Genomic DNA, 72,089 nt, shown 5'->3' with positions numbered 1-72,089 from the left:
TGCCTCTATTCCGTATGCTAACCGGAAGGGGGATTCCTTTGTGGTGGAGTGTGGCGTCGTTCGATACACCCATAGAACTTGTGGAAGCTCTTCTGCCCAAGCTCCCTTTGCGTCTTGTAATCTCCGTTTTAACCCGGCCAATATGACTTTGTTGGCAGCTTCGGCCTGTCCATTGGCTTGTGGATGTTCAACGGAGGTGTACTGGTGCTTTATGTTCAAGTCGGCTACTAATTTTCTGAAGCCTGCATCTGTGAATTGAGTACCATTGTCTGTGGTAATGGAGTGTGGAATCCCGAACCTTGTGACAATGTTTCTATATAGGAATTTCTGGCTTCTTTGAGCAGTGGCATTGGCTAGGGGCTCTGCCTCAATCCACTTTGTGAAATAGTCTACCCCTACTATGAGGAATTTAACTTGTCCTGATCCCTGGGGGAAGGGTCCGAGAAGATCAAGTCCCCATTTTGCAAACGACCAAGGCGAAGTTACGCTGATGAGCTCTTCTGGCGGGGCGATGTGAAAGTTGGCATGTTTCTGACATGGTGGACATGTCTTTACAAATTCTGTAGCTTCTTTCTGTAGAGTTGGAAAATAAAATCCCGCCCGGAGTACTTTTTTTTGGCGAGAGCTCGTGCTCCGAGATGATTGCCACAAATTTCGACGTGTACTTCTTCTAGCACTTCCTTTGTGTTGGAGGTCGGCACACATTTTAGTAATAGTATTGAGATCCCTCTTTTGTACAGGATGTTGTTTATGATAGTGTAGTAATGTGCCTCCCTTTTTAACCTCTTTGCCTCTTTTTCTTCTGTGGGGAGTGTTTCTGCTTTGAGGTAGTTAATTATGGGGGTCATCCATCCTTGGTCCTGATTTGTTATGGCTAGGACTTTTTCCTCTTCCGAGATTGACGGGTTCTGTAGCATTTCCTAGATGAGGCTTCTATTGTTGCCCCCTGGTTTGGTGCTGGCTAGTTTCGAGAGTGCGTCAGCTCAGGCATTTTGTTCGCGGGGTATGTGGCAGATCTTATATTCCCCGAGTTATCCAAGCTGTTTCTTGGTTTTATCCAAATACTTTTTCATGGTGGAATCTTTGGCTTGGTAGCTCCCTGTTATCTGTGAGGTGACTACTTGTGAATCGCTGTAAATGTTGAGTTCTTGAGCTCCAACCTCTTTAGCCAGCTTCAAACCAGCTAATAACGCTTCATATTCCGCCTGATTGTTTGAGGCCAGGAACCCAAAATTGAGGGAGATCTCAACTTGGGTTCCTTGGTTGCTTTCTATTATCACACCTGCGTCGCTTCCAGTCTTATTTGAAGAATCGTCCATATAGAGATTCCATTCTGTGGGGATTTCCAGGGCATCTGTGAATTCTGCGATGAAGTCGGCCAGATACTGTGATTTGATGGCCGTCCGAGCTTCATATTGGAGGTCGAACTCGGATAACTCGACTACCCATTGTAAAATTCTTCCTGCTAAATCTGTTTTTTGCAATATTCCTTTTATGGGCTGGTTAGTTCGAACCTTAATTGTGTGAGCCTGAAAGTACGGGGGAAGTCGTCAAGATGTTAGAATGAGAGTATAGGCAAACTTTTCTATTTTCTGGTAGTTCAACTCGGATCCCTGTAGCTCTTTATTAATGAAGTAGACGGGTTGTTGCCCACTTTCGTCTTCTCTGACTAGTGCTGAGGCTATTGCCTGGCTTCCTACTGCGAGATATAATAAGAGCGGTTCTCCTTTTCGTGGCCGAGATAGGATAGGTGGCCGTCCTAAGAATTCCTTGAAGTCTTGAAAGGCTTGTTCACATTCTGTTGTCCATTCGAACTGCTTTCCCTTCCTTAAAGTAGCATAGAAAGGGAGAGATCTTATCGCTGATCCTGCTAAGAACCTGGATAGGGCGGCCAATCTCCCGTTGAGTTGTTGTACCTTTTTGACACAGGTTGGGCTTTTCATGTTGAGTATGGCTTGACCTTTATCCGGATTTGCTTCAATTCCTCTTTGTGTGAGCATGAAACCTAAGAATTTGCCCGCTTCTACTGCAAAAGTACATTTTGCGGGATTGAGTCGCATGACATGCTTCCTTATAGTGTCAAACACTCGAACCAAGTCGGACAATAATGTCTCTTCGCTTTGTGTCTTTATCAACATGTCGTCCACATAGACTTCCATGATTTTTCCGATGTGATCTGAGAAAACTTTATTCATTAGCCTTTGATAAGTAGCTCCTGCATTCTTGAGACCAAAAGGCATCACAATGTAGCAGTAGTTCACTTTCGACGAGGTCTTTTCTTGATCTAGTGGATACATGGGGATTTGGTTGTATCCCGAGTATGTATCCATAAACGAGAGGTATCTATATCCGGAGGAAGCATCTACCAGAGCGTCGATACTTGGGAGTGGGTAAGGATCTTTTGGGCAGGCTTTGTTGAGATCGGTGTAATCGGTGCACATTCGCCACTTCCCATTTGATTTTCTCACCAAGACGACGTTGGCTAGCCATAGTGGGTACTTGACTTCTCTTATGAATCCTGCCTCCAGTAATGCTTGTACCTATTCTTCCATAGCTTGGGATCGCTCTGGCCCAAATTTTCTTCGTCTTTGTTGTACCGGCCGAGATCCTGGATAGACTGCCAACTTGTGGCACATTAGCTTGGGGTCTATGCCTGGCATGTCTGCGGCTTTCCATACGAAGAGATCGACATTATCTCGTAGGAATTGTACCAGTAATTCTTTTGAGTCTCCTCTCAGGATCGTGCCGATATTAGTCGTTTTGTCCGAGGTATCTCCGATCTGAACCTTCTCTATCTCACCTTCTGGCTGCGGACGGAGTTCTTCTCGTCTCTGAACTCCACCAAGCTTAATTGTATGAAACTCTTCTCCTCTGCCTCTGAGGTTTAGACTTTCGTTATAACAGCGGCGTGCCATCTTTTGATCTGCTTTTATTGTGCTATCCCCTCTGTAGTTGGGAATTTCATGCATAGATGTGGAGTCGAGACTATTGCACCGAGTTGATTTAGTGTTGTCTGACCTATTAGAGCATTGTAGGCTGAACTCACGTCGATCACAATGTAGTCTATTTTGAGTGTCCTGGATTGGTTCCCTTTTCCGAAGGTTGTATGTAGTGATACATATCCCAGTGGTTATACCGAGGTATCTCCCAGTCCAAACAAACTGTTCGGGTATGCCCTAAGCTCCTTGTCTTCTAGGCCGAGCTTGTTGAAGGCAGTTTTGAATAAGATGTCGGCGGAGCTCCCTTGGTCTATTAATGTGCGGTGGAGATTGGGGTTTGCCAGTATGATGGTGATGACCATGGGGTCGTCGTGTCCCAAGATGATACCGGATGCGTCCTCTTTAGTGAATGTGATTGCAGGGATGTCGGGTGCTTCCTTCTTTCCCTCGACATGATATACTTCTTTGAGATATCTTTTGCAAGATGATTTGGAGATTCCTCCCTCTGCGAATCCGCCATGTATCATGTGGACGTGTATTTCCGGTGTACGAGGTGATCGCGCGGTTCGTCCAATATCTTCGTCCCTTCGTCTCTTTCTTTGGTCATCATCTCGGGTGGCTAGAAACCGATCTAGTTTTCCTTCTCTCACCAATTTTTCTATGATGTTCTTTAGATCCAAGCACTCATTGGTGGAGTGCCCTCGCACTCGATGATATTCGCAATATTCATTTCGGTTTCCTCCTCCTCTTTTGCCTTTGAGTGGCCGAGCTGGGGGTATTTTCTCCGTACGGCAGACTTCTTTGTATACGTCGACTAGGGATGCCCTGAGAGGGGTGTAATTGTGGTATTTTTTTATTTTCTCCCCTTGTCGATCTTGTTTCCTTTTCGATTCCTTGTCTTTATCTCGGCAGGGGACCCCGGATTTTGAGGTTTCTCCCAACCGAGCGTTTTCTTCCATGTTGATGTATTTTTCTGCTCGTTCCTGCACTTCGTCTAAGGAGGTAGGGTACTTTTTTGATATGGATTGGCTAAAAGGTCCTTCTCATAGGCCATTGATGAGTCTCATGATGGCGGCCTCTGTTGGCAAGCTTTGTATGTCCATGCATGTTTTGTTGAATCTTTCCATGTAGTTGCGGAGGCTCTCCCGATCTCCTTGCTTGATCCCCAGTAAACTGGGGGCGTGCCTGGCCTTATCTTTCTGGATGGAGAATCTGGCTAGGAATTTTTGGCCAAGTCGTCAAAGTTTGAGATGGACTTTAGAGGTAGGTTGTCGAACCATCTGATTGCTGTCTTCATGAGAGTTGTTGGAAAAGCTTTGCAGTGAACGGCATATGAGGTGTCGGTGAGGTACATTCTGCCTCTGAAATTGCTGAGATGATGGTTGGGATCTGTGGTGCCATCATACAAAGTCATATCCAGGAGTTTGAAGTCTTTTAGAATTTTGGTTTTCATGATTTCCCTGGTGAATGGATCTTGTTCTTTGCGTGAATTTTCCTCAGGAGTGGTCCGAGGAGCTTTTGATTTGAAATCGGCTTCTAATTGCAGTAGTTTATCTTCCAATTCTCGACGCCGCCGTACCTCTCTTTGTAGATCCTTCCCGACCTCTCGTTGTTGTTGGGTTTCTTTTTCAAGTTGCTTTAAGCGGTCTTGAAGTGCTTCTATTACCCCCGGATTTGATGAGTTTTTGTCCCCGTTGGATTCCGGGGTATCCTTTAGTGTAGTGTCTGCGTTCTTGTGCAGTGTTCTGTTTTCCAGATCTGAATCGTGGTCGTTTTCATGACCGTCCACCATGGTGTTGGGATGACTTCCAGGTTCCCCGGCAACAGCGCCAATGTTCCGAGGGTTACCTGAAACTGTAGGTCAATCTCGGTTGAGATCTTTTGTACGGGTCGGTGCCGACGTGTCCGGCTGGTGAGTGGCAGCCAGAGTTGTCGTGTCCGACTTGTTGGACTGACTGCACTGCTGATCCTTGGTCACCGAAGGGTGGGGGGTACCTGCAAGAGACTCCGATGCTTAAGTTAGCATGGGTATTAAACAGATTTTATTTAGAATCAGAGTATGAGTTATACCTGGGTGCTCCAGTATATTTATAGTGGTTGTAAAGTGACCTTTCTAGATAAGATAAGTTAGTTATCTTATCTTATCTTTATCTTTGAGTTGAGGTCAGCTTATCTTTAAGGGAACCGCCCTTTTCTCTATAGGCTTGGACGGCCTGTGGATTTGGGTCGTGTTCCTCTATTTGGGCCCTTTATTGGGCTTTCCTGTCGATTTGGCTGACCTCTTTGAGAAGAGGTCGGATAGCCTGACCTGAATAGGTCGGTCGCTTTGTCACCGAACATCTCGGGTCGGATAGCTCGACCAAGGGTATGAACAGAACCGTTGATGCTGTCCCGCTTGCGACCCGTCCTCCTTCACCTCGGGATGCTGCCACTGGGGAGTCTTTGAATCCTTTGTAGTTTGTTTGAGTATCTGTATGGCCCGGCTTGTGGGTCTTTGAACTCTATTTTTTGTAATTTTGGATGATTTGACTTTTGTTGACGTTAGGTTGCTTTACTTAGTAACCTTTGCCTTTTAAAAAACAAATACTTTCGAGCTCTTGAGGCCGATTTCGAGGTTGTCTTCTTGAGCTTTTATTATAGTATCTTTTTGGCTATGCTGGCTTGCACTTTTGCCACTTCCAGGAGTTTTTAGAGTGTAGGAGTCTTGCTGTCTGACCTCTTTTGATTGCCTTTGTTTATTTCCTGCCTTAGTCGAAGTGACTGATGAGCGAATATTTTATACGCTTTTTGGGGTTAATTTCATATAGTTTTTAGTATGTTTTAGTGAGTTTTTAGTTTGTTTCCATTAGTTTTTAGGAAAAATTCATATTTCTGGACTTTACTATGAGTTGTGTGTTTTTCTATAATTTCAGGTATTTTTCTGGCTGAAATTGAGGGAGCTGAGCAAAAATCTGACTCAGGCTGAAAAAGGACTGCTGATGCTGTTGGATTCTGACCTCCCTGCACTCAAAGTGGATTTTCTGGAGCTACAGAACTCGACATGGCGTGCTGCCAATTGCGTTGGAAAGTAGACATCCAGAGCTTTCCAGCAATATATAATAGTCCATACTTTGCTCAAGGATAGATGACGTAAACTGGCGTTCAACGCCAGTTCTCTGCCCAATTCTGGCGTCCAGCGCCAGAAAAGGATTAAAAGTTGGAGTTCAACGCTAGAAATGGATCCAAACCTGGCGTTGAACGCCCAAAACAGCCTTATGCACGTGAATTATTTAAGTCTCAGCCCCAGCACACACCAAGTGGGCCCCAGAAGTGGATCTCTGCACCATCTGTCATAGTCTACTCACTTTTTGTAAACCTAGGCTACTAGTTTAGTATTTAAACAACTTTTAGAAACTTATTTTGCATCTCATGACATTTCAGATCTGAACTTTGTACTCTTTGACGGCATGAGTCTCTAAACTCCATTGTTGGGGGTGAGGAGCTCTGCTGTGTCTCAATGAATTAATGCAAGTATTTCTGTTTTCTATTCAAACATGCGTGTTCCTATCTAAGATATCCATTCGCGCCTAACTATGGAGAAGGTGATGATCAGTGACACTCATCACCTTTCTCAATCCACGAACGTGTGTCTGACAATCACCTCCGTTCTACATCAGATTGAATGAATATCTCTTAGATTCCTTAATTAGAATCTCCGTGGTATGTGCTAGATTGATGGCGGCATTCATGAGAATCCAGAAAGTCTAAACCTTTTCTATCGTATTCCGAGTAGGATTCAGGGATTGAATGACTGTGACGAGCTTCAAACTCACGAGTGCTGGGCGTAGTGACAGACGCAAAAGGAGGGTGAATCCTATTCCAGCATAATCGGGAACCTCAGATGATTAGCCGTGCTGTGACAGAGCAATTGGACCATTTTCACAAGAGGAGGGGATGTAACCATTGACAACGGTGATGCCCCAACACACAGCTTGCCATAGAAGGACGTGCGTGCGTGAATCAGAGGACAAACGAAAGCAGAGATTCAGAAGACAAAGCATCTCCAAAATTCCAACATATTCTCCATTACTGCATAACAAGTAACCTTTAACCCATGCTCTCTTGTTTATTCGCAATTCAACTGATAAATACAATTGACTTCCTGACTAAGAATTGCAAGATAACCATAGATTGCTTCAAACCAACAATCTCTGTGGGATTCGACCCTTACTCACGTAAGGTATTACTTGGACGACCCAGTGCACTTGCTGGTTAGTGGTACGAGTTGTGAAAAGTGTGATTCACAATTCGTGCACCAAGTTTTTGGCGCCGTTGCCGGGGATTGTTCGTGTTTGGACAACTAACGGTTTATTTTGTTGCTTAGATTAGAAAAAAATTCTCCTTTTAGTTTAGAGTCTCTTATTGTTGTCGTGTTAGAATTTTAGAATCCTTATTTTCCTTTTCTTAAAATCTTTTTCAAAAAAAAAAAAAAAGAAAATAATTTTTCTATTAAATCCTGTACCAAACTTTAAGTTTGGTGTTTTCTTATTGATTTTTCTATGTTTTTCAAAAATTTTAGTTTGATTTTCTAAAAATTTTAAGTTTGGTGTTCTTCCTTCATGTTCTTGTGTTCTTGTGAGTCTTCAAATTGTTCTTGAGTTTTCCTTGTGTCTTGATCTTAAAATTTTTAAGTTTGGTGTTCCTTGGTGTTTTTCCCTCCAAAAATTTTTGAAAACAAGGAGCATTAGATCTAAAAATTTTAAATCTTGTGCTATCTTATTGTTCTTCTCTCTCTTCTTAAAATTCAAAAATATCTTTTCTCTCTATTTTAAAGCATCTTTTTTCGAAATCTATTTCTAAAATTCAGATTTTTATTTCAAAATTTAAAACTCTTCTTTTTAAAATCATCATATCCTTTTCAAAATCTCCTAATCACTTTCTCTCTCCTCACTTTTTCGAAAATCTTTCACTCATTTTTATTTATTTTATTTTGATTTATTTTGTTTTCGAAATAAATAAATAAATAAAAATATTTTTTCTATTTTACACCATCTCCCTTTCTCCATCATGGACCTAAGCGAAAATGAACAGTCCAGGAGGACTCTGGGGTCATATTCTAACCCTTCTACGACTTCATATGGGAGTAGTATCTGCATACCCTCCATTGGAGTCAGTAGCTTTGAGTTGAATCCTCAGCTCATTATCATGGTGCAGCAAAGTTGCCAATATTCCGGTCTTCCACAGGAAGAACCTACAAAGTTTCTGGCACAGTTTTTACAAATTGCTGACATAGTACATGATAAAGAAATAGATCAGGATGTCTACAGATTATTACTATTTCCATTTGCTGTAAAAGATCAAGCTAAGAGGTGGTTGAATAACCAACCTAAAGCTAGCATAAGGACATGGAAACAGCTGACAGAAAAATTCCTGAATCAATACTTTCCCCCAAAATGGATGACACAACTAAGGCTGGACATCCAAGGCTTTAAACAAGGAGATAATGAATCTCTTTATGATGCCTGGGAGAGATACAGAGAGATGCTACGAAAATGCCCCTCTAAAATTTTTTCAGAGTGAGTTCAGTTAGACATCTTCTACTATGGGCTTGCAGAAAGAGCTCAGATGTCTCTAGATTACTCAGCTGGTGGATCTATCCACATGAGAAAGACAATTGAAGAGGCTCAAGAGCTCATTGATATAGTTGCCAGGAATCAGCATCTGTACCTAAGCAGTGACCCTTCCATGAAAGAAGAGGTTAAGACAGTAACTGCTGAACTCAGTCCTGTAAAACAAGCTGCAGAATTCAATCAACAATTGGACTTTCTAACAAAGCAGTTAGCCGAATTCAAAGATAGACTACAAGAGACAAGGATGGCTAATATACATATGGAAGAACAGTTTAAGCAAACAAAGCAGCAGCTGTCAAGGCAAATAACAGAAGAATGCCAAGCAGTTCAATTAAGAAGTGGGAAAACATTAAATACCCCACCTCAAGGCAGCAAAAAGCTAAGAAATGAGCAAACCACCCAAAATTCACCTGAGGACAGTAAGAGCCCAGGGAAAAGTAATTCTGGAACTAAAACGCCAGAAATTTGGTGGAAGGCTGGCGCTGAACGCCCAGACCATGCTCAGGACTGGCGTTCAACGCCAGAAACAAGGTAGGACTGGCGTTCGACGCCAAAAATAGGCAAAGATCTGGCGCTGAACGCCCAAAATGGGCACAGTTCTGGCGTTCAGACGCCAGGAACAGACAAGGAGCTGGCGTCCAATTTCACTCCAGCTTCTAACCCTGGCACTCAATTGCCAGTGAGGGATCAGACACACACAAATGCTGATAACAACCCCTCTAAAAAGGCTTCTCCAACCACTTCTGTAGGCAATAAACCTGTAGCAACTAAGGTTGAGGAATATAAAGCCAAGATACCTTATCCTCAAAAACTCCAGAAAGAGGAGCAGGATAAGCAATTTGCTCGCTTTGCAGATTACCTCAGGACTCTTGAAATAAAGATTCCATTCGCAGAAGCACTTGAGCAAATACCTTCTTATGCCAAGTTCATGAAAGAGATCTTGAGTCATAAAAAGGATTGGAGAGAAACAGAAAGAGTTCTCCTCACTGAAGAATGCAGTGCAGTCATTCTGAAGAGCTTTCCTGAAAAGCTTAATGACCTTGGGAGTTTTCTGATACCATGCATATTAGAAGGTAATTGCACCAAGACAGCTTTATGCGATCTTGGGGCAAGCATCAACCTAATACCTGCATCCACTATTAGAAAGCTTGGTTTAACTGAAGAAGTTAAACCAACCCGGATATGTCTCCAACTTGCTGATGGCTCCACTAAATACCCATCAGGCGTGATTGAAGACATGATTGTCAGGGTTGGGCCATTCGCCTTTCCCACTGACTTCGTTGTGCTGGAAATGGAGGAGCACAAGAGTGCTACTCTCATTCTAGGAAGACCCTTCCTAGCAACTGGACGATCCCTCATTGACGTCCAACAGGGGGAAATAACCCTGAGAGTCAATGATGATGAGTTTAAGTTGAACGCTGTCAAAGCCATGCAGCATCCAGACACATCAACAGACTGCATGAAAGTTGATCTTATTGACTCCTTGGTAGAAGAGATCAACATGGCTGAGAGACTCGAATCGGAGTTGGAAGACATCTTTAAAGATGTTCAGCCTGATTTGGAGGATTCAGAGGACATGAAAGAGCCTCTGAAGTCTCTTCTGGAAGAGGAAAAACCTCCTAAACCCGAGCTCAAGCCATTACCACCATCCTTGAAATATGCATTTCTGGGAGAAGGTGACACTTTTCCAGTGATCATAAGCTCTGCTTTAAATTCACAGGAAGAGGAAGCACTTATTCAAGTGCTAAGGACATACAAGACAGCTCTTGGGTGGTCCATAGGTGACCTTAAGGGCATAAGCCCAGCTAGATGCATGCACAAAATCTTATTGGAGGATAATGCTAAACCAGTGGTTCAACCACAGAGACGGCTAAATCCAGCCATGAAGGAAGTGGTGCAGAAAGAGGTCACCAAATTACTAGAGGCTGGGATTATTTATCCTATTTCTGATAGCCCCTGGGTGAGCCCTGTCCAAGTCATCCGAAAAAAAGGAGGCATGACAGTGATTCATAATGAAAAAAATGAACTGGTTCCTACAAGAACGGTTACAGGGTGGCGCATGTGTATTGACTACAGAAGGCTCAATACAGCCACCAGAAAGGATCATTTTCCTTTACCATTCATAGACCAGATGCTAGAAAGACTAGCAGGTCATGATTATTACTACTTTTTGGACGGCTACTCAGGCTATAACCAGATTGCAGTAGATCCTCAGGATCAAGAGAAAACAGCATTCACATGTCCATCTAGAGTGTTTGCTTATAGAAGGATGCCATTTGGGCTGTGTAATGCGCCTGCAACCTTCCAGAGATGCATGCTCTCTATTTTCTCTGATATGGTGGAAAAATTTCTGGAAGTCTTCATGGATGACTTCTCAGTATATGGAGACTCATTCAGCTCCTGTCTTGATCACCTGAAACTTGTTCTGAAAAGATGCCAAGAGACCAACCTAGTTTTAAACTGGAAAAAATGTCACTTCATGGTGACTGAAGGGATTGTTCTTGGGCATAAAATCTCAAACAAGGGAATAGAGGTGGATCAAGCAAAAATAGAGGTAATTGAAAAATTACTACTACCTGCCAATGTTAAGGCAATCAGAAGCTTTCTGGGGCATGCAGGATTCTATAGGAGGTTTATAAAGGATTTTTCAAAAATCGCAAAACCTCTAAGCAATCTGCTAGCTGCTGACACACCATTTGTGTTTGACACAGAGTGCCTGCAGGCGTTTGAAACGCTGAAAGCTAAGCTGGTCACAGCACCAGTTATTTCTGCACCAGACTGGACATTACCATTTGAGCTAATGTGTGATGCCAGTGATTACGCCATTGGTGCAGTGTTGGGACAGAGGCATGACAAGCTTCTGCACGTCATTTATTACGCTAGTCGTGTTCTAAATGATGCCCAGAAAAATTACACAACCACAGAAAAAGAATTACTTGCAGTGGTTTACGCCATTGACAAGTTCAGATCATACTTAGTAGGATCAAAAGTGATTGTGTATACTGATCATGCTGCTCTTAAATATCTACTCACAAAGCAGGATTCAAAACCCAGGCTCATCAGATGGGTGTTACTTCTGCAAGAGTTTGATATAGAAATAAGAGACAGAAAAGGGATAGAGAACCAAGTGGCTGATCATCTGTCCCGGATAGAGCCAGTAGAAGGGACGCCCCTCCCCTCTCTTGAGATCTCTGAGACTTTTCTGGATGAGCATTTATTTGCCATTCAGGAAACACCATGGTTTGCCGATATTGCAAACTATAAAGCTGCAAGGTTCATACCCAAGGAGTACAACAGGATACAAAAGAAGAAATTAATTACTGATGCAAAGTACTACTTGTGGGATGAACCCTATCTCTTTAAGAGATGTGCAGACGGAATAATCCGTAGGTGTGTGCCTAGAGAAGAAGCACAGAGGATCCTGTGGTATTGCCATGGATCTCAATATGGAGGCCATTTCGGAGGTGAGCGAACAGCCACCAAGGTCCTCCAATGTGACTTCTATTGGCCCACACTCTATAAAGATTCCCGAGAGTTTGTATGTAACTGTGATAGTTGCCAAAGAGCTGGTAATCTGCCTCATGGTTACGCCATGCCTCAACAAGGAATCTTGGAAATTGAGTTGTTTGATGTATGGGAAATTGACTTCATGGGACCTTTCCCACCATCATACTCAAACACTTATATTCTGATGGCAGTTGACTATGTATCAAAATGGGTTGAGGCCATTGCCACACCCACCAATGATACTAAAACAGTGCTGAAGTTCCTCCAGAAATATATCTTTAGCAGGTTTGGTGTCCCTAGAGTACTAATCAGTGATGGGGGCACTCACTTCTGCAATAAACAGCTTTACTCTGCCATGGTTCGGTATGGAATTCGCCACAAGGTGGCTACTCCATATTATCCACAAACTAATGGGCAAGCTGAAGTCTCTAACAGAGAATTAAAGAGAATCCTAGAACGGACAGTAAGTACCCGTAGAAAGGATTGGGCACGGAGCTTGGATGATGCTCTGTGGGCTTACAGAACAGCATTCAAGACCCCTATAGGGACCTCTCCATACCAACTTGTGTATGGTAAGGCATGTCACCTGCCCGTAGAACTGGAACATAAAGCCTACTGGGCAACCAGATTCCTAAACTCTGATGCCAAATTAGCAGGAAAAAAAAGATTGCTCCAGCTAAATGAGCTAGAGGAATTCAGATTCACAGCTTTCAAAAATGCCAAGCTTTATAAAGAGAAATAAAAAAAGTGGCATGACAGAAAGCTGTCATCTAGAATCTTTGAGCCAGGACAGAAGGTTCTGCTGTTCAACTCTAGACTCAGGCTATTCCCCAGGAAATTGAAATCCCGGTGGAGGGGACCATACGTGATTACAAGTGTATCACCATATGGTTATGTGGAGCTTCAAGATATTGATTCTGATAAGAGGTTCATTGTCAATGGACAGAGAATCAAGCACTATCTTGAAGGCAACGTTGAGCAAGAGTGCTCAAGGCTGAAGCTAGACTAAAAGCTCAGCAAGGTCCAGCTAAAGACAATAAAGAAGCGCTTGCTGGGAGGCAACCCAGCCATGGGGCATCAATCCTCTAAGCATTTTTCCCTATTTCTATTTTTATTTTTATTTGTTTATATAAAGTTCACTGACACTAAGATAAAGAATCAATTGCATAAATTCACAGGGTTACAGAAGGAATCTGCATTCAAAACAGAGAAAAAGAGCTCACTGGCAAGAAAACGCCAGTGAAAGTCCATTCTGGGCATTCAGCGCCCAAAAGGGGCATCCAGTGGGCGCTGAACGCCAGTAAAGATAGCTATCTAACGTTCAACGCCAGAAAAGGGCAACAACTGGGCGTTGAACGCCCAGGAGAGTAGCATTTGGGCGTTGAACGCCCAAAACAGGCAGTGTTTGGGCGTTCAAACGCCAGGATGGTAGGGAGGAGACAAATTCGTTTTTCTACATATTTTTCATTCTAATTTTAAATTTTATGTTTCAATGCATGATTTTTTTTACATAAACATGTTAAGAACCCTGATTTCTAAAATCCCCAATCTCTAAAAATCCTACTTTAAAAATATCAAATATATCTTAATCCATAAGCACAAACCCTATTTGCAAATTCAATCCAACTCTTTTCAAATCTTTTTAAAAAAACAAATCTATCTTTTCAACTCATCAATATCTTTTTCAAAATCTCCACTTTATCTTTTTCAAAATCTAGATCTATCTTTTTCAAAAATCTTTCATATCTTTTCAATTTTAAACTATATCCTCTCTTATCATATCTTCTATCTTATCTTTTCCAAATCAATCTTTTTTTATCATATCTTTATCTCTTTTTTCGAAAACCCACCCTCCCTCCCTTTAAATTTGGGTTCGGCCTCCCTCCCCTTCCATCAACAATTGCACCTATCTCTCCTTCTATCCCTCTCCTTTCTTTTCTTTTGCTTGAGGACAAGCAAACCTCTAAGTTTGGTGTGTTTATCCGCGATCACTAAGATCATGGCTCCTAAAGGAAAACAACCCACTCCAAGAGGCAAGAAAGAGAGCGTTCCAAAACCACTTTGGAATCAAGGGAAGTTCTTATCTAAAGAACATTCAGACCATTATAACAAAATAATGGGTCTGAGATCAGTGATCCCGGAAGTTAGATTCAATCTGAAAGAAGATGAATATCCGGAGATCCAGGAGCAAATTCAAATCAGGAACTGGGAAGTCCTAGCTAATCCTGAAACAAAAGTAGGGAGGAACATGGTTCAGAAGTTCTATGCTAATATGTGGCAAACTGACAAGCAGAAACTATCTGGGACTGCTTTCTATGACTATCGGACCGTGGTTAGAGGAAAGATTGTTCATACCCACCCTGACAGGATCAGGGAGATCTTAAAGCTACCTCAGCTGAAAGATGATCCAGACTCCTTCAACAGGAGAATGATGAGAACAGACAAGGGCCTGGATAAGATTCTAGAGGACATATGTATCCCTGGAGCCAGGTGGACCACCAACACAACGGGTGTCCCAAATCAACTCAAGAGAGAAGATCTCAAACCAGTCGCCAGAGGATGGCTGGACTTCATTGGGCATTCTCTGTTGCCCACTAGCAACCGTTCTGAAGTCACTGTTAAAAGAGCAGTGATGATCCATTGCATCATGATGGGAAAAGAAGTGGAAGTTCATCAGCTAATCTCAGCTGAACTCTACAAAATTGCTAACAAAAATTCTAAAGAAGCCAGGTTGGCTTATCCAAGCGTGATTTCTCTGCTTTGCAAGGACGCTGGAGTATGGATGGGAATAACTGAGTATATCTCAGTTGAGAAACCAATCACCAAAGCATCAATGGAAAAACAACAAGCACATGATGATCCCACCAAGAAGAAAACACAGGAATTTCTCCCAGAAATCCCTCAATCTGAATACTGGGAGTATCTTGAGACGTCTGTTACAAGATACGGGAAGCTATGGAACAAATAATAATAGAACAGAAGGAACACAGTCAAATTCTTACCTATATGTTTAAAGAACAAGAGGAGCAAGGGCGTGACTTAAGGGAATTGAAGCGCCAGAAGTTATCTCTTGAAGGACCAAGCACCCCACGGATCAGAGGAACATCCACTTCCCAGAACAAAGGTTGTTAAATTCCAATTTCTGCTTTAGCTCTGTGATAGTGTCATTATAGAAGTTCACCTTAGGAGTCATATAATAGTAATTAGTATCTATTTTGATTTTATCTCCAATTAAGCCATAGTTTATTTTTCTCATCATCAGCAAACATGAATAAAATAGTAGATCTTTTGAATAAGAGGCAATAAAATTTCGAGTTTTAATAAGAGAAATTCTAATTAGTTACATGTAGTGGCATTACTTTCTGTCTTCTGAATGAATACTTGAACAGTGCATATGTCTTTTGAATTTGTTGTTTAAGACTGTTAAATATGTTGGCTCTTGAAAGAATGATGAATATGAGACATGTTATTGATAATCTGAAAAATCATAAAAATGATTCTTGAAGCAAGAAAAAGCAGCAAAAAAAAAAGCCAATAACCCTTAAAACCAAAAGGCAAGGGTAATAAAAAGGATCCCAAGGCTTTGAGCATCAGTGGATAGGAGGGCCTAAGGGAATAGAATCCTGGCCTAAGCGGCTAAACCAAGCTGTCCCTAACCATGTGCTTGTGGCGTGAAGGTGTCAAGTGAAAACTTGAGACTGAGCGGTTAAAGTCAAGGTCCAAAGCAGAAAGAAGAGTGTGCTTAAGAACTCTGGACACCTCTAATTGGGGACTTTAGCAAAGCTGAGTCACAATCTAAAAGGTTCACCCAATTATGTGTCTGTGGTATTTATGTATCCGGTGGTAATACTGGAAAATAAAGTGCTTAGGGCCACGGCCAAGACTCATGAAATAGCTGTGTTCAAGAATCATCATACTGAAATAGGAGAATCAATAACACTATCTGAATTCTAAGTTCCTATAGATGCCAATCACTCTGAGCTTCAACGGATAAAGTGAGATGCCAAAACTGTTCGGAAGCAAAAAGCTACTAGTCCCGCTCATCTAATTAGAATCTGAGCTTCACTCAAAACTCTGAGATATTATTGCTTCCCAACCTATTAGTTTTCTATTTTATTTGTCTAGTTGCTTGAGGACAAGCAACAGTTTAAGTTTGGTGTTGTGATGAGCGGATATTTTATACGCTTTTTGGGGTTAATTTCATATAGTTTTTAGTATGTTTTAGTGAGTTTTTAGTTTGTTTCCATTAGTTTTTAGGAAAAATTCATATTTCTGGACTTTACTATGAGTTGTGTATTTTTCTGTAATTTTAGGTATTTTTCTGGCTGAAATTGAGGGAGCTGAGCAAAAATCTGATTCAGGCTGAAAAAGGATTGCTGATGCTGTTGGATTCTGACCTCCCTGCACTCAAAGTGGAGTTTCTGGAGCTACAGAACTCGAAATGGCGCGCTTCCAATTGCGTTGGAAAGTAGACATCTAGAGCTTTCCAGCAATATATAATAGTCCATACTTTGCTCAAGGATAGATGACGTAAACTGGCGTTCAACGCCAGTTCTCTGCCCAATTCTGGCGTCCAGCGCCAGAAAAGGATTAAAAGTTGGAGTTCAACGCCAGAAATGGATCCAAACCTGGCGTTGAACGCCCAAAACAGCCTTATGCACATGAATTATTTAAGTCTCAGCCCCAGCACACACCAAGTGGGCCCCAGAAGTGGATCTCTGCACCATCTGTCATAGTCTACTCACTTTTTGTAAACCTAGGCTACTAGTTTAGTATTTAAACAACTTTTAGAAACTTATTTTGCATCTCATGACATTTCAGATCTGAACTTTGTATTCTTTGACGGCATGAGTCTCTAAACTCCATTGTTGGGGGTGAGGAGCTCTGCTGTGTCTCAATGAATTAATGCAAGTATTTCTGTTTTCTATTCAAACATGAGTGTTCCTATCTAAGATATCCATTCGCGCCTAACTATGGAGAAGGTGATGATCAGTGACACTCATCACCTTTCTCAATCCACGAATGTGTGTCTGACAATCACCTCATTTCTACATCAGATTGAATGAATATCTCTTAGATTCCTTAATCAGAATCTCCGTGGTATGCGCTAGATTGATGGCGGCATTCATGAGAATCCGGAAAGTCTAAACCTTGTCTGTGGTATTCCGAGTAGGATTCAGGGATTGAATGACTGTGACGAGCTTCAAACTCGCGAGTGCTGAGCGTAGTGACAGACGCAAAAGGAGGGTGAATCCTATTCCAGCATGATCGGGAACCTCAGATGATTAGCCGTGCTGTGATAGAGCATTTGGACCATTTTCACAAGAGGAGGGGATGTAACCATTGACAACGGTGATGCCCCAACACACAGCTTGCCATAGAAGGACGTGCGTGCGTGAATCAGAGGACAAAGGAAAGCAGAGATTCAGAAGACAAAGCATCTCCAAAACTCCAACATATTCTCCATTACTGCATAACAAGTAACCTTTAACCCATGCTCTCTTGTTTATTCGCAATTCAACTGATAAATACAATTGACTTCCTGACTAAGAATTGCAAGATAACCATAGATTGCTTCAAACCAACAATCTCCGTGGGATTCGACCCTTACTCACGTAAGGTATTACTTGGACGACCCAGTGCACTTGCTGGTTAGTGGTACGAGTTGTGAAAAGTGTGATTCACAATTCGTACACCAGTGACCTTTGAGGCTAGCTTGTTCGGCTATTCTTTTTAGTATTCTCATAGAACACTTGTAAATTGATTTTGGTGAGGCCGTGGATTTTTGGGTAGAGCTGTGTCCCTTCTAGCGCACGTCTTCTTATTGGTTGGTTTCTCTCGACGGACCAGGGAGAGTTATTTCTAGTAATCCCTTTATTAATTGGGGCTTGCCGGGTCTCTTTTTAGGGGTTTACTTTTTATAACTTTGTTGCTTTGATCAGCTTGTGCCGACTTCTTCATGCCGATCCCTTCTAAGTTATTTTTAATAATCCATTTTTGATAAGGGCTGGCCAGGCCTCTTTCTATGGATTACCTTTTATAACTTTGTCACTTTGACTAGTCTGGTCCGACTTTTTCACGTCGGTCCCTTTCGAGTTATTTCTAGCAATCCATTTTTTCTCAGACCTCGTCCGGCCTTTTTCTATAGATTACTTTTTATAACTTTTGTCGCTTTGGGGGATTGGTCCAGCTTCTTCATGCCGGACTTTCCCGAGTTATTTTTAGCAATCCATTTTTTCTCAGACCTTGTCGGGCCTTTTTCTATGGATTACTTTTTATAACTTTTGTCGCCTTGGGGGATTGGTCCGGCTTCTTCATGCCGGTCCTTCCTGAGTTATTTTTAGCAATCCATTTTTTCTTAGACCTCGTCGGGCCTTTTTTTATAGATTACTTTTTATAACTTTTGTCGCTTTGGGAGATTGGTCCGGCTTCTTCATTTCGGTCCTTCCCGAGTTATTTTTAGCAATCCATTTTTTCTCAGACCTAGTCGGGCCTTTTTATGTGGATTACTTTTTATAACTTTTGTCGCTTTGGGGGATTGGTACGGCTTCCTCATGCCGGTCCTTCCCGAGTTATTTTTAGCAATCCATTTTTTCTCAAACCTCGTCGGGCCTTTTTCTATGGATTACTTTTTATAACTTTTGTCACTTTGGGGGATTGGTCTGGCTTCTTCATGCCGGTCCTTCTCGAGTTATTTTTAGCAATCCATTTTTTCTCAGACCTCGTTGGGCTTTTTTCTATGGATTACTTTTTATAACTTTTGTCGCTTTGGGGGATTGGTCCGGCTTCTTCATGCCGGTCCTTCCCGAATTATTTTTAGCAATCCATTTTTTCTCAGACCTCGTCGGGCCTTTTTCTATGGATTACTTTTTATAACTTTTGTCGCTTTCGCATTAATATGTTTTTATCGCTTTTTCATCTTGCCAATTTCGTCGAAGTTGGGCGGTGAGTTTTGTTCTTGCTTGGTCGACTTTGTCGAAGTCGGGTGGTGAATTTTTGTTTTCACCTTGCCGACGTTTGTAGAATTTCAGACGATGAATTCGACTTCATCGTGATCGGGTGGCGAATTTGGTTTTCACCTTGCCGACCTGTAGCTTTATAATCGGGCGATGAATTTTTGCGTTCAGATTAATGCGTCTTTGTAGAGAAACTTTGTAGAAAATCTGAAAAGTTTTATTCCAAAAGAAAGTAGACATATAGGCAAATAAAATATATACAAGTGGGTGTTTACCCTTCTAAGTCGGGCAATTTTATAGATCTTGGCTTGGTGCCTCGTTAAAAAACCTTTTCAGGAAAAAGAGTGCACCTTGACCTAAGATCTTTATTACCTCTAACTATAATACCTTCTTAGGTTGCAGGCATACCATGACCTTGGTAGCTCTCGCCCTTCTAGTTCGGACACCCTGTAGTAGCCTTTTCCCAGTACCTCTGTGACTCAGTAGGGTCATTTCCAGTTAGCTGCTAGCTTCCCCTCTCCCAGTCGACTTGTTCCAATATCATTTCGGATTAGGATGAGGTCGTTGTTGGCAAAGCTTCGCTGTACTACCTTCTAATTGTATCTTGAGGCCATTCGACATTTTAACGCCTCTTCCCTGATCCGAGCTCTTTCTCAGATTTCTAGAAGTAGGTCGAGTTCTTCCCTTTGAAGTTGAGAGTTGGCCTCTTCACTGTAGTGGATCATTCTGGACGATCCTTCTTCGACCTCCACTGGGATCATTGCCTCCATTCCGTAAGCCAATCGGAAAGGTGATTCCTTTGTGGTGGAGTGTGGAGTTGTTCGATATGCCCATAGGACTTGTGGGAGCTCTTCAGCCCAGGCTCCCTTCGCGTCCTGTAGTCTCCGTTTTAACCCGGCTAGTATGACTTTGTTGGCAGCTTCTGCTTGTCCATTAGCCTGGGGGTGTTCTACGGATGTGAATTGGTGCTTTATTTTTAAGTCGGCTACCAACTTTCTAAATCTTGTATATGTGAATTGAGTGTCATTGTCTGTGGTGATGGAGTGAGGAACACCAAACCTTGTGACAATGTTTCCATATAGGAATTTCTGACTTCTTTGAGCAGTGGCATTAGCTAGGGGCTCTGGCTCAATCCACTTTGTGAAATAGTCTACCCATACGATGAGGAATTTTATGTGTCCCGATCCTTGGGGTTAAGAATGAGGTATTTTCTTGATCAGGTGGGTACATTGGGATTTAATTATATCCCGAATACGCATCCATGAAGGAAAGGTACTTGTATCCGGAGGAGGCATCCACTAGAGTGTCTATGCTTGGGAGTGGATATGGATCTTTTGGACAGGCTTTATTGAGGTCGGTGTAATAAGTGCACATCCTCCATTTTCCATTTGACTTTTTCACCAATATGACGTTAGCTAGCCATAGTGGGTACTTGACTTCTCTTATGAATCCTGCCTCCAGTAGAGCTTGTACTTGTTCTTCCACAGCTTGGGATCTTTCTGGCCCGAGCTTCCGACGTTTCTGTTGTACTGGCCGAGATCCTGGGTATACTGCCAGTTTGTGGCACATTAGCTTAGGATCTATGTCCAGCATGTTTGCGGCCTTCCATGCAAAGAGGTCGACATTATCTCTTAAGAACTGTATCAGAGATTCCTTTATGTCTCCTTTCAAAGTCGCCCCAATATTTGTTGACTTATCTGGGACATCTCCGATCTGGACTTCCTCGATCTCGCCCTCCGGTTGTGGACGAAGCTCTTCCTGACTTCGAACTCCTCCGAGTTCGATAGTGTTGATTTCTTCTCCTTTGCCTCTAAGGTTCAGACTTTCATTATAACATCGTCGCGCGATTTTTTTATCTCCTTTTATCATCGCGATCCCTTCTGAAGTTGGGAATTTCATGCATAGATGTGGAGTTGAAACTACCGTGGCGAGCTGATTTAGCGTTGTCCGACCTATCAAGGCGATGTAGGCTGAGCCCACATCGACTACGATGTAGTCTATATTGAGTGTCCTTGATCGAGTTCCCTTGCTAAAGGTTGTGTGTAGTGAGATGTATCCAAGTAGTTGGATTGAAGTATCTCCTAGTCCAAACAAACTGTTTGGATATGCTCTGAGCTCTTTTTCTTGTAAGTCGAGTTTGTCGAAGGCAGATTTAAACAAGATATTTGCCGAGCTTCCTTGGTCCACCAATGTACGGTGGAGATTAGCATTGGCCAATATGATAGTAATCACCATGGGATCATCATGTCCCGGGATGATGCCTGCTGCGTCCTCTTTGGTGAAAATAATAGTAGGGAGGTCGGGTGCTCCTTCTCCTCCCTCGACATGATATATCTCTTTAAGGTGTCTTTTGCGAGATGATTTGGAGATTCCTCCTCCTGCAAATCCTCCGTTTATCATGTGGACATGTCTCTGTGGGGTGAGAGGTGGTCGTTCAGTTCGTCCGACCTCTTCGTCCCTTCTTCTTTTTCTGGGCTCATCCGTCTTGCTAGCTAAGTACCGATCTAGTCTCCCCTCTCTTACCAATTTTTCTATGACATTCTTCAAGTCGAAGCACTCGTTGGTGGGATGTCCGTAGATTCGATGATATTCACAATATTCTATCCGATTTCCACCTCCTCTTTTACCTTTGATTGGTCGAGGCGGTGGAATCTTCTCAGTGTGGCAACTTCTCGGTAAACTTCCACGAGTGACACCCGAAGAAGGGTGTAATTGTGGTATTTTTTAATCTTCTCTCCATGTTAATCTTCTTTTTTCTTGGACTCTTTATCCTTGTCCTGAGAGGGATAGGAGAATCCAAATTTTGAGGTTTCTCCTAGTCGAGAGTTTTCCTCCATGTTGATATACTTCTCTGCTCGTTCTTGCACTTCATTCAAAGACGTAGGATGTTTCTTTGATATGGAGTGACTAAAAGGTCCTTCACGTAGGCCATTGATGAGACCCATGATGGCTGCTTCTGTTGGTAAATCATATATGTCCAAACACGCTTTGTTGAATCTTTCCATGTAATTGCGAAGACTCTCCCGATCTCCATGCTTGATCCCTAATAAGCGTGGGGCGTGTTTGGCTTTGTCTTTCTGGATGGAAAATCTGGCAAGAAATTTCTTGGCTAAGTCGTCAAAACTTGTGATGGATCTAGGGGGCAGATTGTCAAACCACTTAATTGCTGTCTTTGTTAAAGTGGTCGGGAAGGCTTTGCATCGAGTTGCGTCTAAGGCATCAGTGAGATACATTCTGCTTCTGAAATTGCTAAGATGATGGCTGGGATCGAAGGTACCGTCGTATGGGGTCATGTCGGGAGCTTTAAAATCCTTTGGAACCTTAGCTTTCATGATTTCCTTGATAAAGGGCCTTGATCCTTGTGGGATGTGTCATCGCGACTGGTTTGGATGGTTTTGGTTTTCAGGTCGGCTTTGAGTTTTAGGAGTTTGTCCTCCAACTCTCGGCATCGCCTAGTTTCTCTCTGGAGGTTTCTTTCGGCTTCCTATTGATGTTCGGCCTCTTTTTCGAGCTATTTGAGGCGATCTTGTTGAGCTTGTAGGGCCTCCATAATTTCTGTGTTTGGCGAATTCTTGTCTTTGTTTGGTTGAGGTGTATCCTTTGGTGTGGTGTCCGCGTTCTTATACGGAGTTCTCTCCTCCAATCTGGAGTCGTGGTCATTGTTAAGGTTGTCCGTCATGGTAATGGGATGACTTACAGGTTCCCCGGCAACGGCGCCAATGTTCCGAGAGTTACTTGAAACTGTTAGGTCAATCTCAGATGAGATCTGCTGTGGCGGCCGGAGCTGATACATCCGACTTGTGGGAGGTGGTGGTGGTGCTGATGTAGCTGATCCTTTGTCACCAGAGGGTGGTGGTACTGCAAGAGACTCTGATGCTTAAGTTAGCATGGGTTTTAAGTAGGTATTTTGTAGAATCAGAGTATGAGTTATACCTGGGTACTCTAGTATATTTATAATGATGTGGAGTGATCTTCTCTTGAGATAAGATAGTTATCTTATCTTATCTTTGAGTGAAGTCATCTTTATCTTTAAGGGAACTGCCCTTATCTTTCTAGGTTTGGGATTCCTTTAGATTTGGGTCATGTTCCTCTGTTTGGGCCTACTTGGGCCTCTGTAGCAATTTGGCCGAACTCTTTTATGACGAGGTCGGGTAATCCTGATCCAAAGAGGTCGGTCGACTTGTCTTTAGCCAGCCCGGGTCATACAGCTCGACCCAGGGCATGAACACCCTCTAATGGCGACAGGGCGCAGATACCCTCTAATGGTGACAGGGCACGTATTCCCTCTAATGATATTAATACACAACAAAGAGACTGTGCCCAGGTTAGCTACCCTCTAATGTTTGCATATGTTTGAATTGGTTGGGTTTGCCTATTTGTTTGGATTGCTATATCATATATGCTATGTTACCTGACTATATACTATCTATTCTACTTGTACCTTAATTGTATATTACTTGTCTGTATTGATTGTGTTTGTACAACTGAGAGTTCCCTCATGCTGGTGTCGGTTGACGCTGAGGGCTGTTCTTGTTGAGATGGAATAATGATATGATTAATTTAAAATGATGATTACTGAATGTGACAATTTGAGTTCCCTAGGTAGACGTACTGAAGTGATTTCACTTGCTCTAGGTGAGAATATGAAGTATTGATATAGAATCACTGAGACAAAGTAACTGGTGATGGTTTGGCTTATGATTCCGATTCTGATTTGTCGAAGAGTTATAAAGTTGGGAAGCATGAGGAATATGAATTAGATTTTTGCATTCCCCTATGACAGTTACCTATTCTTGGATTAGTGAGAACATAGGATGAATATATGATGAAAGGAAGTTTAGGATGCTTAGTGAGTTTTTATTACAATGCATTATATTTATTTGGTACTTTTACCGTACTGGGAACCCATGGGTCGGGGGTTCTCATTCTGTATATATCTCTTATTTTTTAGATACAGGTCCAGGTGCTCAGAAGTGAGCTGTGCTTCATCTGATAGATGGCAAAGATCTTTATATTCTCTACTTTATATTTTGCTTAGAATTTCTCCACCTTTATTTGGAAAAGCTTATATTATGTATTGGACTCTTTTGAACTTGCCTATAGAGGCTTTTATGTTTCTTTTGGGAGAGATTAGGAGATACTGTTGTCAACTACTTTCATACCGTACCCTAGCTGGCCTAAACTTCGCGGGCCGCGACTAGTAGCTATTTACTTATGTTATATATCTATATAATGTTCTTATCTTATTCTCCTTTATGCCTTTATCTGTATATCGCTTTCGACTTCACGCTTTATCTTTTAGTTGTCGATGCGTGACTGATACGACTTCGCAATTTTATTTTTACTCTTTTCAGGCTTCTCGATTAATACCACTTTATATTATACTTATAATTATGTAATAAAAATCTACCTTGAGGGTCGTACCACCGTAATATCATTGACTTATGACTCGAGCATAAGGATTTGAATATTAGGGTGTTACATGATAGAGCTAGAAAAGAATTCCCCTTTTTCGCAAACTCGATTCTTCTTTTGCCCACCACACACTTCCTCCCAAATCAAGTCTTCATCAATTGGTGGTAGCTCCATTCCCTGTGCTTGAGCCAAGGCATGTTGGGCCTGAACTTCTGCCAACTATTTTTATAAAGTTCTCCTGTTGCACAATGATTATATCAATTATATAAATCAAGTTTTAAATAATATAGTACACTATTTAAGAATAATAGGGTATTTATGGCTTGATTATGTCTACCAAAAAATTATTCAAATATTCCTATTATCACTTTAGATTTAGTACAATACAGCATGAGATAAACTATAAACATATATATCTCTATGCATACATCAAATACAACTTGCTGGGAAAAAAATTGCATCAAATTCAGAAGAAGATAGGTTTTATTTGGGCACATGAAATCAATTACCTTCTCTCTCTTTGATGCCAATCTCTCCGCTCATTTAATTAATATTCTTTCACCACTTTCTTTTCCTCTTCTTTCTCTCCACTCTTAAATCAATCCACTAATAAACTATTAATTTAACAACTCATCTTTCACTTAATCACACCCTAAACTAATTAATCATTTCTAGTTGCATATATACATACATACATGTGTGTACATTAATTTAACATTTATGCTATATCTCACATGAGTGTCTTGAGACCACTTGTCTACCCATTTAGACTTGTCACTTTTAAATGTGTGGGTTTCCTTGAAAACTTCCTCGTAGGTTGGTGTACAGCCCAATTGCTTCTTCTGTTTCACATAAAATACAAAATAAGAAAAATTTAACACAGATAGATGACTATTAAATAATATCTAAAGCCACTTAAATTATGTTGCCATCCTCTCTATAGTTGAGCTCAATGGAATAGAACCATCGTAATGGACAGAACCACGTAAGAGTGACGCTCGATTCTCCCTTGCTTTTTTTCTTATATTTTTCCATTTCTCATCTGTTTTCCAGTACCTTTCCAACACCTTTTTGTAAGCAGGAATTAGCCATTCGTGGGTTGTATCCACACCTTCACGGATATCTGACATCATTTGACTAAATCGCTTACTTGTCCTATACTTGAAAGCCCTCCAAAAAAACTCATCATCATCATCGTCATCAATAAGAAAGTGGCTCTGCACATAAAAAGGATACTATGATATAAGAATTTAAATCCAGCTATCCATCCCATACTCATCAAGTTGTTACGTATAGACAAGACATAACTATCAATGATACTTAAATAATATCCCAAATTTAGTGACTGATGAGGTATATATTTAAGCATGCATTAGCAAGAGTTTGCAACTTTGCATAAAGTCACATTAAACTAAACAATAATAACGACACAAACAGAAGGAACTTTACATCTTTTAGGCGGTTCATGTAAGGAAATGGTAAAATATATTATCTTATTGGCTACATAATAATGAGAACCATCCCCCAAATGGAAACCCCACAACACCCTCCTGCTGGTGTCATATGGTGCTAGGGCATCTTAGGCTAGTTTCACTAGCCTTTTTCTTTGTTTTTAATGGGTTTTATGCACTTTCTTGAGCTATAAGTAAGCAATTGGGTTAGAAATTTATGTATACCTAGAATCATTCAATCATGATTAATTTGATGCAATTTCATGAGAATTATGCTATAATTGCTTGTATGCTAAGAATGATGAGAATTCTCACGACTTTAGCAAGGCTTTGATGCATGTATTGGTTGATGATAGGTGAAAGAAAGCATGGAAGAAGGTTGAAGAAGGAGCCTGGAAAAGATGAAGAGGAAGCAACGTTGGTGGCCAAGTTGGACCACCAACGTTGCCTCCAATGTTGGAAGAGAAGCAAAATAAGTCTCTGCGTATTTTGCTTATGCTCACATTTGAGGGAGCGTTGGCATCCAACGTTACCCCCAACGTTGTGAGAAAATGATCAATTTTGGAGCTGAAGAATTTTTGAGTTACGCGTATGCGTCTATGACACGTACGCGTGAAAAAGCAGAATTTTCATATCCACGCGCAAGCGTGAATCACGCGAATGCGTGGAATGGCAAAATTGACCATCCATGCGTACGCGTGGGTCACGCATACGCGTCATTACACGAACATTGGAGTCCAACGTTGCCTCAAACACTAGCCTCCAACGTCCACGATAAAGAGCCCAGAATTTGGATTTGAAAAACTTGAATCGACGCGTACGCGTGGATGGGGAAAAGGGTGAATCACACGTAAGCGTGGAGTATGCGCACGCGTGAATATGTCAACATTGGAGGGAACGTTGGAGGTCCAATGCTGAGGCCAACGTCCCCTGCATGGTTTTAAAGCTAGAAAATGAGATCTTTGCATCCACGCGCACGCGTGAAGCACGCGCATGCGTGGATGATCATTTTTGCCCTTTGTGCACAAACACGCAAGGCACGCGTACGTGTGGATAGCAGAACGTTGGTCCTCAAACATTGAGTCAAATGCCAATGATAGCAATGTTATCTGGTTTTTCTGAAGAGCGTTTGAGTCAACATTGACCATCAAATGTTGACTCCATCGTGAAGCATCAGAATCTGCAATTCGAACAGGTCTCTTCTCAACAGCAAGGGAAACTAATTGGAGCCAATTCAACCCAATTCCATCAAGGCCAAAAGCCCAACAGAGATTGAAGATTAATGGAAGAGAGTGTATAAATAGCTTAGAATTTGAGTTACAGTGGACTTTTTCCCTTTTATTATTCCTTTTTCTATACTGCACATTGGACTTTCTGTTCATTTTTCCTTTGCAATGTATCTTTCAATTCCAATTTCCATTTTGGGAGCTATGAACAACTAAACCCCATTCATTGGGTTAGGGAGCTCTATTGTATTTTAATGGATCAATAGTAGTTTTCATCTTCTTCTTCTTTCTTTTCTGTTGATTTTTGTTAGAAAGCTTTCGGTCTTAATTCAATTGGGTAGTTATCTTGAGAGAGAGGATATCCATAATTAGAATTCTTCGAATCCTTGAGAGAGGGATGAAGAATTCATGCTAGAATTACTTTCTCACATTGGATTAGATTGGGGGTTGGATGGATATAGTGACATGTAATCCTACCAATACTTTGATCTATGAATTTGTGTGGTATAGTCAGTGACCGAACCTCAACTCTTCCCATGAGCAATTAAATCAAGACATTGGGCAATTGTTCATTCTTAGAGAGATTGGTGAGTGATGAGAGAACTTTTGCGTGGTCTAGAAATTTGCGGATAAATCCTCGTTGCAAGTATAGTTTCTAAACCTTCAAAAGTCCTTTCATACAAACGTTTTGGTTGTCACAAGTAACAAACCCCTTTAAAATTGATAACTGAGTATTTAAACCTCGGGTCGTCTTCTCAAGGAATTGCAGGGAGGTGTTCTTATTATTGATTATGAAAAAGTGTGTTTTTGGGGAATGTTGAGTTTGGGCAATGGGCACAGGTATATTTAAATGACAAGTAAAATAAATAAATAACTATAAACTAAACTCTTGGCAAGGTAAGAGAAATTGAAAGTCTAGACCAAGTTATCTTTATCAATGATAATGAAAATTGAATCTTAATTCCACTTAGTCAACCTTTACTAAAGTAAAGGAAAGTCAAGGGATTAATTAGTTTGCTCTTCGAATCCTATTTATTTCCTAAGAAAAGATTGGGATTATTGAAGTTCAATTCAATTGGCAAGATAATAATTAACAATTATGTTGTTGAGTTGGATAACTCCTGAGTTATTGATTTCTTAACCAAGACCAAAAGGGGAAAAGTAAATCTACTGGAATAAGAATGCCTTCAGATGGGAAGCAATAATCATGTAAATAAAAGAGAGCAATAATAACTGAAATATCTCAAATAACATTAATTCAAGTAATCTAGAACAGTTTATAAACTAAATTGGGAAAATAAATAAAAATAAAGAACCTGGGATTTGAGAGTTACTCCCAAAACTAAGAGAAGTCCTAAATCCTAAGAGAGAGAGGAGAGAACCTCTCTCCAACTAAATCTAAATCATGAGAAGTGAATTATGAGAGCCTTTTTATGAATGGATGCAGTCCTCCACTTTATAGCCTCTAATCTGTGTTTTTTGGGCCGCAAACTACGTCAGAAACAGTCCAGAATTCGCTGGTTTCGAATTTTGCCACACTGGATTTCCGTCATTGCGATGCGGCCGCATGGATCACGCGGTCGCGTCGCCTAGCGTCAGGGAAACTATAACATATTATATATCAAATCGAAGCCCCGGACGTTAGCTTTCCAACGCAACTGAAACTGCGTCGTTTGGACCTCTGTAGCTAAAGTTATAGCCGTTTGAGTGCGAAGAGGTCTGACTGGACAGCTTAGCAATTTCTCCAACTTCTTGTATTCCTTCCACTTTTGCATGCTTTCTTCTCATCCTCCAAGCCATTCCTGCCTTATAATATCTGAAAACACTTAACACACATATCAAGGCATCTAATGGTAATAAGAGAGGATTAATAATAAGCAAATATAAGATCAAAGAAGCATGTTTTCAATCAAAACACATAATTAGGAAGGAAATATAAAACCATGCAAATAGTATGAATAAGTGGGTAAAGAGTTAATAAAAATCACTCAATTGAGTATAAGATAAACCATAAAATAGTGGTTTATCAGTGAGCCAAGACATTAGGATCCAATCATCTAAGATTGCTAAGCAATGTCAATGAATGCATTGATTGAGGAAGAGGTGAAAAGGATTTGATCCAGAGAATTCAATATCTCTTGAAACACAATGAACCCCCATCTCTGATCTACCCATTCTATTTACTTTTTACTCTTTAATTTCATGCTAATTCCCATTTCCATTTAATTTCTTGCAATTTAAGCTTTTATCATTAAATTTCCAGCAATTTAATTTCTGTTCATCTACTTTCTTGCAATTTAAGTTTCTCGCCAAATTTTACTTTCTGCAATTCTCAACCAAATCTGATTTTTCTCGACTAGTATAATTCTCCAATTAACATTGATCAATCTACCAATCTCTGTGGGATTCAACGTCACTCTACAGTGAGTTTTTACTTGACGACAAACTGGTGCACATGCTGGTAGGAAATTTGTTGAGAGGCAAATTTTCGCGAATCAAGTTTATGGCACCATTGCCGGGGATTGGTTTTGTATTGACAATTACTAAATTGAAGGATAACTAGATTGAGAACTTTACTTTTTGTTTTGATTAATTAAATTTTAATTTCAGTTGTTCATTTTATTCTCTGTAATTTTCTGTTAGTTATTCCTCTTTAATTTTACCTTACTTCTTTACTTTCCAGCAAGGCTAATCCACTAACTCATTAACTGTTTGATTAATTACCTTAATTGCTTGATACGCAAAAAACTTGTCTTGCAACAAATTTCCTTCGGCAAGTGTACCAAATTCGTCGTCAAGTAAAAACTCACAATAGAGTGAGGTCGAATCCCTAAGAGATTGATTGATCAAGCAACTTTAATTAAAGGAATGTTCTAGTTGAGCGAACCAGAATTTGAGTTGAGAATTGCAGAAAATTAAATAGTGGGAAAGTAAATGACAGAAACAGTAAATGCTGGAAATAAAGAGCTGAATGTAGATGGCGGAAAGTAAATTGCAGAATCTTAAATGGGAATGGGGTAATTGCTCATAAAAGTAAATGGCAGAAATTAAAGAGAATGGGTAAGATCAGAAATGGGGAGTTCATTGGGCTCAGGAGATGTTGTATTCTCCGAATTAAGTTCATTTTCATCTCTTCCTCAATCAATACATTCATTGATCTCCTTGGCAATCTTAAGTGATCGAATTACAATTCCTTGTAATTCAATCTCTCAAATCTTGATCAATAGCCAATTCCTTGGTCAATTGCTCATGAGAAGAGATGAATTATGGTCACTGATTATACCACATGCATTTCCCAAATCAAGTGTTGGAAGGATTATAGTCACATATCCATCCACACCCAATTTGGTCCAGCATGAGAAAGCATTTCTAGCATGATCCCTTCATTCCTCTTTCAAGGTTCAGAAGAGATCCAAGTATGAAAAGGGCTTTTTTTCCAAGATAACTACCCAATTGGATGAAGATCGAAAGCTTTCTAGTAAAATCAAGAGAAAAGATAGAAGAAGGAGAATGAAAACTAAAATTGATCCATCAAATTACAACAGAGCTCCCTAACCCAATGAAAGGGGTTTATTTGTTCATAGCTCTGGAAAATGAAAACAAAGATGGAGAATACATGCTAAAAGTAAACTAGAAGTGCAGAGAAAGTAAAATACAGAGAGTAATTCTAGGCCAAAGGCTCCCTAAAGTTTCCAGCTCTCTTAACTAATTCAAAGCTACTCCTATATATACTACTCTTCTGATCTTCTAGTTGGCTCTTCAAGTCTTGGGGATGGGCCTTTGGATCCTGAGTTTGAAGCAGTTATCTTCTTCATTGGGCTTAGCTTTGCTTGCAGAGAGAAAGTGTGAAGTAGGTAGGGACTTTTAGCTCAGGATGTTAGTGGTGTTAACGTTAAGTGGAGGTGTGGGTTCGAGAACGTTAGTGACAATCACCTTTTTCACTAACGTTGCTCACCCAAGTATGAGCCACGTTAACCTCAACGTTAGTGGCACAAACGTTCCACTAACGTTGCCTCTTGGTCCTTCGCACACGTTATTGGGACTTACCTTTCCCAATAACGTTGATAAGCCTCCCTCTTCCCTACGTTAGAGTCCACGTTAACTTAGTTAACGTGGCTCTCAACGTAGGCTTGCCAATCCTTCGAGAACGTTAGTGACACTTACCTTTGTCACTAACGTTCCAATATGCCCCTATTTCCCACGTTAGAGTCCACGTTAACTAGGTTAACGTGGCTTTTAGCGTAGCAATGCTAGCCATCCCCAACGTTAGTGACAAAGGTGAGTGTCACTAACGTTGGCTCATCATTCCCTTATCCACGTTAGCTTCCACGTTAACTAGTTAACGTGGGAGTTAACGTGGCTCATAGTGGCTTGTATGGGTTCATTCCAACGTTAGTGACAAAGGTAGGTGTCACTAACGTTGGCGATCACATGCTATCTCCACGTTAGCTTCCACGTTAATTAGGTTAACGTGGGAGTTAACGTGGCTCATTGAGGCTTGGCCAACGTTAGTGACAAGGGTTAGTGTCACTAACGTTGGCTTCTCCTTTGCTTCCCAACGTTAAAGTCCACGTTAACTAAGTTAACGTGGCTCTTAACGTGGTCACTTATGAGCTTGGTCCAACGTTAGTGACAAAGGTAAATGTCACTAATGTTGGCTCCATTTTCTTTCTTCCACGTTAGAGTTCACGTTAACTTAGTTAATGTGACTCTTAATGTGGGCTATGATGGCTTCGAGGGCGTTATTGGCGATTACTTTTCTCATTAACTTTGAAAGTTAGCTCCCATTCCATGTTAGAGGTCACGTTAGTTAGATTAACGTGGCTGCTAACGTGGTTCTTCCTTGCCTCTTTTGTTCTGAAATCAAGCAATAAAGTGCATCAAAGTTCTAATCCATGTCATGGGAAATGCAACATCCAATTTGTCATTAAATTCATGCAAAATCCTCATGAAATCATGTAAAGTGCACAATGTATGCTTGAATCAAAATGTAAGTGAATATCTACCCAGACTAGCTTATTTTCTAAGAAAATGCATGAAACTACCCTAAAAGTAGTAAAGAAAAGGTCAGTGAAACTGGCCAAAATGCCCTGGCATCACAACACCAAACTTAAAGCTTGCTTGTCCCTAAGCAAGTACTGGAACAAGAGAATGATGAATGGAATGCCAAAAGAAATGAGTCATTCTTGTGGAAGTCATGTTTCTGGTTTTATGGTGGTTTCATGCATAGCAACTTAGGTTCATTCCTTCACTGGCTTTCAGACCTTTATCATGTCATAGAATCCTCACTGTGATTGCATCCCATGAGACTTTTATTCATTGATCCTTTTGTTGTTATTTCAGGGCTTATTTGTGTTCTTAGGCTAAGTGCTCTGTAAGGGGGCAACTCTTTAAAATAAGCTTTTAGCCAACACTCCCGAACCAGTTGGTTCAAGGTGCTAGGTGTTGAAGCACCCCTAAGGACTTACTCCCTCAAGTCTCTCCCCCATACATACACACCACAGGCATATGGTTTATTTATTTTCTTTCTTGAGACCTTGGTGTCCAGCACCTCTTTGGGTTACTAAATGCTCTGTAGTGAGGGTTACTCTTGATAGTGGACTTTCAGCTGATAATCCCGAGTTAGCTAACCCAAGTTACCAAGTGATCAGGCACCCCTAAGAGCTTATTCATCCAAGTAAATCCCTCACACAGGAGCACCACAGACATATGCCTCAAGATTAAAACCATTGGTGCCTAGCCTTATTGCTTACTCTTTTTCTTTTATTTTTCCACTTTCATTTTTCTTTTCCCCCTTTTTCTTATTAGGATCTTGTTATTTAGTTAGTCTCATGGGGTGTGTCTCAAGCATACGATTCCGGACAGATAGTTGTCTTCCCACCTTGTGGTTGAACCAACTTAGCTAACTTATGACCACACCACAAGCTCAGGACTTACTCCATAGTATGAACTCCACTCTAGTCTTTTAATAAACACTCATTCTCTTTTCATTTGATTCAAAAGGACAAGCATACAAGTAAGTAAGGAAAGGATGCAGTGACATAAAGACTAGCAAGCATAGACCTATTCAACAAAAATCTTAAAAGACAGAATTTAAAAAGGTTCAAACTATCATGGAAGCATGTTCTATTTCATACAAGATCTTCCTTATTTAAAGCATAGAAAAAGGATGGACCAACGAAGGAACTCCACCACCTTTTACTCATCTGGATGACCATGCTCCCCTCCTTGCTTGTCCTCTTTGTGTCTTCTTGTATTTCCTCGCATCCGTGCCAATCTTGCTTGCTTCCACTCCTCAAGTGCCTTCCTCACTGATTCATGGCTCTCTTCCACCCTTTGTCTTTCTTCTCGTGCTAATTCATCCCTCATTTCTTCATACCTTGCGATTCCCGGATGCAATATAGGCAGCTGTCCTACTAAGTAACCGAGCCTGGCTTGAGTGTTTATATGATGCCCAGTCTCGCTCGTGTAAACTCCTTCTGCGAATGCCCTTTGCTCGTCCAATAGTTCTGCCTGTTCTATTTGTCTTCGATGCATCTCATGTATGTGTGCACCTTGGGTGACACCAAACTTAGTTTGAAGCACAGTGATGAAAAAGTTGTTGTTCAAAGCTCCAAGACTAGCATGCTCTGAGTTGTATTCATGCTTCCTTGGCAGGCTTTGAACACCAAACTTGTTATTCACTATATACTGCATGACAAGGATTTCACCAAGTGTTAGTCAAGTTTGGGTTGGAATTCATAAAAATTGACTTATTAACAATTTTCTAAAAGCATATAAAACATGGGTTGCCTCCCATGAAGCGCTTCTTTAGAGTCACTAGCTTGACGTTTTTTCCTTTGTCAGGGTGATTGGTAATGCTTCAAGTCCTCCCCTCTTGCAGTGGACCTATAAACATTGGTTGTATCAATGATCTCTACATGTTCCAAGGAAAGAACTCTGTTGATAGTGAAGACCTTAGGTAGCTGAGATGGTTGACGTTGGGATTTTTGCTAGTAAAGAATGTCATAGAAACAGTCGCGTTGTAGATATAGTCTCTAAACCGACAGAAATCCCTTCGTACAAACTTTTTGGTTGTCACAAGTAACAAACCCCTAAATAAATTGATAACTGAAGTATTCAAACCTCGGGTCGTCTTCTCAAGGAATTGCAGGGAGGTATGTTCTTATTATTAGTTATGAAGATTGTAAATTGGGGGTTTTGGAAGTAAGGAAGCAGTATATTACACAAAAAGAATAAAATAAAATAGTAATAATAAAATAAACTCTTGGCAAGGTATGAAGACTGGAGGTCCTATCCCAGTTATCCTTATCAATTGTAATGAGAATTGGATTATTCTTCCACTTTATTAACCTCTAACTATGAATGTAAGTTAAGTGGATGAATTAATTCTTGAAGAATTCCAATTCTCAATCAACAATGAGTTTGATAACTCAAGAGTCACCAATTATTTAACCAAAGCCAAAAGGGGAGAAATTCTACTTGAATGAAAATAATTTGGATAAATCGAGAACTTTAATAAATTAAAGAAAGCAATCATAAGTCTGGAATACCTCAATTAACTCTAATAAAGACATCAAATGTAACATGGAAGAGTTCATAAATTAAATTGGAAAAATAAATAAAAATAAAGAACCTGGGATTGAGAGTCACTCCTAAAACTAAGAGAAATCCTAAATCCTAAGAGAGAGAGGAGAGAACCTCTCTCAAAACTAATCTAAATCATGAGAAGTGAATTATGAGAGCCTCCTTATGAATGGATGTATTTTCCCACTTTATAGCCTCTAATTTGTGTTTTCTGGGCCGCAAACTGGGTCAAAAACAGTCCAGAATTCGCTGGTTTCGAATTTTGCCACGCTGGATTTCCGTCACTGCGACGCGGCCGCATGGATCACGCGGTTGCATCGCCTAGCGTTAGGGGAACTATAGTATATTATATATCAAATCGAATCCCGGACGTTAGCTTTCCAACGCAACTGGAACCGCGTCGTTTGGACCTCTATAGCTAAAGTTATAGCCGTTTGAGTGCGAAGAGGTCAGGTTGGACAGCTTAGCAGTTTCTCCAACTTCTTATGTATTCCTTCCACTTTTGCATGCTTCTTTTCCATCCTCCAAGCCATTTTTGCCCTGTAATCTCTGAAATCACTTAACACACATATCAAGGAATCTAATGCTAATAAGAGAGGATTAATAATAAGCAAATATAAGATCAAAGAAGCATATTTTCAATCAAAGCACATAATTAGGAAGGCAAATGTAAAACCATGCAAATAGTATGAATAAGTGGGTAAAGAGTAGATAAAAACCACTCAATTGAGCACAAGATAAACCATAAAATAGTGGTTTATCAACCTCCCCACACTTAAACACTAGCATGTCCTCGTGCTAAGCTCAAGAAAAGCTATAAAGATGAAAAGGAATGGTAGAATGTATGAAATGCAATCCTATGAATGCAACTACATGCAAAATGATTCTACCTACTTAGTTAAAAGTAAACAAATCTTTCAAGAGGAAATATGAACTGGATTTCACTAATTCAAATCATAATAAAAAGCAAGTAAACTTGTAAGAAGATAGCTCATGAAAGCAGGAAACATAGAATTAAGTACTGAACCCTCACTGGTAGTGTATATCACTCTAATCTCTCAAGTGTATAGGGTTTTTTTCACTCTACTCTTTTCTAGTCATGCTTTCTAAACCTTGTTCTTCATCTAACCAATCAACAAATATTTAATGTACCAATGCAAACATCATGAGGTCTTTTAAAGGTTGTAATGGGGCTGAGGTAAAGGTAAGGATATATGTATGGCCAAGTGAGCTATAATATGAATCATTAATTAACCTAAGCTCTCACCTAATATACATATACTCTATATAACTTTAAAATCATACCTAGCTACCCATAATTCTCACTTTTGTATAATTCCCATACTCATGTACCAAATTCTCTTTAATTTTTATCACATGAGCATTGATTTTTCATTAACTTAACATTGGGGTAATTTTGTCCCCTTATTTATTTGCTTATTTATTGAATATTATTTTTTTTTCTTTTCTTTCTTTCTTTCTTTCTTTTCTTTTTTTTTTTTTTGAATCATAAAAGTAAACATAACTCATCAATGCACATGGATTTTCCATTATTTTTCTATTTTGATTTTTCATGAGTAGGTTCCCAAATTCCCAATATTCAAAATTAGAAACATGATACATTCCCTTATTAACCCATGTTCCCACAGTTTCCCCGTACTTAATTGTTGCACAATCCCTATCTTAAGCTAACCAAAGATTCAATTGGGATATTTAATTGTTTTTCTGCTTAAGGCTAGTGATATGGTGAAATACAGAACAAATGGGGATTTAAAAGGCTCAAAGTGGCTGACAAGGGTGATTTAAAGGGTAGGCTTATTTGGGATAAGTGAGCTAAAATCAAACAATGGCCTCAATCATATGCAAGCATGTAAATATACTAAATAATGGACATATAGATTGAAACAAAATATAGATTACAATCATAGAGAAAGGAACACACAGGAATAAAATATTTATGGTTAAATAATGTAACTATGTAAATAAGCTCAAAGTCTCACAGGTTGTGTGTTCTTTGACTCAAAAACCATGTTCCAAATACAACTTCAAACAAATTTAACACATAAAAATTTAAAAAAAAAAAATTTATTTAAATTAGTGAAATTTTTTTCAAAAATAGGATCTTAAAAAGAGATTTATTATTTTAACCAAGTAGTAACTAAATGCACAAAATCAAATAAATATGCAATCAAATATGCAGATGCAACAATGAACAAATAAAGAAAATAAGATTATTGGTGTTGAAAAGAAAGTACTAACCCACGGAGATCGGTATCGAACTTCCCACACTTAAAGGTTGCACCGTCCTCGGTGCATGCTAAGATGTACAAGTGGACGGGCTGTTCCAACTGATGCTTTTCTTCAAGGATTGTGTAGATGGACTTGTTTGTCTCCCCATGTAAACGTCTTCCGATTCCCTTTTGGGTGGCCATCCTGAAAGAAAAAGGGAAGAAGAGTAACCCAGAAATAGAGATAAGAAAATAAAAGAAGTATGGGTGGGTTAATGCCAAATAATAAGGGTCTCATTTACATGGAAGCTTCAACATGTAAGTGAGAAAATAATAGAAGCCATGGCATACCAATGGTGCAAAATTTGCAACAATGGAGAAAAGAGTGGGTAATGAAAGACAATGTGAGTTCATGTCAATGCAAAAGGAATATCAGTATTATAAAAATTAGCATTGATTTAAATAATATTACCCAATCAGAATTAAACAAGTCACTAAGCACCAAGAAAATACCAGAAAACATGTAACAGTTGAATAAGAACATTTGAACACCAATAATAAATTTAGAAAAATAAAAATATGCAATGAATGAAAGTATGCAAATAAATTAAATAAAATAAAATGAAAGTGAAAAAGAATGAGAAGTAGAAAAAGAAAGTGAGAAAGGAGAGAGAAGGAAGAAATTAGGATTAGAAGAGAAAAGATAAGAAAATTGGTACTAATCTGGATAGGTTGTGCGACGCTGGCGACGCGGTCGCGTGGGTGACGCGGTCGCGTGATGCGCAATAAGGTCAGGTGACATGGACGCGTGGGGCACGCGATCGTGTAACTCGATTTGTGCTAGTGGCGCGAGTGCAGCCTCGCGGTCGCATAACTCTCTGTTCAAAATTTAGTATTGCCAAAATCCAGGGTGACGCGGTCATGTGGTCGACGCGATCGCGCAGGTGGCCTTATTTCCAATATGACGCGGACGCGTGGGTGACGCGTTCGCGTGGCAGGGCTTGTGCTACTAGCACGAGTCCAGCCCAACTCCAGCTCAACTTTCGGCCATGCACCTAGTTGACGTCGATTTTCAGGTCACGCGGCCGCGTGGGGCACGCGGTCGCGTGGGTCGATTTGTGCCATTAGCACGCCTCCAGCACTGCTCCTGTGAAACTCTCTGTTCATATTAATATTGTCTCCCATCTCCTTGCGACGCGGACGCGTCACTGATGCGGTCGCGTCGCGTGCTCGCTTTTTTTTTTTTTAAGTCTGAAATGATGCAGAATGCAGTGTTAACATGAATGTGATGCAAAACTCCAGGTTCAATATAAACTAAAATAAAATTTCAAAAACAAACAAAACTAAATAAAATTAAAATTGAGAAAGGAATGATTATACCACGGTGGGTTGTCTCCCACCTAGCACTTTTAGTTAAAGTCCTTAAGTTGGACATTTGATGAGCTTCCTGTTATGGTGGCTTATGCTTGAACTCATCCAGAAATCTCCACCAGTGTTTGTGATTCCAGTAACCTCTGGGGTCCCAAACTAGGCATGTAAAACCCTTGAGCAACTTCAAAGAGATTCTTAGGCTCCTGGGGTGTTGGATGTCAGAACGGATTCCAGGATCCCAAACCTTGCTTTTACACCCATTTTTGTCGGGATCTGTATTTTTCCAGTCGGGTGATAAGTAATTTGAATTCTCACTGCAGCTACCAAACAGCTTCCTAGACCCATTCAATTGAGCTCTACACCAACCTTTGCGTTTAAACTTAAAGCTTCCAACCATGATGAACCTTGCAGGACAATTCTTACCACTGGCCATCTTCCTCTTACTCTTAATGCCACAAAGAGCTCTAAGTTGACTATCCGTCTCCAGTAGCCCATATTCAAGTGGGATTAAAAAGCTATGGGATATGAATTTTACCCACTTGAATGTTGTGAAGGATGATGGCAACTTAGGGGGAGGTGTTTTTATTGAAATTGCAAGCTCCACTCCCTTGTGTTCTTCTCTGATAATTACCACCTCTTTGCAAGCTTCTTCAATTTCAACCTCTTCCTCTTGGTAGCTTCCTTCCAATTCAATCTTCTCTTCATTGCTTTCCAAGGGCATGGGAGGTTGTGCTTCTTCTTCTTGAATATCCATCTCTTGATCAACCTCTTCTAAGTCTTCAACTATAATATGCTTTGGAGGTTGTACACCCTCTTCAGCATCAATTTCAACCGTCTTGGAAGGAGGCTCTATGTCTTGACTTTCCCATGGAGGTTCTGCATCTCCTAAGTCTTTAACCAATTCTTCTTCTTGAACGATGACAGCTTCTTCTACTTGTTCTAGTATGAATTCATGCTCTGTCTTGTCCACTGGAGCCTCTAGTATCTCCTTCATGCTACGCCCTTCATGAAACTGTCCACATGGGGCTGTGGTTGACCCTTGTATATTTGAGCGTCTAGAAGCCCATTGAATTAATACTTGCTCCAGTTGTTGAACGGTTGCCTGAAATTTAATTACTGTTTCCCTTAGGCGAACCTCTGCTTCTCGGGTTACCGGACTTGGACATCATACAAAAGAAAGTAGTGGTGGTTGGGAGTGATTGGATTGGAATTGGGGTGGTTCTATATATGGTTCATATGGCTCATAAGGTGGTTGGTATGGTGGTTGAGGGTTAGGGTCATATGGAGGTGAATGGCGGAAAGGGGCTTGTGAGTTTGGTGGTCCAAAGTTATGTTGAGGAAAGGGTTCATAGGCATATGGTGGTGGTTGTTGATAGTCCATTGGAGGTGGTTGTTGCCATGAGGATTGATCAAATCCTTGTGGCTCCTCCCATCTTTGATTGTTCCAACCTTGATGCCTGTTCTCACTGTAATTTCTTCTTCCTGCAACAGTATTGTAACCAGACTCATAGCCAAAGGGGTGAGAGTTCATAGTAGCAAATAAAAATTAAAAATGAAAATAAAAATAAAAATAAATTTAAATTAAAAGGTTATTTAAATTTTGAATTTGAAAATTAAATTTTGAAATTTGAAATTTGAAGTTTTGAAATTTGAATGTTGAAATTTGATTTTTGAAATAAGATAAGATAAGATAAAAATTTTAAAAATAAAAATCTGAAATTTTTTTTCGAAAAAAATTAATTAAAAATATTTTTGAATTTAATGAAGAAAGAGAAAAACAATAAAATGACACCAAATTTTAAATTTTTAGATCAAAACGAAGAAAACAACTAAGAACAGCTTGAAGGTCAAGATGAACGTGAAGAACAACTTGAAGATCAAGATGAACACTAAGAATAAATTTTTGAAAATTTTTAATAACTAAATAAAAACCAATAACCTCTTAATTTATGAAAAAGCAAAAATAAAAAACAAAAATAAAAACAAATAAACAAGCAAAAATAAAAAAATATTTACAATAACCAATAATAAGGCACACGTTTGCAATTCCCCGGCAACGGCGCCATTTTGACGTTGGGATTTTTGCCAATAAAGAATGTCATAAAAACAGTCGCGTTGTAGATATAGTCTCTAAACCGACAGAAATCCCTTCGTACAAACGTTTTGTTTGTCACAAGTAACAAACCCCTAAATAAATTGATAACCGAAGTATTCAAACCTCGGGTCGTTGATGGGAAGCAGAAGCTGATGAATTAAAAAATTATTAAAATTGATACGTTGCAAGTATAGTTCTTAATTCACCGAAAATCTGCCTATCAATTTAGAAATGTGTCACAAAGAGTTTAAATCAAAATTACTGGGAGTTTTAAGTCCCAGGTCGTCTCCCAACGAGTTGCAGAGAAGGGTGCTATCTTATTAATCAGAGGTTCGAAGAAGTTGAGGTAAGTAAATTGGAATGTAAACTGAGGAAAATTAAATGATATGAATAAAAACCTTGACTAGAAATTGATTAGTTAGAATCTCTATCATTGATGGAATGATTTTTTAGATGGATTTATAATTAACGGTTACTCTGTTTAGTTATCCTTTACTAGGTAAGGGAAAGTCAAACAAGTTGGATTACTAGATCCGTTCACGAGTTACAACCCACTTAGTTCAAGGGATTGATGTTGGTGACAGGATAGCAATTCAACAATTAACCCAATTACAAATTTTCTTTTAATCCTTCCAACTCAAGAGTTCCTTTTCAATCAATTCTCCATCAAGTAAGGAAACTACTCACGCATTGTAAATAATAAACCCATAACACATAAAAGGGAATTAAAAGAAGACATGATTATTGGAATTGAAATTGAATTAAAAAGAAATAATCCTTGCATTAAATAATCATAAAAGTATCTGAATAATAAAATTGAACAAAACAAAGAATATGGAAGAATAAAACCAAGTTAAGAAAACAAACTAGAATGATGAAGTCTTGATGAGGAAATAACTCTTCTCAATGTTCCAATGCTAAGACCAATTGAAAATTAAAATTCTAAAAACTAAAGAGAAAAACATAAGAGAGTGAAAAACTAGATCTAAAACTACTGAATGAATGTGTGTGTTGTTTCTGCATATTCTCTGACTCTAGTCTGCTGTTCCGGGCCGAAAACTGGGCCGAAATAAGGTCCAAAAATCGCCCCAGCGAATTCTGCAGATTATGCAGATCGCACATGTCACGCGATCGCGTCGTCCATGCGGACGCGTCGCTTGCGCTTTTTCCTCTCCACGCTTTCGCGTCGCTTGCGCTTTTTCCTCTCCACGCGTTCGCGTCGTCCACGCTACCGCGTCGCTTGCGCTTTCCAATCCGTGCGGCCGCGCAAGCCATGCGGCCGCGTCACTGCGATTTGCGCTCCTTCCCGCGGTCGCGTGAGCCATGCGACCGCGTCACTTCTCGCTGGTTATCTCCTCAAATTCTTGTGTTCCTTCCATTTTTTGCTAGCTTCCTCTCCAATCTCCATCTCATTCATGCCCTATAAAGCCTGAAACACTTGACACACAGATCACGGCATCGAATGGAATAAAGGAGAATTAAAATTAAATAATTAAAGTCTCTAGGAAGCAATTTTCAAACATGTACTGAATTTAGGAAGGAAATCTAAATGCATGCTAAATTGATGAATAAGTGGGTAAGGATCATGACAAAATCACACAATTAAACACAATATAAACTATAAAATAGTGGTTTATCAGTCGTCTTCTCAAGGAATTGCAGGGAGGTATGTTCTTATTATTGGTTATGAAGATTGTAAATTGGGGGTTTTAGAAGTAAGGAAGCAGTATGTTGCACAAAAAGAATAAAATAAAATAGTAATAATAAAATAAACTATTGGCAAGGTATGAAGACTGGAGGTCCTATCCCAGTTATCCTTATCAATTGTAATGAGAATTGGATTATTCTCCCACTTTATTAACCTCTAACTATGAAGGTAAGTTAAGTGGATGAATTAATTTTTGAAGAATTCTTATTCTCAATCAACAATGAGTTTGATAACTCAAGAGTCACCAATTATTTAACCAAAGCCAAAAGGGGAGAAATTCTACTTGAATGAAAATAATTTGGATAAATCGAGAACTTTAATAAATTAAAGAAAGCAATCATAAGTCTGGAATACCTCAATTAACTCTAATAAAGACATCAAATGTAACATGGAAGAGTTCATAAATTAAATTGGAAAAATAAATAAAAATAAAGAACTTGGGATTGAGAGTCACTCCTAAAACTAAGAGAAATCCTAAATCCTAAGAGAGAGAGGAGAGAACCTCTCTCAAAACTAATCTAAATCATGAGAAGTGAATTATGAGAGCCTCCTTATGAATGGATGTATTCCCCCAGTTTATAGCCTCTAATCTGTGTTTTCTGGGCCGCAAACTGGGTCAAAAACAGTCCAGAATTCGCTGGTTTCGAATTTTGCCACGCTGGATTTCCGTCACTGCGACGTGGCCGCATAGATCATGCGGTCACGTCGCCTAGCGTCAGGGAAACTATAGTATATTATATATCAAATCGAATCCCCGGATGTTAGCTTTCCAATGCAACTGAAACCGCGTCGTTTGGACCTCTATAGCTAAAGTTATAGCCGTTTGAGTGCGAAGAGGTCAGGCTGGACAGCTTAGCAGTTTCTCCAACTTCTTGTATTCCTTCCACTTTTGCATGCTTCCTTTCCATCCTCCAAGCCATTCTTGCCCTGTAATCTCTGAAATCACTTAACACACATATCAAGGAATCTAATGCTAATAAGAGAGGATTAATAATAAGCAAATATAAGATCAAAGAAGCATGTTTTCAATCAAAGCACATAATTAGGAAGGCAAATGTAAAACCATGCAAATAGTATGAATAAGTGGGTAAAGAGTAGATAAAAACCACTCAATTGAGCACAATATAAACCATAAAATAGTGGTTTATCAATGGTACAGTGGGGAGATCAGGGGGGATATCTGGGAAGTAAGCTAAGATCACTTTATCCCCTGGAGAGAAGTCCTCTGTAGGGATCTTTTTGTTCCTCCACCTCCTTGGTACCTTCTTCTTTGTTTCTTTTGATGTTGCCTTGCTCTTTGTGGCCTCTTCTTCTAAAGGAATTTTGAGGTTGTCTTCACATGCCACTAGTGGTTTAGGTTCCTCCAACTTTTCCTTGAGCTGTGACAGCTACTTGTTTCCTTGTCCATTAACCAAGGGAGTCTCCGGATGAGCTTGTTGTTCTTTAGTACTTGCCTCTTCCTTCAGTGTCTCACTGTGATCCTTCCTTGGTTCCTTGTTCTCTTGATCTATTTCCTGTGAGTGTTTGAAAATAGTGAAGGCGAGCTGTTCATCATGGATCCTCAAGATTAGCTCCCCTCGCTCCACATCTATGAGTGCTCTGGCTGTAGCTAGGAATGGTCTTCCCAATATGATTGGGTGAGTGTAACTCTCTTCCATGTCCAATATGACAAAGTCTGCTGGGAGGAAGTATTTCCCAACCTTTACCAACACATTTTCCACCACTCTTATTGCTTGTTTTTGAGTTTTGTCAGCCAGCCTGATGACTACATCTGTGGGCATTATCTCATTGATCTGCAGCCTCTTCACAAGGGACAAGGGCATTAAGTTGATGCTTGCTCCCAAATCACAGAGTGCTCTATCAAACATTGTTTCTCCTATGGTACAGGGTATGTGAAAACTCCCTGGGTCCTTTCTTTTTGTAGGCAACTCTGGTTGAATGAGGGCGCTGCACTCCTTGTTCATCACTATAGTTTGGCCTCCCTTGAGTGAGCTTTTCCTGGGAAGCAGTTCCTTCATATACTTGATGTATGCAGGCATTTGTTGGATGGTCTTGATGAATGGTATGTTTACATGCAGAGATGCAAACAAGTCAAGAAATCTTGAGTATATTCTCTTCTCCACAGCACCATTGAGTAGTTGAGGAAAGGGTGCATAGAGTCTCAGCAGCTCCTGTTGTGAGATTTTTAGTTCTTGGTGATCTTTTTCCTTCTCCTCTGCTGAGGTATCTCTAGGTTGTTCTGACGGCTTGTTTGGCTTGTCCTCAGTCTCCTTATCACTTATAGTGACCATCTTGTAATCTTCCCATCTTACTTTCTTTGTTTCTCCTCTCAGATTTTTCTCTGTGTCACTTGGGAATCCATCTGTAGGTTTGGGAATCTGCTCAGAGAGATACCCTACATGAGATTCCAACCTCTTGATGGTGTCTCCTTGGTTCTTAAAATTTGCTCGCACTTCCTCCTTGAACGCCTTGTTGTCTTGAATCTCTTTGCCTATGCCTTCAAGTAGATTCTCAATCCTTGAGAGTCTGTCATCAAATGATGGTGGATTGAGATTAGAGGTGGAAGGATGAGGAGTGTTATTTTGGTTTTGATATGCATGTGGAGAGGTGTTGTCATGGTGGTGTTGATATGTTCTCTATGTGAATTATTGGTGAGCTGCATTGTTGTTGGGGTTGTGATGTCTCCGATCTTGCCCTTGATCTTGTTGATTCCCCCACCCAAATTTTGGGTGATTCTTCCAACCAGGGTTGTAGGTCTTGGAGTACGGATCATGGTTTTGCCTAGGTGAATACCCAATGTAGTTGGCTTGCTCCTGACTACCCTCTGCTTCTTTATTCACTCCTTCTTGGGTTGCTGATAAAGTGGTGATTGCTGCTACTTGGTTCCTCTCCATCTTCTTGGTGAGGTCAGCCAGCTGCTTGGTAATGAGCTTGTTTTGAGCAAGCAGTGCATCCACAGTGTTTAGCTCCATTGCTCCTCTAGTGTTGCCTCTTTCAGAAGCATAGAAATAGTCATTTTCTGCTACAGTTTTAATGACATCTATGGCCTCCTCAATGGTCTTCTTCTTGCTCAGAGATCCTCTAGATGAATGGTCTACTGCCTTCTTTGATTCATAAGAAAAGCCTTCATAGAAAATGTGTAGCTGCACCCATTCATTGAACACATCTGGTGGACACCTCCTTGTCAGGTCCTTAAACCTCTCCCATGCTTCATATAGAGTCTCACCATCTTGTTGCTTGAAGGTTTAGACCTCAGCTCTCAGCCTGTTGATTCTTTGGGGAGGATAGAATTTGGCTAAAAATTTGTTCACCACATCTTCCCAAGTTGTCAAACTCTCCTTCGGAAAAGACTCCAGCCACTTGGCTGCCTTATCCTTGAGTGAGAATGGAAATAAGAGCAGTCTATAGGCGTCAGGATGAACACCATTAGACTTCACCGTGTTACATATCCTCAGGAAGGTGGTTAGATGTTGATTGGGGTCTTCTTGGACTCCTCCTCCGAACGAACAGTTGTTTTGAACAAGGGTGATGAGCTGTGGTTTTAGTTCAAAATTATTGGCATGGATGGTCGGCTTTTGAATGCTACTTCCACAGTTTCCTGGGTTTGGATTGATGTGAGAGCCTAAAACTCTTCTCTCTTCCCCAGCATGATTTGCTCGACCTTCTATGCCATGGTTGAGAGCCTCTTCTTCATGATGGTTTTCCATGTTTTCTTCCATGTTTGGTTCAAAGTATTCCTCCTCTTCCTCGGCACCCACTACTCGTTTTTCTCTTGCTTCCCTCCTTAATCTAAGGAAGGTCCTCTCAGGTTCTGAATCAAAGAAAGTTGAAGCCCCACTTCTTCTCCCTGTCATACAACCAACAAAGCACAAGCAAAGAAAATAGACGCAGGAAATATTTCTGTTAGAATTACTGTTAGTGTGAGTGATGCAATATATCAAACAGTTAGTGGGTCAGTGAACTGAATTGTAAATAACTAAGAAAAAAACGAAAAAGTAGGGGGAGGGGAAGAAATTAACTAAAACTTAAAGTAAATTACTCAAACAGAAAAATTAAATCAAACAAACTAAAAATGCTCAATCTAGTTATCCTCCAATTTAATCATTGTTGATTCAAAATCAATCCCCGGCAACGGCGCCATAAACTTGATACGCGGAAAACTTGTCTCGCAACAAATTTCCTTCGGCAAGTGTACCGAATTCGTCGTCAAGTAAAAACTCACAATAGAGTGAGGTCGAATCCCACAGAGATTGATTGATCAAGCAACTTTAATTAAAGGAATGTTCTAGTTGAGCGAACCAAAATTTGAGTTGAGAATTGTAAAAAATTAAATAGTGGGTAGTAAAAGGCAGAAACAGTAAATGCTGGAAATAAAGAGCTGAATGTAGATGGCAGAAAGTAAATTGCAGAATCTTAAATGGGAATGGGGTAATTGCTCATAAAAGTAAATGGCAGAAATTAAAGAGAATGGGTAAGATCAGAAATGGGGAGTTCATTGGGCTCAGGAGATGTTGCATTCTCCGGATCAAGTTCATTTTCATCTCTTCCTCAATCAATGCATTCATTGATTTCCTTGGCAATCTTAAGTGATCGAATTACAATTCCTTGTAATTCAATCTCTCAAATCTTGATCAATAGCCAATTCCTTGGTCAATTGCTCATGAAAAGAGATGAAGTATGGTCACTGATTATACCACATGCATTTCCCAAATCAAGTGTTGGAAGGATTATAGTTACATATCCTTCCACACCCAATTTGGTCCAGCATGAGAAAGCATTTCTAGCATGATCCCTTCATTCCTCTTTCAAGGTTCAGAAGAGATCCAAGTATGAATAGCTTCTTTTCCAAGATAACTACCCAATTGGATGAAGATCGAAAGCTTTCTAGTAAAATCAAGAGAAAAGATAGAAGAAGGATAATGAAAACTAAAATTGATCCATCAAATTACAACAGAGCTCCCTAACCCAATGAAAGGGGTTTAGTTGTTCATAGCTCTGGAAAATGAAAACAAAGATGGAGAATACATGCTGAAAGTAAACTAGAAGTGCAGAGAAAGTAAAATACAGAGAGTAATTCTAAGCCAAAGGCTCTCTAAAGTTTCCATCTCTCTTAACTAATTCAAAGCTACTCCTATATATACTACTCTTCTGATCTTCTAGTTGGCTCTTCAAGTCTTGGGTATGGGCCTTTGGATCCGGAGTTTGAAGCAGTTATCTTCTTCATTGGGCTTAGCTTTGCTTGCAGAGAGAAAGTGTGAAGTAGGCAGGGACTTTTAGCTTAGGACGTTAGTGGTATTAACGTTAAGTGGAGGTGTGGGTTCGAGAACGTTAGTGACAATCACCTTTTTCACTAACATTGCTCACCCAAGTATGAGCCACGTTAACCTCAACGTTAGTGGCACAAACGTGCCACTAACGTTGCCTCTTGGTCCTTCGCACACGTTATTAGGACTTACCTTTCCCAATAACGTTGATAAGCCTCCCCCTTCCCTATGTTAGAGTCCATGTTAACTTAGTTAACGTGGCTCTCAACGTAGGCTTGCCAATCCTTCGAGAACGTTAGTGACACTTACCTTTGTCACTAACGTTCCAATATGCCCCTATTTCCCACGTTAGAGTCCACGTTAACTAGGTTAACGTGGCTTCTAACGTAGCAATGCTAGCCATCTCTAACGTTAGTGACAAAGGTGAGTGTCACTAACGTTGGCTCATCATTCCCTTATCCACGTTAGCTTCCACGTTAACTAAGTTAACGTGGGAGTTAACGTGGCTCATAGTGGCTTGTGTGGGTTCATTCCAACGTTAGTGACAAAGGTAGGTGTCACTAACGTTGGCGATCACATGCTATCTCCACGTTAGCTTCCACGTTAATTAGGTTAACGTGGGAGTTAACGTGGCTCATTGAGGCTTGGCCAACGTTAGTGACAAGGGTTAGTGTCACTAACGTTGGCTTCTTCTTTGCTTCCCAACGTTAGAGTCCACGTTAACTAAGTTAACGTGGCTCTTAACGTGGCCACTTATGAGCTTGGTCCAACATTAGTGACAAAGGTAAGTGTCACTAATGTTGGCTCCATTTTTTTTCTTCCACGTTAGAGTTCACGTTAACTTAGTTAACGTGACTCTTAACGTGGGCTATGATGGCTTCGAGGGCGTTATTGGCGATTACTTTTCTCATTAACTTTGCAAGTTAGCTCCCATTCCATGTTAGAGGTCACGTTAGTTAGATTAACGTGGCTGCTAACGTGGTTCTTCCTTGCCTCTTTTGTCCTAAAATTAAGCAATAATGTGCATCAAAGTTCTAATCCAAGTCATGGGAAATGCAACATCCAATTTGTCATTAAATTCATGCAAAATCCTCATGAAATAATGTAAAGTGCACAATGTATGCTTGAATCAAGATGTAAGTGAATATCTACCCAGACTAGCTTATTTTCTAAGAAAATGCATGAAACTACCCTAAAAACAGTAAAGAAAAGGTCAATGAAACTAGCCAAAATGCCCTGGCATCATTGCTCTAACCACCTTTTTCATTAATTGTGAATTCTTGCTGGTTGCTGCTTGTTGTGCTACTTGTATGACAGGTATGAGAAAGGAAACCTCAACCTTATTTGATAGTGAACCGGAAAGAACCTTCCTGAGACTAAGGAGGGAAGCAAGAGGAAAAAGAGTTGTTGGTGCAGAAGAAGAGGAGGAATACTTTGATATAACCATGACGATGATATGGAAAACCATCATGAAGGAAAGGTAAACAATCATGCTAGAAGAGGTGGAGCTAACCCTGCTGGACAAGAAAGGAGAGTTTTGGGATCATACATCAATCCAAATCCAGGAAATTGTGGCAGCAGCATTCAAAAGCTAACAATTCATGCTAATAATTTTGAATTGAAGCCTCAGCTCATAACGCTTGTCCAAAACAACTGTTCTTTTGGAGGAAGTGCCCAAGAGAATCCTAATGAGCATCTCACTAAATTCCAAAGGATATGTGACACAGTTAAATCTAATGGTGTTCATCCTGATACCTATAGATTGCTACTGTTTCCATTTTCTTTGAGGGACAAAGCATCAAAATGGCTAGAGTCATTTCCCAAGGAAAGCTTGACCACCTGAGAAGATGTAATGAACAGATTCTTAACAAGGTTCTACCCTCCACAAAAAGTAAACAGGCTGAGAACTGAGGTACAAACTTTCAAACAACAGGATTGTGAGACTCTATATGAAGCCTGGGAGAGATTCAAGGATTTGATAAGGAAATACCCCCCTAACATGTTTAATGAGTGGGTGCAAATCCATATCTTCTATGAAAGGCTGAGTCATGAATCAAAGAAGGCTATAGACCACTCATCTGGAGGTTCCCTCAACAAGAAGAAGACCATTGAAGAAGCCATTGATATTATAGAGACAGTGGCTGACAATGAGTACTTTTATGCCTCAGATAGGAGCAACAACAGGGGAGTCTTGGAATTAAACCATATGGATGCAATCCTGGCCTAGAATAAGATGATCACCAAGCAACTAGCTGAATTGACCAAACAAATAGAGAAGAATCAGGCTGCAGCTATCCACACTCAACCATCAACCCAAGAAGAGTTGGATACAGAAGAAGGAGTTAACTGGGAGAAAGCTAATTACCTTGGAAACTCATCTAGGCCAGCTAATGATCCTTATTCTAAAACCTATAACTCTAGTTGGAGGAACCACCCAAATTTTGGGTGGGGAAACCAACAAAATCAAGGCCAAGATCACAGACCCCATAACCCAACCAGTATAACAACTCTACTCACCAAAACTCCAACCAAAAACCATACCAGACCACACAAAACACTTATTCACAGCCACCATATGAAAACCACAACAACCACTCTCAACACCCCAATTCCAACCAACCATCACCACATGATGATGACAGAATGGCCAAGATGGAAGCTATGCTTGCAAACCTTAGCAAAGAGTGTGAAGACATGAAAAAATTCAGGGAAGAAGAGAGAGGTAATATAAAAAGCCGAGGGGAGGTTCTTAAAAATCTCGAATCTCATGTAGGACATCTTTCACAATAGACTCCAAAGTCCACTGATAGTTTTCCAAGTGATACAGAGAAAAATCCAGAGGGGGAATGAAGAAGGTACGGTGGAAAGAATGCTAGTCAATCAATCTAATCAGTGAAAAAGGTCTGAAGAAAGAATGCTCCAGACACTCAGAGCATGATGAAGGAGAGTCAAAAAAGAATGTAAGGGAGATAGAAGAAATGGCTAGCCCTGAACAGAGGAAGGAACAAAAAGAGAAAGAATCCCTCAAGCCTTTTATGCCACAAGCACCATTTCCACAGAGACTCAAGGGAAGTGAGAAAGACAGGTCATATTCAAGATTCCTAGACATGTTTGCATCCCTCAGTGTCAACATCCCCTTCATCAAAATTCTCCAACAGATGCCAACATACATCAAGTGCATGAAAGAACTGTTGACCAAGAAAGGAACCTTAAAAGGGGGACAAACAGTGACAATGAACAAGGAATGTAGTGCCCTCATCAAGAAAGACATACTCATGAAGAAAAAAGATCCAGGGAGCTTTCATATTCCATGTGCCATAGGAGAGACAAAAATTGACAGAGGATTCTGTGACTTAGGAGCTAGCATAAATGTGATGCCTCTATCTCTTATGAAGAAGTTGCAAATCAATGAGCTGAGATCCACGGATGTAATCATCCAATTGGTAGATAAAACTCATAAGCAGGCCGAAGGAGTAGTTGAAAATGTATTGGTGAAAGTAGGAAACTACTTCCTCCCCACTGACTTTGTTGTTATGGACATGGAGGAAAGTTACCTTCATCCCATTATTCCAGGGAGACCATTTCTAGCCACTGCTAGAGCCCTGATAGATGTGGAACAAGGAGAGTTAATCCTGAGAATACATGATGAACACCTCACCTTCCATGTGTTCAAACCTACATCTGAGTCTGAGCCAGAACCTAAAGAGTCAAAGAATGATCACAGCAACATGTGCACAAAGGAAAGCAACAGTAAATCAGCAGCTGAACCACTGAAACCTTCTTTGGTGAACAAGCAAGAAATTTAAGAGATACAGCAACCAGGAGAACTCAAGAAAGAACTGAAGCCACAAGAGTTGAGAGGAGCATCTAACAAGAAACTTCCTGACACAATACTCATTGGAGCACCACTGGAAGAAGAGGAAAGAATTGTGAAGAAATTGCCAAGGGGATGGAGAAATAAAAAGATTCCTACAGAGGGTTTTTCCACTGGAGACAAGGTGATATCAGCCCACCATCCACCAACCCCACCCTATCTTCCAACCATTCCATCTCAATTACCTCAAGTGTTCACCATTAGAAATGTCCTCTCCCTAGAGCATGAAGAAATCATTAAGGAATCAAGTGGAGACCGCTTCACTGTAAGGGGAGAAGACCTAAGGCACTACAATCCACCATGACAAAGACCAACCGTCAAGCTAGTGACGCTAAAGAAGCGCTCCATGGGAGGCAGCCCATGGTTTAGTTTCGTTGTTTTTAATAATTCAGTATGAATAATAATTGTTGCTCTAACATGAATTCAAGCTCTCATAGACAATTTTGACAACTATCCATGATATGGTGAAGCATATGATCCAATTCTAAGTTTGGTGTGCCTACAAGCATACTAAGATACCTTTCAAAAATAATGATCATATTGCCATGGTGACATATGTTTCCTGGAATATATAGCCAAACATTAAGTTTGGTGTTCTATATATTGCAAGAACAAGTCATGAGAGTCAAAGTTCTTTTGAGTTTTGAAAGTCATGAAAGTGCAACCATGTTTATAATTTTTAGTTCATGTTTAGAAATAGAAAAAATAAAGTGTTCTCATAATGGTCCAACCAAAAGTGACAATAATCCTGTGAGATCTCAATGATAATATTTGGAGGAAGTAACACTTTGAACCATATAGCCAAACACTGAGTTTGGTGTCCTCCAAGAATATATAAAGTACAAAAGGAGTCACAGATGGATGAGCAATTATGAAGAACACTAGTCAAATTTTTAGTTTAAAATTTAAGCATTGCTTGCCATGTATTCACCACCACCTATTTTAATTCTTTTCTTTGTTGTGACATGATGGATAGGTATGCAGAAGAAATGTTTGATGAAAGGGACAAGACAAGGAAGAGTAAAGCTAGCATGAAGACAAAAGTAGATCACATGGCTTGGAAGGTTGCTTTGTAAGGATCAAGATCTGCATATCCTTGGGAGAAACCCTTAGAAGACCGACCCCACATGCTTAATGAAGAGGCAACTTTTGTCCTCATTCATCTTTACATGCAAACCATTAATTCATGACTTGTCCCAGAGAATCCTAGCCATCCGTTCTTCATTAAAGCTTACTATAAATGGCCTCCCTTGAACCATGCATGTAAACTATAGTTTCACACTTCTTGTACTCCAAATATTAAACTCTTGTGTTCTCTAAAACTAAAACCTAATAGCCGTGTTATTTGTGCAACAAAGCACCCTTGTTCACTTGCTTCCATAACACTACCTTAACTTCAAACACTTTTCCCCCGAGAGTGCATCACACCAACCGTCGCTCTTGACAAACCTTTAACCCCCACTCGGCTAACTATCAAGGAAAGCATGGAATCTTCTTCAAGTTCAAAAATAAAGAGAGGAAAGGAACCTGTCACTAAGGAAGCTGAAAATGACTATGATCGATGAAAGTTCATATCATGGTTCCACCAATTGCAACTTGGGTGGATGAATGACAAAAAGATATATCCAGAAATTCCTTTCCTGTTGCCTGAGGAGGGATGCCCAGAAATAAAAGCCAAGATCAGAAAGAGGAAGTGGGAAGAGCTTACCTCACCAATCACCAGGATTAATGCAAACATCATAAGGGAGTTCTATGCTAATGCTACAAGGCTGGATATGACTGAAGCACCAACATACAAGAGTTTTGTACGGGGTGTAGAGGTAGACTTTAGCCTGAAGGCCATTATGAAGGTCTTAGGACTAAGGCAAGCACATTTTGATGAGCCAGGGTACCTACAAAGAGTGAACTGGAACCCTGATTATGATGAAATTTGCAGTGATATCTGTGTGATAAATACTAACTAGGAGAGAGACAATGAAGGAGGGCACAAGTACCTGAGAAGAGGAGATCTCACTCCTGAGGCAAAATGTTGGTATGAACTTATAAAGAGATCAATTCTGGGCACAGTGAACACCTTTGAAGTTAACAGGCAAAAGGCTGTCATGCTACACTGTATAATAGTAGGAGGAGAGGTAAAGGTTCATGAGATCATTGCAAATGACATTCAGAAGATCTCAGAGAAAAATTCTGCTAAATCCTGGCTAAACTACCCCAGCACTATAATACGGTTATGCATGAAGGCCAGAGTGCCACTGGAGGATGCAAACCCAACATGGCTGCATCCGGGCATGCCTTTGACCCTCGAAAGGATGATGAATGTCACAGAGGCACAACATAGTCGAAGACCATAAAGGAGGAGAAGGAGAGAAGAACCACGGGAGGAAGAAGAACAACAAGAAGAACAAGAAGAGGAGCAACAATTCCAACCACAAAACAACATGGACATGGGGCTGATGCAAGAAGCAATTGAAAGGTTATCAGAACAGTACATAAGAGTTTAAGAGAAGCAAGAAGAATTCCATTCACAGTACATGAGAGCTCAACAAAGACAAGAGGAGCTTCAGTTGAGAATGATGAGTCAACAGAGAGATTATGAGTCAAGATCCTTAGTTATGCAAAGGGAACAAGCTTCACAATTTCAAGAATCTTTCAACCAGCTGGCCCAACTTCAAGTTGATAACATGAGAGCTTTCAAGGAGTTCACGACCCTTCAGGATGCAAGATATGGAGTTCAAGCTGATTATAACATAAATGGCCAACTCAAGCTCAACTACATTGCGAAATATCTACATAGCATGGACCCAGCATTTCTAATTTACGATCAATACTTCAAGGAAAGGAGTGACATAGAAATAGACAAAGCAATACGCCTTGAAAACAGAGTGGAAGAGACAATGAAGAAAGCTGGATTCTGGCAAAAGCTAAAGGGCAAAGGCAAGGGAAAAACTAGTAAGAAAGCAAGCGAGAAGAAGAAGAAAGACAAACAGGATAAAAAATGAAAGGTGGACTTGCTCCTTGGCTATTCTATTCAATAAAGAAAGAACATGTCTATTTTAGTTGATAGTAATTGTTAGTTTAAGTTGTTTTGCATTCTGTCATGTTTAATGTTGCAATAAGTATACTAGCCTAAGTGTGTGTGCTTCCACTTTCACTTGTTAAATGCTTGTCTTGTCCCCTGAGTCTTTTCAATTAAATAAAAGAAATGTTTGAACAAAGAAGTGGAATAGTTCCTTTTTAGCAAGAAGTGAAATAACAATAAGTGGTGGTATATATGTTTGATTGTGTAGTATCTCACTTATAATAAATAAAAGGATAGATTGTTTTCATTTTAGTGTAAATTAGCTTGCTGTCTATGAATCTTAGCAAATAAAAGTCCTTGGAGGAAAGAAAAACAAGTAAAAAGAAAGAAAAGAAAGGCCAAAAGTGGCAACAAAAATAGAAGAAAGCAAAAGAATAAGGCTAGACACCAATAGCTTGGACCTTAGGACATATGCCTGTGGTGTCTTTGTACTAGGATCTGCTTGGATGATTAGGTTTTATGGAGTGCTTTAACACTTGGTAACTTGGGTTTACTAACCCGGGATTATCAACCGAAAGTCCATTATCAAGAACAACCTAGTTACAAGGCATTTAGTGACCCAAAGAGGTGCTGGACATCAATGTCTTAAGAAGAATTGTGAGCCAAGTGTCTGTAGTGAATATGTGTTGAGTACAAATGAGCTAAAGAAGCTACTACTACACATGACACTAAGCTACAAGTAAGAAACAAGTTTACAGAAAAAGAAAATAAAGAAAAGCAATTACCAAGGATGAGTGAATAATAAGAGGTCATAGCAGTGTGTTAATTGATGCTTAAAGGAAACAGCCTATACCTAAAGCTCAATAAAAAATGAGCTGCTGCATTCTCTGCATTAAACCCCATGAGCTACTAATAATGTCTTGCTGATATGAACATCACTTTCTGTTTCATTCTTTCTTCTCAAATAATTCATTACTTGCTTAGGGACAAGCAAGATTTAAGTTTGGTGTTGTGATGCCAGGGCATCTTAGGCTAGTTTTCACTAGCCTTTTTCTTTGTTTTTAATGGGTTTTATGCACTTTCTTGAGCTATAACTAAGCAATTGGGTAGGAAATTTATATATGCCTAGAATCATTCAACCATGATTAATTTGATGCAATTTCATGAGAATTATGCCATAATTGCTTGTATGCTAAGAATGATGAGAATTCTCATGACTTTATCAAGGCTTTGATGCATGTATTTGTTGATGATAGGTGAAAGAAAGCATGGAAGAAGGATGAAGAAGGAGTCTGGAAAAGATGAAGAGGAAGCAACGTTGGTGGCCAAGTTGGACCACCAACGTTGCCTCCAACGTTGGAAGAGAAGCAGAACAAGTCTCTGCATATTTTGCTGATGCTCACGTTTGAGGTAGCGTCGGACATCCGACGTTACCCCCAACGTTGTGAGAAAATGATCAATTCTGGAGCTGAAGAATTTTTGAGTGACACGTACGCGTCTATGACGCGTAGGCGTGAAAAAGCAAAATTTTCATATCCACGCGCAAGCGTGAATCACGCGCACGAGTGGAATGGAAAAATTGACCATCCACGCGTACGCGTGGGTCACACATACGCGTCATTACAAGAACATTGGAGTCCAATGTTGCCTCAAACGCTAGCCTCCAATGTCCGCGATAAAGAGCCCAAAATTTGGATTTGAAAAACTTGAATCGATGCGTACGCGTCAGTGACGCGTACGCGTGGATGGGGAAAAGGGTGAATCATGCGTAAGCGTGGAGTACGTGCACGCGTGAATATGCCAACGTTGGAAGGAGCGTTGGAGGTCCAACGCTGAGGCCAACATCCCCTGCATGGTTTTATAGCTGGAAAATGAGATCTTTGCATCCACGCGCACGCGTGAAGCACGCGCACGCGTGGATGATTATTTTTGCCCTTTGTGCGCAAATGCGCAAGGCACGCGTACGCGTGGATAGCAGAATGTTGGCCCTCAAACATTGAGTCAAACGCCAATGACAACAAAGTTATCTGGTTTTTTTGAAGAGCGTTTGAGTCAACGTTGGCCATCAAACGTTGACTCCAACGTGAAGCATCATAATTTGCAATTCGAACAGGTCTCTTCTCAACAGCAAGGGAAACTAATTGGAGCCAATTCAACCCAATTCCATCAAGGCCAAAAGCCCAATTCATAGATTAAAGATCAATGGAAGAGAGTGTATAAATAGCTTAGAATTTGAGTTACAGTGGACTTTTTCCCTTTTATTATTCCTTTTACTGTACTGCACATTGGACTTTTTGTTCATTTTTCCTTTGCAATGTATCTTTCAATTCCAATTTTCATTTTGGGAGCTATGAACAACTAAACCCCTTTCATTGGGTTAGGGATCCCTATTGTATTTCAATGGATCAATAGTAGTTTTCATCTTCTTATTCTTTCTTTTCTCTTGATTTTTGTTAGAAAGCTTTCGGTCTTAATTCAATTGGGTAGTTGTCCTGAGAGAGAGGCTATCCATAATTGGAATTCTTCAGATCCTTGAGAGAGGGATGAAGAATTCATGCTAGAATTTCTTTCTCACATTGGATTAGATTAGGGGTTGGATGAATATAGTGACATGTAATCCTACCAATACTTTGATCTATGAATTTGTGTGGTATAGTCAGTGACCGAACCTCAACTCTTTCCATGAGCAATTAAATAAAGACATTGGACAATTGTTCATGCTTAGAAAGATTGGTGAGCCAAGACATTGGGATCCAATCATCTAAGATTGCCAAGCAATATCAATGAATGCATTGATTGAGGAAGAGGTGAAAATGATTTGATCCGGAGAATTCAATATCTTGAAACCCAATGAACCCCCATCTCTGATCTACCCATTCTATTTACTTTTTACTCTTTAATTTCACACTAATTCCCATTCCCATTTAATTTCTTGCAATTTAAGCTTCTGTTATTTAATTTCTAGCAATTTAATTTCTGTTCATCTACTTTCTTGCAATTTAAGTTTCCCGCCAAATTTTACTTTCTGCAATTATCAACCAAATCTGATTTCGCTCAACTAGTATAATTCTCCAATTAACATTGATCAATCTACCAATCCCTGTGGGATTCGACCTCACTCTACAGTGAGTTTTTACTTGATGACAAACCGGTGCACTTGCCGTTAGGAAATTTGTTGAGAGGTAAATTTTTGCGAATCATCACGCAATCAATCAATCACATTTTAATATCAATCCAACAAAATTCTCATTCATGTCTAGTGTCACGCAAAGATCAACATGAACATAATTATAATTAAGTTGCCACATAACAATATTCATAAGAAAATAATCTTGTTCTTAGAATAATTTATATGATTTGCATGATATATATGTTACTTTTACCTTCCACTCCTTAAACCAAAGCTTCTTTGTCGGAAGAGGGACATCTCCAAACTTTTTGTATGGTTTATCATATCGTTTCTTGATAATCTCTGTAATCTTATGAGAACCAGGAGGGAAAGGTAACCAATTGATAATTTCATAAAGAATTGACAAGTTAGGAAACTAAAAAAAATAGTTTTAAACAGAATGTTTTTATATATGGATAATGCCACTCAATGGGTTTGGAATTTGGATTCATTCAATGTGTTATAATTTGCATGATTCCTTTCACATTTGGAATTGTTCCTCGTAGCCGGCCAGGATCTAACTTTCTCCATAATTATTAAGGCAGACAATTTTATTAAAAGATTACTTATGTTATGCAGGTTCGGTTTTATGTTTTCGAGATCAAAGGCTACAAGTTGATAGAATCAACGTAAAACCATGTTTCAAAATCTAGTATCTAGGAGCAAAATCATAATTTTTATGCATCAAAATTGTTATTTTGTGAATAAAAAAGAGTGGAAATAAATCTATAGAAAACTAACTTAGGATGAAGTGATGAAGTCTATGTGTATAAGTGTATTTTTGAGTAAAATTTTCAACCTTTTACTATTCTCCTATTTATAGATGAAATCGATCAACAAATAAAAGCAGCGACATTCCACCTTATTTAATTTTTTGAGTAACAATCTATGTACTAAATATAGTAGTAAACACATATCTTTAGTCTATTGGCACTTTAATCATAATCTAGAAGCATATAACTAGTGAAAACATATACAAACAAAATTAATAAAATTAATAATCAAAATTAATATATATATATATGGTTATTTTAGAACTTTTTTCAACTTGTATTTAGTTATGGAGAGATCCAAATTTTACCTGGTTTTTTCATCTGGAACCAATCTTTCTTTTGTAACACTATTAGGAACCGATGCAGTCTCTAATGGAGGAGATATACTAGAGCTTCCAAGTGTCTCTGAATCAACTAATAGACTGGAATTGCGAGGCAGAGGAGGAATCAAAATTGGAGGAGGGGGTGGAGGAGGGGGACCCATACATCCTGGAGTAGGCCAACTTGGTGGATGAATACCCGTGTAGCCTAGATTAGAAACCATCAAATACGGTAGCTGGCTAAGTGGTCCTGACTAAAAATCTGGCACAATTGAAGTCCCAGAAGAGGTGGAGGTGGTTGAAATAGCGACTACGGTGGTGGTGCGAGAACCTCTATGACCCTTGACACCTTTACCCTTGACCCAAAGAGCCATGACCTACATATATATATTAAAGACAATATTAAAACAATACAAGCTAAAATAATATTAAAGACAAGTCAAATATTAAAAATGATTACCCTATTAAAAATCGATATGATCGTCAAAGTCTGCAACATCATCATATTCATTTTTAGCCCCAGAACTAGAGCCGATGGACAATTCGATGATGCGGTCCTCTCCAAATGGAGACTTAAGACAAATAGGAGACTCAGTGTCAGAAATTCTAGAAGGATTGCTCTCATCCACTTGATAAGCTACATCATTCTCTTCCTTATCCTCCTCTATATGTACATAATTGGTTTCAATTCTACCTCTTGGTTTAGTGTTTACAACAACACGCCACATAGACTTGCAATTTCCAGGATAAGGTAAGAAGTAAACTTGTTTAGCTTTTTGGGTGACAATGAAAGGATCATAGTGGCGATATCTTTTACTATGGTTGACTTCAGTTATTTTGTAGTCATTATGAATACGTGTTCCATTTGGACGACTTGGATCATACCATTGACATTTGAACAAAACAACTCGATTAGAGTCACCACCAGTATATTCAAGCTCGAGTATATCTTCTAATACTCCAAACCAATCACTTTTCCCGTTGCCTTCATCACCTTTAACAAACACACCGATGTTATCGATTTTTTTTCCTTTTTCCCTTGCAAGAGTATGAAATGTATATCAATTTACTTTATAAATTGGACAATTTGATGCTTTGTTTGAAGGACCCCAAGAAAGTGATTGCAAACCAGGATCAATAATTTCATTGCATTGATTTTGAACCTAGTTAGAAACATGCAACAAATTATTTAATAGAAGTGATATGTTATTACTAGGTAATGCATCCTTTACAACAAATGATACGAATCTATGCACTTACATATGATGCAAACCAAGGAGGAAATCGGTCATCGCTTTCTCCAGGACAAGTTTCTTTCCAAAACCTTGATGAAAGTAGGACTAGAGTTGATTAGTATGGGATTCGTTAGTAGAACAAGTGTAATTAACTGTTTAATAAAAGATTTGCGCACTTACATATAGAAAGGCTAACACTACAAGAAAAATGATTTTTAGGGACAAACTTTTAGTAGCAATAGTAGTATTACCACAATTTCTCTTTTTAAAACAATTTTTTACCGGCAATTATATATTTACCAATAATACTATAACTTATAATGGTATTTAAACTATTGCCACTAAAAAAATACTAAAATTTTAAAATAACAAAAACAACTGAACCTGAAACTCTGAAACATCTCCCCGCTCTCAGCACCTCACTGTTTTCCCTCACTCAAACTACTCTCTTAGTGCCTCATTTTCTCTAGACTCTGAGAACCACGTACTGATCATTCCATCTTTATCACTCGAATTTCTTCCCACTTTTCATCTCAGTCTGAATCGTGATCTGAATCCTTTTCTCAAACAAGCTTGTGCTGATTTCGATTGAAATCTGAATCTTTTTCTCTTCCAACCTAACTTAATTTTTTTGTAATTTTATAACTGCAAGTTCAAAAATTAGTGTTTACCTAGTTTTGAATTTTCAGAAACAAAGGTTCAGAAGAGAAGACATAGCTGATGTCTAGATCTGGTAGCGACGCCCAAACCTCTGAGATCGAGAGAAACCGCCTCTTTGCGAACGACGTTGTTGCTGTAACACCACACTGCCGTCATTAGTTCTTCTCCTTTTATGTTTTCGATTTTTTTTATTTTATATTTTTGCTAATTCTAAAGTTCAGCAGGATTTTGTTGTTGTTGTCGTCGTAGCCGATGGTTGTTGTTGTTCCTCTATTTCTCTCTGGTGGCCAAACTTGTTGCTCGTTGCCTGTTTCTCGTTGATCGTTGCTCCTATGCTCCTCTATTTCTCCATCACGAACAGAGCTGCTAAGTGAAACAATTTTGTTTGAACTTTTGTATTTGTGTCTTTATGCATCCGACCTGTTCGACGAAATGCTTCATCCATCTAAGGAAATCAAGGTAAACCTTTATGCTTATTCCTTTGAGTCTCTATCTTAGTGTATGTTACGTTTTAATTTTAGGGTTTGTGTAATCATGAAATTCTTATTCATTTGTTTTTAAACTTAATATTTGGCTTGCAATATAGTTTGAGTCATGAAAATGTAAAAGCTTATTACGAGAAAGAATAAGGTGTTACATATATTCCTAATTTATATGTTCAATTAATCCTCTGCTGCTGTGTGTAATAATTCTCTTATACTTTTAATTTAATTCTTAAAAGTAAATCATTGTTTCTTATCCTAATAATAGGTAAGAGATATAAAGGTAGAATATAGGATTGAATTGAATAAGAAAGTTTATTATTACTATAGCTAACTAGTTTATTATGTAATCGAAGTTAAAATGAACAAAACTTGAAATAAAATAGTAATGCAGACTTCAAACACATTTGCTTTGCTTCATTTGATTTGGAGCTTTGACTATATTTAATTTTTGTTTTATTTTTATTTGGATTTGGAACTTTGACTTTCCTAAGTTGCTGAATCGAGCTTTGCGAGAAAATGAAAGTCCAGTTCTCCATGGTGAAGCTCTGAAGGTCTGTTCTGTCACCCTACAGCTGTAATTCACTTTTCAATAGAGAATGGCATTATTCCATTGGGAGGTATAGGGGTGTTCATAGAGAGGTATATGGGTGTTCATTACTTTATTTGATAACAGTCACATAAGTGTGAAGTTGTAGATTTCTATTTTCTGTGAAAGCTAATTGTTCCGAGGGTTACCTGAAATTGAAGGTCGATCTTCGGTGTGATCGAAGCTGCTGGGTCCGACTTATTGAATCTTGAGATGCTGCTGATCCTTGATCACCGGAGGGGGGTGGTACCTGCAAGAGACTCTGATGCTTAAGTTAGCACGGGCTTTAGGCAGGTTTTTTGTGTAGAATCAAAGTGTGTATTATACCTGGGTGCTCCAGCGTATTTATAGCAGTGGGGAGTGACCTTCCTTGAGATAAGTTTGTTATCTTATCTTATCTTTTTGTGGGTGAGGTCACTCATCTTTCAGCCGCCTTCAGGTGGGCTATAATCCTCTGCTTTGGGCCTACTTTGGGACAATATGGTGATTTGGCCGAGCTCTTTAGAAAGAGGTCGGTCGTTCAGGTCTTCGTCCAACCTGGATTGCATAGCTCGACCCAGGGTATGAACACTAATGTAAATAGGTTTCATGGTTTGGACTATAGGAATCATCAAAGTAAAATGCTGTTATTTCGGGCATAAAAACACATGAGTAGTAGTTTATGTGCTTTTGTTTTTATTTTTTGTTTCTTTTATTCATATATTGTATTTTGAATTTGCTTTAATTCTGCCTTCTATCAGCTTTTCCCTAGCTCAAATTCACCTAGTGCTCCTCCAGTTTGGCTGTTAACTTCCTAGGTTCCTTAGTTTGAAAAGTAGTAGTTATTATTCTAGTTTAGTGTTAAATTACTTGTGAAGTCTTTTGTTTTTTAAGATTTTTGTTGAGTTCCCCACAGATGAGTTATTTTATTATAGCATTGGCGTTAGAATTTTCGCCAGTAAAGAATGTCATAAAAACAGTCGCGTTGTAGATGTAGTCTCTAAACCGACAAAAATCCCTTCGTACAAACGTTTTGGTTGTCACAAGCAACAAACCCCTTTGAAATTGATAACCGAGTATTCAAACCTCGGGTCATCTTCTCAAGGAATTGCAGGGAGGTATGTTCTTATTATTAGTTATGAAGATTGTAAATTGGGGGTTTTGGAAGTTTGGGCAATGCGCACAGGTATATTTTCGAGCAATAAAAATAAATAAATAACTGTAAAATAAACTCTTGGCAAGGTATGAGAACCGGAAATCCTGTCCTTGTTATCCTTATCAGATGTGATGAGAATTGGATTTTAATCCCACTTAGTTAAGTCAAGTGGACTAATTAGCTTGATCCTCAAGTCCTAGTCAACTCCTGTGGAGAGACTAGTGTTAGAGCAATCCTAACTAAAGCAAAATCAGCCAATTTCAACCACTCCTGAGTTTGACAACTCAAGTGTTACCAATTACCTAACCAAAGCCAAAAGGGAGAAAATATCTAATTTAAATTAAAAGCAATCTTAAACAGAGCATCAATATAAATAAAGCAAAGCAATCTTAAATCTGAAATACCTCGAATTGCATTAACAAAAGAAATTAAATCTGGCATAGATGTTCATAAATTAAATTGGAAAAATAAATAAAAATAAAGAACCTGGGATTGAGAGCTACTCCTAAAACTAAGAGAAATCCTAAATCCTAATCCTAAGAGAGAGGAGAGAACCTCTCTCTCTAAAAACTACATCTACTCCTAAAATTATGAATTATGGAAGCCTTCTTTTGAATGGATACAGTCCCCCACTTTATAGCCTCTAATCTGTATTTTCTGGGCCGCAAACTGGGTCAGAAACAGTCCAGAATTCGCTGGTTTCGGATTTTGCCACGCTGGTTTTTCGTCACTGCGACGCGGCCGCATGGATCACGCCGTCGCGTCGCCTAGAGTCAGGGGAACTATAGCATATTATATATCAAATCGAAGCCCCGGACGTTAGCTTTCCAACGCAACTGGAACCGCATCGTTTGGACTTCTGCAGCTAAAGTTATAGCCGTTTGAGTGCAGAGAGGTCAGGCTGGACAGTTTAGCAATTTCTCCAACTTCTTGCATTCCTTCCACTTTTGCATGCTTTCTTTCCATCCTCCAAGCCATTCCTCCCTTATAATATCTGAAAACACTTAACACACATATCAAGGCATCTAATGGTAATAAGAGAGGATTAATAATAAGCAAATATAATATCAAAGAAGCATGTTTTCAATCAAAACACATAATTAGGAAGGAAATATAAAACCATGCAAATAGTATGAATAAGTGGGTAAAGAATTAATAAAAACCACTCAATTGAGCACAAGATAAACCATAAAATAGTAGTTTATCAACCTCCCCACACTTAAACACTAGCATGTCCTCATGCTAAGCTCAAGAGAAGCTATAAGGATGAAGAGGAATGGTATGAAATGCAACCTATGAATGCAACTACATGCTAAATGCTTTTACTTACTTGGTTAAGAGTAAATAAGTTCTCCAAGACAAATATAAACCAATCTCCACTAATTCAAATCAAACAATAAAAATCAAGTGAACTTGTAAGAAGACAGCTCATGAAAGCAGGGAACATAGAATTAAGCGTTAAACCCTCACTGGAAGTGTATATCACTCTATTCTCTCAAGTGTATAGAGTTATTCACTCTACTCTTCTCTAGTCATGCTTTCTAAATCTTGTTCTTCATCTAACCAATCAACAAATATTTAATGTACTAATGCAAACATCATGAGGTCTTTTCAAGGTTGTAATGGGGCTGAGGTAAAGGTAAGGATATATGTATGGCCAAGTGAGCTATAATATGAATCTTCAATTAACCTAAGCTCTCACCTAATATACATATACTCTATATACTTTTAAATTCGTGCCTAGCTACCCATAATTCTCACTTTTGTATAATTTCCATACTCATGTACCAAATTTTTCTTTAATTTTTATCACATGTGCATTGATCTTTTATTAAACTTAATATTGGGGTAATTTTGTCCCCTTATTTACTTATTTATTGAGTATTTTTGGATTTTTTTTCTTTTTTCTCTTTTTTTTCTTCTCTTTTTTTTATTTAGAGAAACAAACATAACTTATCAATGCACATGGATTTTCTATTATTTTTCTATTTTGGTTTTTCATGAGTAGGTTCCCAAATTCCTGATATTCAAATAAATTAGAAACATTATACTTTTCCTTTATTAACCCATGTTCCCACAGTTTCCCCATACTTAATTAACACACTATCTTAAGCTAACCAAAGATTCAATTGGGATATTTAATTATTTTTTCTGCTTTAAGGCTAGTGATGTGGTAAAATACAGAACAAGAGGGGGTTAAAAGGCTCAAAGTGGCTGACAAGGGTGATTTAAAGGGTAGGCTTATTTGGGATAAGTGAGCTAAAATCAAATAATGGCCTCAATCATATGCAAACATGTAAATATACTAAATAATGGACATATAGGTTGGAACAAAATATAGATTACAATCATAGAGAAGGGAACACACAGGAATAAAATATTTATGGTTAAATAATGTAACCATGTAAATAAGCTCAAAGTCTCACAGGTTGTGTGTTCTTTGACTCAAAAACCATGTTCCAAATACAACTTCAAACAAATTTAACACATAAAAATTTTTAAAAATTTTTATTTAAATTAGTGAAAATTTTTTTTTTCAAAAATAGGATCTTAAAAAGAGATTTATTATTTTAACCAAGTAGTAACTAAATGCACAAAATCAAATAAATATGCAATCAAATATGCAGATGCAACAATGAACAAGAAAATAAGATTATTGGTGTTGAAAAGAAAGTACTAAACCACGGAGATCGGTATCGACCTCCCCACACTTAAAGATTGCACCGTCCTCGGTGCATGCTGAGATGTGCAAGTGGACGGATTGCTTCAACTGATGCTCTTCTCATCAAGGAATGTGCGTAGGAACTTGTTTGTCTCTCCCATTAAGAAGCTTTTCCTCTCCCTTTGTGGTGGCCATCCTGAAAGAAGAGGGAAAAGAAAAAGTAACCCAAAAAAATATAGAAAATAAATAAATAAAATGTAGGTGTTAATGCCAGATAATAAGGGTCTCAATTACATGGTAGCTACAACATGCAAGTGAGAAAACAATAGAAGTACATGGCAGATCAAGAGTGCAAAAATTTGCAACAATGGGAGGAGAGAGTGGGTAATGAAAGACAATGTAAGTTCGTGGCAACGTAAATGAAGTGCAAGTATTATAAAAGATTGGCATTGGCAGATAATTAATATCATCCCACAGTGTAAAACAAGTTATTAAGCACCGAAGTAATTCAATAAAAGATGTAACAGTTGAATAAGAACTTTTGAACACCAAAATTAATAAATTTAAAAAAAATAAAAATATGCAATGAATGAAAGTATGCAAATAAATAAAATAGAATGGGAGTGAGAGAAAATAAGAGAGAAAGAAGAAAGAGATAAGAAAAGATAAGAGAATAAGGATTCGGAGAAGAAAAGATAAGAAAATTGGCACTAATCTGGATAGTTTGTGCGACGCTGGCGACGCGGTCGCGTGGGTGACGCGGTCGCGTGGTGCGCAATAAGGTTAGGCGACGCAGACGCGTGGGGCACGCGATCGCGTGACTTGATTTGTGCTGGTGGCGCGAGTGCAGCCTCGCGGTCGCACAACTCTCTGTTCAAAACTTAGTATTGCCAAAATCCTGGGTGACGCGATCGCGTGAGGGACGCGATCGCGTGAGTGGCCATCATGGGGATATGATGCGGACGCATGGGGGACGCGTTCGCGTGGTGAGGCTTGGACTTCCAGAACGATTCCAGCCCAACTACAGCTAAACTTTCGGCCATGCACCCTTTTGACGTCGATTTTCAGGTCATGCGGCCGCGTGGGTGACGCGGTCGCGTCAGCGACGCGGTCGCGTGGGGTGGTTTGTGCCATTGGCACGCCTCCAGCACTGATCCTGCGAAACTCTCTGTTCATATTAATATTGTCTCCCATCTCCTTGCGACGCGGACGCGTCGCTGATGCAATCGCGTCGCGTGCTCGCTTTTTTTTTTTTTAATCTGAAAAATGCAGAATGCAGTGTTAATATGAATGTGATGCAAAACTCCAGGTTCAATATAACAAAATAAAATAAAATTCAAAAACAAATAAAACTAAATAAAACATGAAAAAGGACGATCATACCATGGTGGGTTGTCTCCCACCTAGCACTTTTAGTTAAAGTCCTTAAGTTGGACATTTGGCGAGCTTCCTGTTATGGTGGCTTGTGCTTGAACTCATCCAGGAATCTCCACCAATGTTTGTGATTCCAGTGTCCTCCGGGGTCCCAAACTAAGCATGTAAAGCCCTTAAGAAGCTTCAAACAGATTCTTAGGCTCCCGGGGTGACAAATGCCAGAACAGATTCCAGGATCCCAAACTTTACTTTTACACCCGTTCTTGTCTCGATCTGCATTTTTCCAGTCGGGTGAAAGGTGATCTGAATTCTCACTGCAGCGACCAAACAGCTTCCTAGACCCATTCAGTTGAGCTTTATACCAACCCTTGCGTTTGAACTTAAAGCTTCCAACCATGATGAACCTTGTAGGACAATTCTTACCACTGGCCATCTTCCTCTTACTCTTAATACCACAAAGAGCTCTAAGTTGACCATCCGTCTCCAGTAGCCCATATTCAAGTGGGATTAGAAAGCTATGGGATATGAATTTTACCCACTTGAATGTTGTGAAGGATGATGGCAACTTAGGGGGAGGTATTTTTAATGAAATTGCAAGTTCCACTCCCTTGTGCTCTTCTCTGATAATTACCACCTCTTTGCAAGCTTCTTCAATTTCAACCTCTTCCTCTTGGTAGCTCTCTTCCAATTTAATCTCCTCTTCATTGCTTTCCAGGGGCATGGGAGGTTGTGCTTCTTCTTCTTGAATCTCCATCTCTTGATCAACCTCTTCCAAGTCTTCAACTATGATATGCTTTGGAGGTTGTACACCCTCCTCAGTATCAATTTCAACCGTCTTGGAAGGAGGTTCTATGACTGGACTTTCCCATGGAGGTTCTGCATCTCCTAAGTCTTCAACCAACTCTTCTTCTTGAACGATGACAGCTTCTTCTGCTTGTTCTAGTATGAATTCATGCTCTGTCTTGTCCACTGGAGCCTCCAGTATCTCCTTCATGCTACGCTCTTCACTAGACTGTCCACATGGGGCTGTGGCTGATCCTTATGTATTTAAGCGTCTAGAAGTCCATTGAATTAATACTTGCCCCAGTTGTTGAACGGTTGCCTGAAATCGATCCACTGTTTCCTTGAAACGATCCTTTGTCTCTTGATGCACTCGGCTTTCATAAGTAGGATCATAGTGCTCTTGGATTGATGGATATGGAGATGATGAATATTGAAGTGGTGGTTCTTGGGAGTAATTGGGTTGGAATTGGGGTGGTTCTATATATGGTTCATATGGCTCATAAGGTGGTTGGTATGGTGGTTGAGGGTTAGGGTCATATGGAGGTGAATGGCAGAAAGGGGCTTGTGAGTTTGGTGGTCCAAAGTTATGTTGAGGAAAGGGTTCATAGGCATATGGAGGTGGTTGTTGCCATGAGGGTTGATTAAATCCTTGTGGCTCCTCCCATCTTTGATTCTTCCAACTTTGATGCATATTTTAATTATAGTTTCCATTCCTAACAACAACATTGGAATCAAACTTGAAGCGAGAGGGGTGAGAATTCATAGTAACTAATAAAAATTTAAAAACAAAAATAAAAACAAAATGAAATTAAAAGGTTATTTAAAATTTGAATTTGAAAATTAAATTTTGAATTTGAATTTTAAATTTTTTTGAAATTTGAATTTTTGAAAATTGATTTTTGAAATAAGATAAGATAAGATAAAAATTTTAAAATCAAAATCTGAATTTTTTTTTTTTTGAAATTTTTTTTTAATAACTAAATAAAAACCAATAACCTCTTAATTTACGAAAAAAGCAAAAATAAAAACAAAAATAAAAACAAATAAACAAGGAAAAGAAAAATATTTACAATAACCAATAATAAGGCACACGTTTGCAATTCCCCGGCAACGGCGCCATTTTGACGTTAGGATTTTTGCCAGTAAAGAATGTCATAAAAACAGTCGCGTTGTAGATATAGTCTCTAAACCGACAAAAATCCCTTCGTACAAATGTTTTGGTTGTCACAAGTAACAAACCCCTTTGAAATTGATAACCGAGTATTCAAACATCGGGTCGTCTTCTCAAGGAATTGCAGGGAGGTATGTTCTTATTATTAGTTATGAAGATTGTAAATTGGGGGTTTTGGAAGTTTGGGCAATGCGCACAGGTATATTTTTTAGCAATAAAAATAAATAAATAACTGTAAAATAAACTCTTGGCAAGGTATGAGAACCGGAAATTCTGTCCTTGTTATCCTTATCAGATGTGATGAGAATTGGATTTTAATCCCACTTAGTTAAGTCAAGTGGACTAATTAGCTTGATCCTCAAGTCCGAGTCAACTCCTATGGAGAGACTAGTGTTAGAGCAATCCTAACTAAAGCAAAATCAGCCAATTTCAACCACTCCTGAGTTTGACAACTCAAGTGTTACCAATTACCTAACCAAAGCCAAAAGGGAGAAAATATCTAATTTAAATTAAAAGCAATCTTAAACAGAGCATCAATATAAATAAAGCAAAGCAATCTTAAATCTGAAATACCTCGAATTGCATTAACAAAAGAAATTAAATCTGGCATAGATGTTCATAAATTAAATTAGAAAAATAAATAAAAATAAAGAACCTGGGATTGAGAGCTACTCCTAAAACTAAGAGAAATCCTAAATCCTAATCCTAAGAGAGAGGAGAGAACCTCTCTCTCTAAAAACTACATCTACTCCTAAAATTATGAATTATGGAAGCCTTCTTTTGAATGGATGCAGTCCCCCACTTTATAGCCTCTAATCTGTATTTTCTGGGCCGCAAACTGGGTCAGAAACAGTCCAGAATTCGCTGGTTTCGGATTTTGCCACGCTAGTTTTTCGTCACTGCGACGCGGCCGCATGGATCACGCGGTCGCGTCACCTAGCGTCAAGGGAACTATAGCATATTATATATCAAATCAAAGCCCCAAACATTAGCTTTCCAACGCAACTGAAACCGCGTCGTTTGGACCTCTGTAGCTAAAGTTATAGCCATTTGAGTGCAGAGAGGTCAGGCTGGACAGCTTAGCAATTTCTCCAACTTCTTGCATTCCTTCCACTTTTGCATGCTTTCTTCCCATCCTCCAAGCCATTCCTGCCTTATAATATCTGAAAACACTTAACACACATATCAAGGCATCTAATGGTAATAAGAGAGGATTAATAATAAGCAAATATAAGATCAAAGAAGCATATTTTCAATCAAAACACATAATTAGGAAGGAAATATAAAACCATGCAAATAGTATGAATAAGTGGGTAAAGAGTTAATAAAAACCACTCAATTGAGCACAAGATAAACTATAAAATAGTGGTTTATCAAGCATGTAACAGAGTCCCTTATATCACTATTGCCTTGCTCATCATTGGCATTGCCCTTGTTTCCATAGGTACCTTACCTTCTTTTCTTATTATAGTTGACCTTTTCACTCAGTATTTATCTTTTGAATTTCAAGCATCAGGTTTTTGGTTTCAAAAGGAAACCCATATGGGGGAAGTTAATTTTGCTGGATAAGGATAGGCTGCCTTGTCTGTGTACAAAGGGGTGAAGAAAAAAGAGAGGAGACAACATATTTGCCTACTTTGCCATGTCATTTGGATCATTAGGAAAATGATCATGACGAACTAAGGAGTTATTTTTGGGGGAGATGGGGGGATCTAATAATCTATATACTATTTACATAATAAGCACCTATTTGCCTTTCATTTTTTTATTGGAGTAGAAGTGCATGATTGATTAATTGTTAACTCCTGAACAGAGTAGGGTACTCATCATCGGCTGGGAAAGATTGGGGATGGAATTTGTATTTGTAAGTTTGTTCTCTTTTTATTCAATTTATTCTGGAATTTGAGCACTTGCTATTAAAAGAAAAACAAGTGCTTTTCATTTTACTGCTTTGAAACATGCGTATTGACATGTTGAAACAAGGTCATTAAAACCTCTTTTTTTCTCCGCAAAGAAGAGATTGTCTAATCTCTTACCATTTGCCGTAGGAGTTAAGGCTGTGACATCCTTTTCTTCAAATTCTAGCTTTCTCATAAGCTAATATCGTCCCTCAAGCTTCACTTGGTCCAATAATAATGGTAATGAAGGCATATATTATTAGTTGTATGCTTTATATATTTTCCAGGATTATTTAAATTTTTTATATGTATAAATTAAAGTTTTCAAACTCTAAGTAGTCCTTTATTTACACATATATTTTAATCTGCATAGTTTTTATAATAATATACACTCATTTTTCAACAATTTTAGGTTGTAAAAAGCAAGTTATTATAGCTAACTTGTATAGGTTTATTTGGCTACAAGGAGTGCAATGAATAAGGGTCGGACAGGGAGAAGGGATTGCTAAAGTTTTCCTGAGCATTATTTTATTACTTTCTTTTTTCCACTGCTATCACTTTAATTCTGACGTATACAGTTATCATGAGGGAACAAACTATATATGTAAGCCCAAATTCAAATACATGTTCTGTGAAAAGCTTTCATAACATAAAGATATTTGTTCAAGCTTGGAAGTGATTTTGGCTTTGATTGACTGGTGTTACTGTTTATTACTTTTAGATAAAACTGAGATGCAGAACTAGCTAGGATGTGGACTGATGGAAGATAATATTGGTTATTTAGATGTATGATCTGATTTGTTTCTTATCCACATGTGGCTCTTGTCATATTTTGCTGAAGAGTGTTCTGATTGAACCAACAAGTGAAAATACTGGCATCGGATTAGCTTTCATGGTCACAGCCATGGGTTACAAGATCAAAATTACAATGCCTGCTTCAATGAATCTCAAAAGAAGAATCACTCTGTTTCGGGGCTGAGTTGGTTCTGACAGACCCTGCAGAGGGAATGAAAGGAGCCTTCAGAAGGCTGAAGAGATTGTGGCTAAGACTTCCAATTCCTTCATGCCTTGGCAATTCGCGTATATAATGTAGATTTACTCTTAAATCCTTTTTTTTCTTGTAGTATTTTTATTGTTTAAATTTGTATTATGTTTTATTACTTTTCAAGAGAAATTTTTGTATAAATATTTTGAATTTAATAAAATATTTTATTTTGTAGTAATTAATTTTAGTATATTTATATTATGTACAATAATAATAATTGTTAGTAAAAGTTTGAAATTTTAGAAAAAGGATAGGTTGTTATTTCTAAAAGAGTGAGTATAATTAAAAAAGTTTTAAGATTTTTGCGACAATAGTAATGGCAACTAAAAGTGAATAACATAATTTTAGAATTATTTTTAGTTGCCATATAAATTGCCGGTAAAATGGGTTTTGGCGACAATAGTAATGGCCACTAAAAGTGAATAACATTGCAATCTTAGAATTACTTTTAGTGGCCATATAAATTGCCAAAAAATTGCCGCTAAAACTTATATACTTTTACCGGCAAATGTTATAATTACCGCTAAAACTTTTTAGCGGCGAA

The 72,089-nt window shown here is 39.2% G+C and overlaps 2 non-coding genes across 2 annotated transcripts; one reads left to right on the top strand and one right to left on the bottom strand.

The window, feature by feature from the left end:
* Positions 1-45,251: 45,251 nt before the first annotated feature.
* Positions 45,252-45,358, top strand: LOC112768770 (small nucleolar RNA R71). Its single transcript, XR_003186161.1, has one exon. It is a non-coding gene; the product is annotated as a small nucleolar RNA R71 (small nucleolar RNA).
* A 3,895-nt stretch (positions 45,359-49,253) lies between these two features.
* Positions 49,254-49,361, bottom strand: LOC112768105 (small nucleolar RNA R71). Its single transcript, XR_003185544.1, has one exon. It is a non-coding gene; the product is annotated as a small nucleolar RNA R71 (small nucleolar RNA).
* Positions 49,362-72,089: the final 22,728 nt, after the last annotated feature.

The sequence above is a fragment of the Arachis hypogaea genome, chromosome 17 (assembly GCF_003086295.3).
Source record: "Arachis hypogaea cultivar Tifrunner chromosome 17, arahy.Tifrunner.gnm2.J5K5, whole genome shotgun sequence".
NCBI classification, from domain to species: domain Eukaryota; kingdom Viridiplantae; phylum Streptophyta; class Magnoliopsida; order Fabales; family Fabaceae; genus Arachis; species Arachis hypogaea.
Note: the sequence above shows the minus strand (reverse complement) of the source record. Positions and strands in the feature narration are given on the sequence as shown.